Below are 72,089 nucleotides of genomic sequence, written 5' to 3'. Positions count from 1 at the left end.
ACAGGGTGTGTAGAAAAGTTGCGTCGACAAAATTGAATCCACAGTAGCCTATTATGTAGGTTCCTTAACATAAGTGTCAAAACCAGTGATGGATGACCATTAATCAGTCTACCCACCAATCTACCAATTAAGGTGGATGGAGGAGGATTAGGGTGCATTAAGGAGTCCGTCTTGATGCTTTATTTGCACACACACCCTATATATATATATATATATATATATATATATATATAATATATAATTTCATCATTTTAGAAGAATAAGAAGACAAGAATAGAAGACAGTCGCTGGTCGTCCTTCACAGAGTGGAAGGGCACTAAGTGTTGGTGCTACTGCACACTTTGCTTGTCAGATGAACAAAAAAAATCACACACACACACACACACACACACACACTGAGCGCCACAATGGAGACGCGGCACGCACCAGTTCCGGTACTTGGGCAGCGGCACGATACTGCCAGCCTTGAGCATAAGGTCGAGAAGGTGATTGTTCTCGGCCTCGCTGCCGTCGCAGATGTGCACGGCACTGGGTTGGCACAGGCGCTGCTTCTCCTCGACGTAGGCGCGAACATGGTTGGGCAGCGCCGACAGCGTGGCCGGCTGCGGCTGCTGCTGGAGCGCCGTCGACGTACTCAGCGCACGAGCGCACGCGCTCACGGGAGCCAGTTGCGACTGCAAGCATTTCAGGGACCTGCACAGAACGACGCGTTGCAATTCAGGGAATGTAGAGGGCAGCAACTGCCGCATAGCGAGCAAGCTCAGTATGTCAGTGTCCTGGGCCGGTATTTTGTAGCGATGTCTTTCCAATGCTAATGCCTTGTCGCGCTTGGTCAGTGGTCAGAGCGACGGTCCGCTCACGTTATCAATGGGGTCAGCAGGCCGTGAGCGGTGGATGAAATTGATAAGACTAGTATGGAATAAAGCATAACGCATCGCTACGAAATACCGGCCCTGGTCTGAGGCCGTTCGGACGTCAAGTGTTGTCGACGCGTGAGAGTGTGTGTGTGCGTGTGTGCGCGCGCAATACACTAAAGCTGGCATCTGCTTTACCAGCAGCTACTACTAACTTGTTTCCCGCTTCCCTATACCCCCCTGTTAACGATTCCAGAGCCGCTTGTACGACGCCTGCCTGCACAATGTATTATCAATATGCAGAAAATGCTATGGCTAGCTCCGTACGCCGCCTTTTATCATCCGACATTTATGATGCAAAATGGTGGCACCACGATATTTATTATAGTTCAGGGAGCGAGTGCTATTTTAATGAACCTTGCGAGCTGCAAGAGGCAAGTGAAATCAAGTAAGACCACACGATGCCTCGTCACCAAAAGAGCGGACCCGACTGGAGAGACTACTTATTTCCAATATTTCAAGGGCTCGCAACGCATGTAGCCGAGATCAGAGAAACCACACTAGTTCTTCACCGCCTCTACGCAACAGCAGAAGACATAAGTCCTGTTATCACACCAGTCGTCTTAAGCACGCTTATTCAAGGTGAATAGTATTCATGACAAAGAGGCGCACAGATAAGCTTGTGCAAGTGGCTTCCTGATACCACCCAGACGCAGAGTCTAGAAGATATCAGCAGTCACCTCATTTCACTGAAGAAGCGATGCGAGTTATCTTATCGATCGTCTATGCGGACGAATGCCTGTGAATTTCCATGGAAACGCTCGCATGCAAGCGGCAGTCGGCAAGGGCACTTGCTTATGTCACGGCGGCCAGTCCCCGCGGTCGAAAGAGCCGTTCGTGTGCCTTGCTCTGACAAGTTCAGCACCGAGGCCACGCGCGAAGGCCGGGAGTACGAAGTCGCGAAGAAAGGATGTGTGCGAACGTCGATGAGGCTGAACACCTAGACCAATGTTTTACGATGGTACAGTACCCGTAAACCCAACTACAGGGACGATCAGCAAGGACACGAAGGTAATTCACACCGACAGGGTTCACGTGGAAAGGTACAGTACCACAGCAGAAAACGAAAATTTGTTTACCGACCCGACACTACAAGTGCTTTTATACAGGTGGCTAAACAAAGGCGAGCGACCGTTTTGCCGAACGTCGCGTTGTTTGCTAGCAAACAGGTCGGTTAACGTGCCCCAGGAAGTAGTGACCTGCGCAAAATCGGTGAAGGGTGCTGAGCGTAGAGGCGCAATGTTAGGCCCGCAAGTTTCAGCCGGTGTAACAGTTCACAGACGCTCGTGCAGCTCCTACCGTGAAAGGTCACACTTCAGAGGTGTGAGACCCAGGAGGCATAACGAACTAGTGTTGCCAACCGTCCTGGATTTTGCAGAACCGTAATGTAAAACGCTGAAACACTTGTCTGAGATAATCAAGGGGCCGAGTTTAATGAAATTTATGGCATTTGAGGGAGAAAGTTCAAGTCACTGTTGGAAGCGGGATTTTGATTTAACGCCTGAATTTTTCAAACGAAATTGGCAAGCTCGAAAAACAAAAATGAAGCACGAAGTTTACAAATTTGTAGCTCTGCACCAACAACATATCGCAGTTCTATAACTGCATCCGTTAGAGAAGCCAAAGCGGAGAAGTTTGATAAATTATGGGGTTTTACGTGCCAAAACCACGATCTGATTATGAGGCACGCCGTAGTGGGGGACTCCGGAAAATTTGGACCAAGGTTCGATATATCAATTTGTATCTTACGTGAATTTGTTACATTGTTTACGAGGGTTTTGCAAAAGTCCTACTTATATATTACTGGTCTACTGAAGAGTCTATTTAATACATCAATTTTGTCCGCTTTAGGTGTACTATTAGATGCAATTTACAAAATTTGATAGCGTTCTTTATTGCCGAGTTACAGAGTTGTAAACGTTTAATACCTCTTACACACTTAATACCTCGAGTTTTTATCCCTCTGTGTCAGTTAAGCAGCAGCGGAGAGAGTTATCCATAATCAAAAGTTCAAGTAAATAAAAATGGAATTTGCAGGTTGTTATGACAGTCTGGAATCAAGGGTAACTGCCATCTAGAATACTGGAGCCTCTTGCGAGCAGCGTAATACTTGTTTAGCTTAGGGCATTAACACACAGGGCAGAAATCATAGACACACAAAAGCACTTGTGCGTCAACTCCCTTCTGTCCTGCGTCTTTCAAAGCGCTAAAAAAATTACTTAACAGTATGGTACGCCACACGTACTAAACATGCACGGTTGCTATGTTATCCTGCAGAATTAAAACACGCACACGGTCGCAGGATGAAAACAGAGACGAAACTATATATTTCATCAACCGGCAGTTTAGTGTATTAACTTCCAGTCATCGATCTCCCTCGCCCCCACATGGTCCTGACAGGAGAGTCCGCGATATTCATTCGAGCTGGCAGTACAGCTCGGATCAAGGGCAATGCTGACCTGGGAGGCGGTTGGCCCAACAAGCGAGCCTGGATGCGTGCGGAAGTACTCGTCAACACTGCGATACTGACGAGCCGGACAGCCGGCTTCTAGAACAAGGCACGGGTTGCGAAAGCATTCAGACAGGACTGGCGGTAAAAAAAAAAAAATCAGCACTGAATCACTTCGTTACCTTTTAAGCCTCTATCCCTCCGAACAGTGACAGACAACGTATTAAAATCTTCGTTGCAAAAGTACGGCGCAAGCTAAGGTTTGCAGAGAGCAATTTGAGGCAAATTATGACACGGAAAATGGATAGTGCACATTTAGATGTGTCAGCAAGCGCCGACGGCCCGCTAAACAAAGCAAAACAGGGGACTATGGTTAATAAAGAAAAACAAATTGGCCCCTCAAATCGCAGGTTTTCACGAAGATCAGGGGAGCGAGCGCATTATGCAAAGCGCACCGATACAAGGGAGACCGCGCGCGCCGGCAAGAGAACGTGAGCGTTCCCCTCACCGTCCGCTGTCCCGTATGCTGTCCGAGGCAGGGCCTACGCGCAGGCCAGTCGCAGCGGCGGGGGTGCGCTGGCGCACCAAGAACTGCGTCGATCCGGAGGCAGACATTTCCGAACTACACGCGACAAGTACTTCAAGTGGGCGGCTATGGTCCTGGCTGTGCTCATCACTAGCTCCTCACGGCGCCATACCGGCCGTTCTTATAGCGCCGCTCTGCCCCTCGCCGCCCTCCTCGCCCAGCACCGCTGATCCAATGGCAGCCGGCGGCTGACGCAACGTCACACACTCGGTGACGTTGCGAGGCAGTGCTCAAGTAAAACAGCATCCCGACGTCAGCGGAGAATGGAAACTGAGAAGGGAAGCGCCGCCGCCTTCGCCCCCCTCCCCAACAAGTGGCTTTTCAGTTTTTTTTTTTTTTTTTTTTTTTTGGTGGCACTTATCCTCGTGGCTTGCTTCCTTTTTTTTTCTTATCTGCTTTCCCCTTTCCCGCCGGCAAGATCCCCAATGCTCTCGCTTTTTCAGCCTGCAAAGGACATCATCTGGAGCACAAACAGCGCATTATCATGCACGTGTATACTAGCGATATAAACGCCACTACGTAGGATGACCGAAAAAAAAAAAATCGAGTTGGCAGCGCTTCAAGCATAAGGGAAGCAGAGAGAGTGCGATATTGCGTGTACTAACGAGTAGCTTGCGCGTGCATGTGATAAAATTGATAAATGTCAAAAACACACCACAAAGGCGAAACCACGCCTTCGCGACAGCGCCTCTGCTCACGTGCGGTGCTTCCTGGATTTTAGCTGGCGGCACTTTTGTCCTACGGTAATTACGCGTCGATAAACAGGAAGAAGGGAAGAAAGACATGAAGATAAGCAGGGCCTCTTGACGCGCACAGGTTCGATACTGTCGCCGAGGCAATAAACGACGGCTGCGCACCCTGTCGGCCTCCTGAGCGTTTCCAGAACAGGCTCCATGCAGTAATTGAGCGCATGTTACCGGACTAGGTTTGCTTACATAACGTTTGCGTACATAACGTTACCGCTAAACGAGAGAGAAGTGACAACACCCAAGAGAGAAATTTCTTTACGGAAAGGCAGTGGTCGGCGTGAAGTAAAATCCCCCAGGCCTGCTACTCATATACGAATCTGCAAAACAATGCGGAGCGTAGGATGAACGCACAGCGCAGGTGCGACCACACTGTAGTGAGGCCGCAATTCAAGCTCGCTGGGTCAAAACAAGCTCTGGAGTCTCCTGTTCACGGTCAAGGCTATACAAGGGAAGCGCCACGCGCAGCGCCGCAGCTATATGGGCAGTTTCAAACTTCAAGCACTGAAGAACAATCTGATGATAATGATGATGCTTGGTGCCTTGCCCTTTGTAACGGGCTCTCCACATTTAAATAATTCCGAATATAGCAAAGCGTATGATGTAATGTCCTGTTCACGAGCGCTCCTGCTATTCACCAAAGATGTGGCACCAGCAGGACCCGAAAGCGCTAGCTCCCGCTGGCCACGTGCTAACATGGCTTCGCTCAATGCAAAGCAGGGCCGGTATTTTGTAGCGATGCCTTTCCGATGCTAATGCCCTTTCGCGCTTTTCGCGCTCGGTCAGTGTGGTCAGAGCGACGGTCCGCTCACGTCATCAACGGGATCAGCCGGCCGTGAGCGGTGGATGACAAGACTAGTATAGAACAAAGCATAACGCATCGCTACAAAACACCGGCCCAGGGGAGATAGGTTGAGTAAAAAAGACGAAAGCCTGCTGCACTCGTCACAACTGTGTAGGGGGATCTCTAGCAGTGTAACGGCAGAAGGAGAAAGAGTGGCGAAGTGAGGCTTCAGCAGCTCTAAAAGCGGAAGCTGCCCGCCAAGCGCTACGTATGACGTACAGTCGAGCGCAAAAGTCTGAGACCACGGCATGAGCAAGAAAATTTAATTTCTTCTAGCAGTGCCGTGCAACTTCAAGTTGTATTAATGCATGGCACTGGTCAAACAGGGGCACATATAGCCAGTACCACTTGATTTCAGCATTTATGCGTGGGCTGCGAAGAAAATTTTAGTAGCACCTGTGGTCCTTAAATTAACTTATGCACTCGACGGTACATCCCTACACGCTTATCGCACTCGAGACTACTCCGAAAAGAGAATCCGGCTGGTAAGTGACTTGAGAAAGTGGGCGAGGCTGCAGCGAGCCTTATCACACGCTTGAGCGGTCCGAGCGGCCAGAGCTGAGACCCTACACTGTCGACAGAAAGGCCACGCGAGTGAAACGAGAACTGCAAAGCGGTGCACAGAAGCTACAAACGTTCAAACAGGCTTTGTGCGCCTCGACATTAGCGCTCAAAGTGGGCGCAGCAGAAATATTCCCTTGGTGCGGTCACTGCAAAACTCGGTGTTCGTTTCGCGTGCGCTCTCGTGATGTTATTACCCATGGCCTTTGCAGGCCACGTAAGAGCATATTTCGGCGCAAGGCAGTAAAACTGACATTTGCGGGCTTCCCGTGAGCAGCCTAAAAGCAACGGCTCTACTGTTAGACTTTTAGCACAACGCTCTATAACGTGTTACCGCCCAGGAGAAATTTCAGATGGACAGCCGCAGTTCTTGTCATAGCAAAAGCAGAGGGACTCGAAACAATCATGTCGATAAAAAAAACATCTAGAGGTTTTGCATATTCGGACATTTCCAATGACAAATCGAATATCGAGGTTTTCGGTTGTTACTCGAAATGAACAGGCAGTATTCGATTCCACAAACAGTTTTCAGACGTACTGACGAGTATTATTCGAATATATGCCAACTACTGAATGCCTCCGTAGTCGGCGACGAAGTCGTACGTATGACACGTCAACAGCTTCAACGAAGAACGTCACATAACAATGACGCCTAGCGTTGCTTAACGCGAGAAACGTACCTGCAATCGTCCAGACAAGCCACGCGCGCGCTGAAGGTAGACATTGGCGAAAAAACATATCTACTTGCATTAAAGCACGACACTACCTTGCAATATCTGAAACCTCCACAGCAGGTGAAAGACTGTCGGTCACTTGATCAAGCACAGCGTAAACCCGCAGGAAATCGCTTTTTTCAGATAACGATAAAAGCAGCTTGTCTTGTTGCATGTAAAGTCGGAATGCTCTTTCAAGTTCCCGAACGTTATAACGCACATAATCTAAATGCTACGGCCAAGCATGCTTACGTGCAAACAAGCGTGACCGATGTGTGGCCTCATCGGTGTTTCAATGATCTATACGAAAGAGCAAAAAGAAACGCGATTTTGTTATGTGCCAAATATTCTGGCAATCTCATGATGCGTTCGGTCAGGTTTAGAACTATTTCTCTATAGATGGAAACTGCAGTCGGAAACTAAACAAACGCTTGCAACATTCCACATGGTAGGTTCGAAAGCCAAAAACTCAACCAGGTTGCCGGATGCCAACCATATATATAAACGTCAGTATTGGGACACCCCCATTAATATCTTGCCACAAGATCTAAACACGTGTGTTTAACACCCCAGAAATCACAGCGCGCAGTTGACTGTGCCAGGTGTTCATAAAGGTAGAATAGGGAGAGGCCCAAATGAGCGCCGACACAATCACATGTACGGGTAAAAAGAGAGAGAGAGAGGGAAAATTCCACAGCACGTATCGCAGCTCTTCGGAAAGAACAGCGGCGCAGCCACCAGCCATCTTAGGTTTCACCCCTTTAGTGACGTCTCAACCGCATAGTGATAGCGACGTCTACCACAGCAGTACCCCGGCCTGGCCATTGTCTTCGCGCGTTCGCATCAGACGGTGGGAACCGACTCGCCGCGCGTCTGGGCAGATGCGGTATCGTCGTGTCGGTACTAGTATGACAGAGCTCACAGCTTCGGTTGCTAAGGCGTCGGCGGCTGCGCATTCCAGAGAGCTGCTCGTACCTGCCGCGCCGTAATGAAATGATATATGCACTGATGTATGTGAACGCATAACAGCTGGCGACTGCGGCGGGGCTCGAATCGCAATTCCGCACTAAGGTACAGGAGCAAGAATACTGCAAAGCAAGTTCTCAGCATCATCTACATTCGTATATCGGACACGCCACGTAAAACACCGACGGCTGGCAGGTGCGCTTCACAAGTCCAATAACAAATCAACGTATGCGTACGAGCACGGCCATAGCGAGGATGCATGAGGCTTTCGTACACAACTGCCTCTTAAAGCAATAATGCAGTTATGTTTCAGGACCGGCGTTCTACACAAGAGTGCACGACACTGCTTTTCATTTAAAGATACGCGCACACCTTTCACATATTCTCACGTTACTATTACTTCTAGGAAATCAGGCGAGTGCAACACGCAGCCGCGACTCCGCGCAGTCCGTGGGTCAAAACAATACGACGCAATCCGCCAGGCTAGAACTTCCGCTGGAATAATATAAGGCGGACATAACGCCTCCGACTGCGTAGCAGCAAAACAAATTTTTGTCGCGTTTCCTCTCACTTCATATAGTGCCAAAGTTTTCACAGTAATGACATGGCAAAACGCGCGACTCTGCCTGGTCGGACCGGCAATGCAATCAATAGTTCCTCGCTCCGAGTGATCTTCGCGAAGCCAAGCACAAACTACAACACTATAACGAAGCGCACGTACACCTTTCCATTCCGCGTTACAAGGGCAAACTTTCGTTGAACTATGACCCTAAAAAAACACGACACGTGAAAGCGAGATATGCCACGGCTACATTTTTACACTTCTGATCCCAAATTATTGCTGCGTGCTCTACAAAGACGTAGAAGAGTCCGCATTCGCACTGACGCATCACCGGATCCTTGCCAATTTACTCACTTCCTGTCAAAAATGTTACTTCAACGATGAAGTACTTAGGCGCTTTAAAGGGGCCCTAAACCACTTTTCGTGGAAGTGGAGAAAAACATTTGAGGTGAAAATAGGTTATTTCAGAAATACTTTGCCGCAAAAAGTACTTCAATGCGTTCAGCAGAAGCGGAGTTATTGGCAATCAAACACAGCCTCTACTGTGCTCCCCCTCCCTTCTTCAATGCCTTGCACTGCGAAGGCTACGGCGGAGTGGGGCGGGGCCACAACGATCCGCCTTCAAAACGTCACCGTGGCGCGCAGTTCAAATTTCCGATTTTGGTGTCTACGCCACGCTAAACGTAAGCCAAACGCGGTTGTCCTCAGAGAGAGCCAGTCACTGCCGGACTCGACTCTCCTCCGCGAGCGCGGAGGGTGTAGTCGAGTCCGGCCGTGAGCCAGTGGACTCGTGGCGGCACCCCGCGGCGGCCGCGGTGTAACCAACCGCAGCGACGAATAGCAGCCGCGTATTGGAATGTGCTTTATTGCGCAATAAAGCACACAGAAGAGAGTGAGGATCATGGCTCTGTTGAAAAGAGGGCGTTTGAGAGAAAGGTGACTTCGCGCTCCGCTTGCGAGCTCCACGCACCGCGTACGACAGCAAAACTTGGCTGAGATGATCACAGCAGCGTATGCTACCCGCGGACTATGTTATTTCACCAAGCCCGAGGGGTGGTTCAGGGCCCCTTTAACGGTAATTCAGATAAGCCACAAAACAAATATTTTCGAATACAGTCGAACCCAGATATAGCGAACCCACATATAATGAATTAGTGTATAACGAACAGAAGTAAAATCCCCTGGAAAAGTTTCGTACAAAATTTTTAATTTTATATACCGAATTGCCTATATATATATGGAACTTTTTCGTGATACCCTTCAGATTCGATATATCCGGGTTCGACTGTACGACCACTTCCGGTCATTTCCGCGCGCAGCGGATGTTGCCCACACATTTGCTAGTTGGCTCGTAGCGTCATTATATTTGTCACAAGCATCCAGCGACACAAATTGAAGCAGTTCTCACTCCAGCTAACATTAAACCGGTTGCGCAAAAACATTCATGCGCCACATTCCAGAGCAGCATAGTAATTGCCCTAAAATGCACGACGCTGTACTATCGTCAGACACACGATACTCGCCACCGGAACGGGGCCTTAACTCGGCAACCGTGCCAACAAGGAGGAGCTCCGGTCGACCACGCTGCGAGGGTGAACATTCGTGCTATAAAGGAGGGTTTTTCATTGCTTCCAACGTTCCCTGCATCGGCGTGTGCCCACCAGAGACACTAGTCAGACAGCTTGCGTTCCTGGCTTTGGGCCAGCTCTGCAGCGTCCTGTCCGTAATCTCGCGCGAAATCTATGCTACGAGAGAAGCCTGACGTATAACCAACCACGGAGATAAACCTTGGTGTTCTCGCCGCGTGAACAATAACAAGATCGCTTGGCGAGCACGCAAGGAAGCAAATAAAAAGTGATCCTCTGCTTCATGCGACAGCCAGGAAAGCTCGTCGCGCAAAGCAACCAGTGAGAAAAAAAAATCAATAGCAAAAAGAAAAAGAAAAAGAAAGGGGGAAGCTTGCTGACACGTGCTACCTGCGTATCACGCAGCCACACGCACCATTGCCATCACACGTCATCCCCAATGCGGCGCGACTGCTGCCCTTTTCCGGTCGGCGCGCAACTGCACCGCACGACGGCCTCGCCCTGTGGCGAAGCGCATGTCGCGAGCGCGGCACAGGTACTCCCCACCTTCAATGAAACAATAGGCAGTCTCGGTTCCCGCAAAGCAGACACCTTGCAGGCAAGCCGTGTGTCTGCAGTTACCAATAGTGGTGAAGCTCGTCCCATGCAGCAACGCGCGCTCAGAGTCCACTGGTACTAAGTGTACTGGTATAAAAGTGAAGCATAAATTCCGGCAACTTCCCGTATCAAGCAGGTTAAGGTGTAGAAATTAACACTAAATAAAAAGTACAGAAGGATTAACTTCCACAAACGGCAATGCTGACTAAAGTACAACAAGCTATGGCGTTCTACCGCAATATTAAATAGCCATTGTCAAGATACCAACTTGCCCGGTTCAACACCATTTTGCAGTACATTGAACAACTTGTGTCTCCAGCGCTACGTAAATAGCCCATCGCCGTTGGAACTATCTGATGAAGTAACTACAGTGCTGTGGCATCTGTGAAGATCTTTTGACAGAATAATTAAGGTCGGTGTTCTGTACGGTACCGCCGTTGGCCTCGTACAGACTTGTTCGTGCTGATTAAAGTTCGCTGTTATGGCTATAGGCTTGTGCTATCACGTAGTCCGTATTACTATGGCCTCGTGCCGTTTATAAGATTTCGTCAGCACGAACAGGTTTTGACATGTTCCACGACGATACTGTTCAATGACCGCAGGGATTAAGCTGACATGATTTCGAAAAAGCTGTCAAGAGAAATATGCTGCTTTGATGCAACAGAGATCTACGCCATATGAGGGCATAACATGGTCCAAAGTTTTTTTTTTTTTTTTTTCCCTTTCAAACGCTTTATCATATACGGTACAACACAGGTTGATTCAATAAAGAAGTTTGTAGTCAGCCTGCAATAAGAAAGCAAAAGGGACGCTTAATGAGACACACTAAAGCATATTACACTGATACTATTTTCAAAGCTATTTCTGTTAGCTTGGCGATTCTTTGCGCTAGTCAAGAACCTTTTGGTTGTTGACTAGAGCAAAGAATGGTCATGGTCCCATTTATTGAATTTAGCGCCAAAACCTCAGCGCCGGTAGGCTAGTGTGACGTCAAGAATTTGATCAGTTAGGTTCTCGAATTTTGCTAAGCTCAGTCTGTCTCCTAGAATATGATGTAGTCCATCTTGACCACTAAAAAGTTGACCACAGAGCACACACCGTCCGAATCCACCACGTCACGGCGAGATGATGCGGGAACGTCCAAGGCGGCGCGCAGTCACCCGTTCGTCGTCTTTCACGGCAAGAGTGGCTTTATTGGTATTCTAGAAGGCTGATATAATAACAGCTCAACGTAATTGAACTGTATTTGTAAATTACCCTTCTACAATACGAAAAAAATTACTCGAAAGAATAATATATCAGCCTAAACTGCCATGGTTTAGTTCTTCCCTTCAGTGCCCCTAAGTATGCGGTACTGCGGATATAGCTAATAATAAAACAATGCGGTCGCGAATGCACAACAGGTCCGAGTGCGGTTTAGATGTCCGTAAAGTATATCTGCGGGTTTAGCCTCGGACCAAGAAACGAAGTCCATCAGTGTAGAATTTTGGGCGTGTTGGTCTAACATTTTGCAGTCTTTTTTTTTTTTTCTTGTAGCGCAAATAACACAATGACGTAGAAAAAGAACAGAAGAATAGCGCCTTGTGTGTGTGTCTGTCCTACGTCCTTGTGCTATTTGCGCTACAAGAAAAAAGTGCAAGAAAAAAAATTGTCGATAAGATCAGCCATGCACCAATAATGTTAGTTATCTGGTGAGCCAAATGGCAAATATCATACCGCTCCAGTTTTGGCGCGGATGGCATAGGGCAGCTAAAGAAAATAAAAATGAAGTGCGCATTTGCGCAAATTGAGGATCACTCCATCTGCGGGTGCTGGAAATACACGTGGGCCGAGTAGCAACAGCGCCAGGTACCGCCAGTTGCTAAATCCAGGTGGCTCCAGGTTTGCCACAACGGGAGATTCGTTGCGCTCGCGTGTGTCCTTCAAAAGTCGACCACACCGTACACATGCAGACAGCACACGGAAAATGCAAATTTATTCGCAGCGCGAGCAGCAACGCTGTGACTGAAGGGGTACGTGCGCAATCGCAGACAGAATATCACGTACAGTCGACCAAAAAAGCTTACAGACCTCGGAATCTGAGAAAAAGCTGCGCCGCAGCGCCTCACAACGCATTTCCCACCTCTACTAGCATATGCGAACAACATTGTGTACGGTTTTACTGGCTACTGTTACAGGCTGCTCGGAAATTCAACGTTTCCCGAGATCCCGTGGTCCGTAAGCTTTTGTGGTCGACTGTACGCGTCTCGATTGCCGCTTCATGCTTAAGGATAAAAATAGCTTTTTCGTGGAGTTTTGAATAATATTGTGTACGTAGGTGCACTGTGCTCTTCAGATGTCTACAATGCGTATACTACCAGGAATTAAGTTTACAGAACACGGGCCCCGAGAAACAAGAAGAAAAATTAATTCTAGGCTTTTACGTGTCAAAACCACGATCTGATGATGAGGCACGCCATAGTGAAGCACTCCGGATTAATTCTGACTATAGTACCGTACCTGTGTCTCGTGTGTCATCTTGCGTCCTCGTCTGTATGGTCTACAGTAGTTTTTAAAGTGATCCACTACGCCACATAGCGGACATGTTGCAGCTCTTAATTTTGATGTTGGTATCTGTACATATTTGTCGCGGAACTTTCGTTATGTTTTGTTGCAACTTTTGAGATACTCAAGTCCAGCAAAACTTTTGATAACACTAGAGTTGGTCGTAAGTGGCCAGAAACAAAACATGGATGCATATTGCAATCCATAATTCGTTATGTCGTAGTAGTAAAGCAGCCCGGAAACTTAAGTGTGACAACGAAAAAAAAAATTGCCCTGCAAAGTAACAAATGAAACTAGTTATTCCTAAAATAAGAGTTTTGCTATCAATCTGCTTCACTTCATAAGAAAGCTTGCACCAGATCGCATCTTGCATCGCAGAAAATACATTTGTTACGCTTGAAACCTGTCCTTAACCACCTCGTAGCTGCAAAGACGAATCTGAAATAAGCCAACATGCTACACTTTTTAAAAAGCTTGCACCCTTTGGGGCTTATCTTGTCCCACAACAATAATCGTCATCTACCTCGCTTGCGTTTCTGTTCTTGAAAACTGCGCTCGCTACTTGCCTGTCGATAATACTATGTCACGCTGATGACGCGCATGTCGTTCATGGCCTGGAAGTACCGGGTGCGCCGCGTTAAAGACGGGAAAGGCGCGCACGATTGTTGTGTGAAAAGCCCCAAAGGGTGTAAACGTTAAAAGCGGAGCTGTTTAAGCTCTTGGTTAGGCCGCGTAGTGCGAACAAAAACTGTAGGCCGATCCTGGAGGTAGTGCAGAAAGGGTTCAAGCGCAATGGCACATACCCCTGTGAACTAGCGAAGTTGTTTATGCTCGAAGGTTGTCCGTCGAGTAAACGCTGCAAAACCTCCGCCTGGCGATGACGTCACCAGGCGTCGCCTAGCAACGCTTCGCCCCAGCTGCGCCGAGCCTCGCCACAGCTAGCTGCGTGAGCCGTGTCGTCATCACACGCGCCGCATCGCTTCACCTGAGCCAACACCACCTAGATAGCACAAGGCCTGTTCACTCTGATCCATGACGTCACGCTACCTGGTCCGAAATTTCCATTGCCAAGGCTGGCGTGACGAAAGCGATGACGTCAAAATCACTGCTGCTTACTCGGGAGCATCCCCATTAGATTCTATGGCAGTCGGGCCAAGTAGCATGACGTCATGGATCGGAGTGAACAGGCCTTGCGCTATCTAGGTGGTGTTTCTTGAGCGTTGCCGAGCCATGACGTCACCGCGCCGTGGGGAGTGGTTGCCGTGGCTGCGCAGACACGGAGCTATGCCATGACGCCATTGCGCCGACCCACGGGATATGTAGCTCTGCGTCGCCGCCGCGGCGACACCAGAACCCCGCCGTCTCCGCGCCCAGAACATCGCCGCGAAGATGGGGCGGCCGAAAAAGAGCGTCACTCCCGAAAAAGAGGAAGCGTGGCGCGAAAGCCGCTGCTCGAGAGCGAGTGAGACTTCGGTCGGATCCCGAGTATCGCGCCGCCGAAGCGGCGGCGAAACGTCGGCGATTCGCAAAAGATCCGAAGTTACGAGCCCGCGAAACCGAGCAAAAGCGTTTGAGCGTTCAGAAGCGTCCAAATACTTTAATGGCCGAGTGTTCGTTCCTCCTTGGGCTGTCGATGATTCCGGGGTGATCTTGCGCAAAACGTGGCCGAGTTTCGACTCGAAGCATAACCTCGCAAAAACTTGGCCGCCGAACCGATAAAGCTAGGTGGGGTAGCCAGCTTCGCTGTTTGCCCAGTCTTCGCACCACTAGTGTGAAGCTGCCCCTAATTTTTAGAGTAACTGCAACGGAGAATGTAAACGCATAAAACGCCCTTCTAGCACCCATAATAAAGGATGCAAAAATATTTATTTTCTAGCCACGCCGAAACTATGTGTTCTGCAAGCATGACACGGCTGAGCGAGAACTAAGCGACAGTCAAGCTCCGAGCAGCTCCAATTTTTTACAAAGGCTATAAACACGTGTGCACCCCCTGACTAAGAGTTTATGGATAACGGTATCGCAAAAAAAAATTTTCTTCTCGAAACCGAGACGCATAATTTGAGAACATGGTCTGCACTCCGTTCGAGCAGTTAAACGCAGACTTAATGTTACCGTTGGTTTGAGAAACTTCTACAGAACGTGTGAAAACGGCGACAGAAAACATTTCTCGGATGCACGACCGTGCAATTTCAGGCACATATTTGACGTAATGCGAACCTCCGTCAAACATGCGGCCACCGTAAAAACGGGAAATGAAAGTCACGATACATGCAGATGATTAGACAGTGGGTTTCTAGCATGCGCAAGAAATAGGTAACGCGGAGCGAAACGTTTTTATATTTGCACGAAGCTGCAAATATTTCAGAAGGAAGCGCACTAAACGCGATATGAATCCCGGAGAAAAAACGCGAGGAAATAGACGCGCGCGGTGATGCCCTACGCTTAGTCCCTTTGCATGCGCCAGTTGGCTGCTCCCCAATCCAAATCGCCGCGACCGGCATATGCTATATTAATGCTGTGCTGCCAAATGCACGAGCAAATTTCGCTTGATTCAGCCGACTATATTGTGTATAGTCCAAGCCAAGAACCGGTATACATCGCCGAGAACAAGAATGTTTGTTCGTTTGCTTGTTGTGTGCCCAAAGTGAATTTATCCCTCAGTAAAACCAAGAATGGCGTTGCATTTCTTGCACCAAGTACAAGACTACAGCCAACATACTAGACATCTTTTTTTTTCAATAATCTCGTACACACGATCGGAAGGTGGTCCACGTGCGCTTACCGGTAAAACCAACCAGGCTATAAGAGGTACAATTTAGATTGGGAAAGAAACGGCGGTTACAGAGAGCTGTCAAGCTTTTCGGTATTACTCCTCTACCTACTAAGCGTCAGTACGAAGGATAATCGCCGAACTACTACGCCGACAAAAAAAAAAAAAAAGAGAGAGAGAGAAAAGGCCCACAGCACTTACAATCAATATTTCCGCCTTAAAATGGTGCAACGTTCTGCAACACCGGTAATAGCAGTGCCTCTAGCCCACTACAAGAATATTGCGCAACAAAGCGTTGCGCCTCACTTCGACTGCGCTCAAGCGGAAGGTTCCCCGCCCGGTAATAGCCTTGTTACACAGAAAGCGGAGAGTGAGGAGGCGATATCGGTCAACGACGCCAGAGCACAGTTTGGAGTTGAATCGGTGCGTTTGAAGATGTTTCGACTGTCGGGCCTATTTTGCGGGGGTAGATCCCGAATGCGAGTTTTTCAGACCCCGCCCAACGGATCCAATAGCCCATGGATAAATACAAAGCAGATTCGAACACACTATTACTATTCACATCCGCCAATGACACTGCAGTCGGATAGCACCACCGTGCATCGTTTACGCTTCCGGTATCACCCACGGCACGCTTCTCCCTATGCCCCCATTTTTCTTATGATGAGTTTAACCCATTCGTGACACATGCGAGTATCAATATAGAGCACAGGTGTTCAGTCTAAAATATGATGGGGCCGCTGTCTACCCACACCGTTCGCCATGTCTATGGCATGTGCCTCCAAGAAACTAGACCCCCGAAAGACGACCCGCGGATCTCGCGCACTCGGTCGGCGCCACGTTCTACGGAGCAAAGGTCACATCTGCCGCGAGGAGCCGAGAGGGAGAAACAGGAGAGGCAGCCAGATCCGAGGCATGGACGGTACAGGCTTAATCCAGAGAGCAGCCCGAACAACGAGCTATATACGTCTTAAGTGTAGCCCCAGTGCGTAATCAGTCTTTTTTTTTTTTTTTTAACGAACCGACTCTCGTTTTCTCTGACGAGATAAAACGCGAGCTGAGCTCCAGCAGCAACGCAGGAAGAACAGCACTTAGGTATAGTTTCAGAGCGACGCGTGCCAAGTGGAAGAGACAAAAAAAAAAAAAAAAAAAAGCAACAAACTCATGATCATCCTGACTCAAGTGCTGCGCCAAGCAACTCACATTTAGATGCCACACCTCAAGCACGTAGACGCGACAGCTGCACCAACCTCTATCGCTTCCCACGCACTACATCTCAAGCGATCACACCCATTCGGATACTGCGTATTTTGCCCACACCAGATCGACCCCAAACTCGCTCGACGCAAACATTTGGTTGTTGTAGGTTTCTCAGGCACACCTTTCTGGAAAGCCTTGAATTCGCAACGGCGTACGTGACATGACTCAGTAAGCGCGCTTTTCCGACAACTGCTTTAGTTCTCGTTCTTTTGCGAACTTTGATCTGGTTCCTTAAATTAAAATATAAATTGTGGGGTTTTACGTGCCAAAAATACGATCTGATTATGGGGCACGCCATAGTGGGTGACTCATGATTAATTTTGACCACCAGGGGTTTCTTGACGTGCACCCCCATCGAAAGGCTTCCGCCGCGGCCGGGATTCGATCCCGCGACCTCGTGCTTAGCAGCCCAACACCATAGCCACTGAGCAACCACGGCGGGTCCGCCGCAGCTGGCAGCGTTTCTTTCTCTATGGCCTGACCACCCCGCGGCGTCTTATCGGCGTCTGACACGCGTCTTTCGCCCGGCGAACTGCTTCACTGGAGAGGGTTATTAGGAATGCCAAGCGCGCGAAGCTAGCGTCGGCGACTGAGGAATGGCGCTGAGCCGTGCTCCCTCAAGGGCTGCAGAAGATAGCGCCAACCTTTCCTTTTCCAAAAGAACCACTTAGTAGTACTGAGGAAGAGCTAGCCGTTCGGCTCGCAAAACACTTGGACTTGTCGGCTTATAATTTATACCTGGCTTATACCGATGAGTGTATACCTAAGTATAATTATTACAGCTAAATCAAAGGCTAACCAAGTGAAACCAAGACTTAACCAGGCTAAACCCAGCTTTCGCTTTGCATATATCCAGGGTTAGCTGAGCTACGCCACAGCCAATTTTTTCTATGACAAGTTTAACCCCTTAGTGACATGTGAGAATCAGTAGAGAGCACAGACAGATTGAAGTTAGGGGGAAAAAAGGTGTTGAAAAGTCGCAGTTTCGCCCGAAAGGGGAAGCATCAATTGCGATAGCAAATTAGTAGAGCTATACGCAGTAAGGATAGTAGTTTTCGCGGTTACCGCAGGGGGGTGAATCTTCCTATACCTCCCATTGGTTGTTTTATAGCAGACGCTCAGTCGACGCTAGCGCCAAGGCGCACTTCAGTTAGGCCCTAGCGGATGGATGACGGTACCACGGTGGCGAAAAAAGGAAAAAAAGAAAGAAAAGCGGCGCGATTTTTTTTATCGGCTGTAAAAACTTTGACACATTCGCTTATAACTGAATTAACAAGCGTGGTGTCAGTGCGCACAAGCAAACATGAGTAGATCACACTCCCGATCACCGCAGACAACCGCTGTCAAAACGCTGGCGTGAGCAAACGCGGCTGCAGCAGCGAGCGAAGTTTCGTGCGGTCTATCGCTTTAACGGAAACTGAGCGGCAAAAACACAGCGCATACAAAGGTAGGAGCTGTGTGCATGCAGATCGCTTTCAAGATAGGGTGCGCGCGACGGCTAGCAGCAGCGCTAAGTACAAGTGCGCAGTTGCTGGCAGAGTAGAAGCCGCACCCCCTCCCTCCCGCGCTGCCTTGCTACTTTCCGCCTTCCGCGCGCGAGATTGAATCGCCAGATGCCCTTGCGCCGGATGGCTAAATGCGCAGTTGGTTCCAGAGCATAACAGCGCCCCCCTCCCTCCCTCCCATCCCCCCACGGCCTTTCGCGTGACGCAGACGTCGCGTTTGCTCTCCGCAGTGCGTTCGCTATCCGTGAAACCCCGCGTCCCTCGCACATGGAGCATACGGCGGACGCGCAGCGACGATTTTATCGCCCTTGGATTTTATGCGGAACCTCACGGCGACGGCAGAAATCCGCTCGGAGTGTTCATATAATTGCTATCGCAATAAAAAGACGATTGCTTCAGAGTCCGCGCGCGCGTGTGTGTGTGTGTGTGCGTGCGTGCGTGTGTGACACTATAGCGCCGCCGCATGCGAACACTTCCCAGCGTAATGGACTCGCCGAATTACTGAAACTGCGTCCCGGTAGCTTATCTCAAATAATCGACACCGTAGAAAAAGAAAGACACAGGAGACAAGCGTGCACTCGCATTCAGCGTGCTCCCCGCGCGTCACTTCATATGATGGCTTATAGTTATTCGATAGCGATTTCCCGTTTTCAAAAGCATTTTACGTTCCCAATTCCAATGGAACGCGGTTTGCAGCGGGATTTATAAGCATCAGGTTTGATTTCTCACCTACACCGCGCTACAGGTGCCGCAATCATTACGTGGAGATGCCGCCACGCGTGTGATATATCAAACGTCGCACCGAGACTTGGCACCCGCGTGCACCCCTCCACTCGTATCGCCACAGATCATATCACAGCAGTTCTCGCTTCGAGCAGTTTAGGTAGCCGGCACGGGCAGCCACGCCGGCAGCGGCACGCTGGCGAGGAGCATAGGTTCCCTTCCGTGGCGGAGATTCGCGGCCAAGGCCACGCGCCTGTATCATGGGGAGCGTTGCCAGAGACGGCAGCTGCGCTTCGAGGATCACAAAGCTGAGTGTGGTGCGCGACAACGGAGGAGCTACAGAAAAATATGAAACACGTTCCATCCATTCCCGTGACGCTGCCAGGGCTCCGGGAGTGAGAATATGCGCATAGAGCAAAGGCAAAAATTTTACGGTCGAAATGCGGTGGGCTAAGGGCACAATTGTCGATACAAGCGTCGCTCAATCATAACGAAGACGGGAAATTAAAAAAAAAAAAGGTATCTCGTCCACATGTACACGAGCAGCTTAGGACACGCATCGCACTTTTCCAGCTTCTGCGATAGTTGTTTGCATAAAAAGAAATGAGACCATGCACGCACAACGGCCTGTACATCCATACAGATGAAAAGATAAGAAAGGTGCGGGAAAAGTGAGCATCGTCTGCGTCCAGAAACAAGTAAACCGCAGAAAATTCCGAACAGGCAGCATGGACATGGGGCACGCAGCAGAAGCAGCGTGTTTTTGTCAATCTTTACTTCATAACAAATGCAGTCCTTTTCAACCCTTCTCAATGTCGACCTGGACTGTGGCCTCGAAGACCGTATGTTTTGTCGCCGTTAGTAAGACCGAGTTCGCGGTATGTTTTTCAGGCATAAACAACGCTAACAGTGCAAACACGAGACCAATATCGTTCGAAGAACGCGCGAACGTCATAAGTATCCGGAGTGTGCAGGCAGCACATTCAGTGTAAGCATTTTCTCTTCGTAAAAAATCGCTAAATCAGGGCGTATGCAGAGGAAGCAAAACTGACAGCGTACGCAATAGCCAATGGCCCGATCGGCTCTCCAGCACATCAGAAATGGGCAATAAGAGCGAGCTTGCAAGGCGCACGTGTGGGCGGGTCTTACGCCCAATCCGCCCGCCTCCCGCACGCGTGCGGACGTGCGGAAAACAACACATGTCACACGAAAGTGGGCAAATTTCGGCTTACAAAGCTCGTGCGAACTCAATGTAAATCGAAATCGTGCAGGCTTGTGTCCGTCATGGGCAGTTTTCCGCACACGTGCGGGAGGCGGGCGGAAGTCGGCCCGAACATTCACTAGTTTCGTTTACATGACTTCGACGCGAGCGGGTTTATCGATCTCGCCTCGACGCTCATGAATAGGTCAAACTTGCTCATGAACCCGACGACTGGTTTTTGGCGCCGACAAGCTGACTCCACCCAACTATATCGAATAACTATAACAAGGATAACTCAACAACGGTGTTCAGCGAACTGCTTGTTGGCCTAGTTGGTATTTGTCCGAGTAGCAGTGTTGCCAGGTTTGGCTATATATAGCCAAATTGGGCTACAGGAAAAATTTTTGGCGTCGACTTGGACGAGTTGGTTATGTGGCTATATTTGGGCAACTGAAAACCTGCGACTTGGCTTTGTCTTGGCTATAAGTGGCGCCCTAATCCACGCTCCAGAGGTGGCTCTGATTGGGTAGAAGCAAATCCCGAAGGCTATGTTTTAGCTGGCTGAGCCAGCCGCGTGGCTGTGCGTGTGCGAAATGACCCCCCCCCCCCCCCCCCCCCCCATCCCTTCCCTCTCTGCGCCGTTGTCCGAGCCGGTGGCTTTGATGCACTTAAACTTACACCCCGCTTGACCGTTATACACCCGATCCCCGGGCATCGGGATGAACCTGGGGGTAGTGGGTTTTTCACAGTACACTGTACCAACATGGCTATGCTCAGGAAGGGAGAGCAATATCATAGGGTCGGGGCCGTCGGGCGATCGTGGCGCCGATATGAAGGAAGGGAAGCGCGGGTGGATGACACGCCCCAGCGTGTTCATGTCTATGTCTCAATTCTGGGTGAAGTATCGCGCCGGGCGCAGCTTTCCACCTACTCCACGTATCTAGCGCGAAGCTTTACTGCCATTTTCCTTCTCCTGCTAGATGATTTTTTGTTCGTGCTTACGTTCGAGAATAATTTCGATAGGTTGGAGGCAAGATCGGATCCTCCTCGAGAGAAGAGAATCCAAACATGGGGAAGTGGGCCAAGTATGCGAGAACGTATAAAAAAGAATGCGAGCAAGACCCCGAGCCAAGGGTTGGTTCTGGTGCTTTTATTTCTAGATGGTTTGCCAGTAACGTCACGGATGCAGATACTCATTCTGCTAATATCGAAACATGTTTGCCACGATGACATCAGTGCACCACGTCACATTAACTTCACCCACCGTGTTAGCTTAACTTTTGAGATATCGCGCTGCTGGCTCGAGGACGCGGGTTTGATTTCCGGCCACGGCGGCCGCATTTCGATCAAGGCGAAATGCAGGAACATCCGTGTACTTAGATTTAGGTGTAGGTTAAAGAACCCGAGGTGGCCAAAATTAATCCGGAGTCCCTCACTGCATCATGCCTCCCTATCATATCGTGGTTTTGGCACGTAAAACCCCAGCAATTATTGGAGTTTTTGAATAGGGGCCTCAAACGTTGTGGGGCCTCAAAGAAAAAGCGTCGAAGCCACTGCGCATGCGCAAGACGCAACCTGTCTTTGGATTTTTGCAAGCTATTTCATCGATTTAGCGGGAGCCCCAAAAGCTTTCGTCAACAAACATGGCGGCGCCCATCGAAGCGACGGCTCTAGCCTAGCACCAAACTCGACTCGATTCGTGGTAACGCGTGAAGTTCTTAAGCTAGGCGAAGTGATTGCGATTATCGCTTTCTCTCAACTAACATGTGTAATGAAGATTGATTCGTTAGACGCCGCTGATTCCGAATTCAATTGTCGATTTCTTGGCTCCTACACTCTAAAAACAGTTTAACCCTTTGGGGTGCATTTTTGCCACACAACGATAATCGTCATCTGTCTTGCTTGCGTTTCCTATCTTGAAAACTCTGCACTTGCTACTTTCCTGTCCAGAACGCTGTGTCACGCTGATAACGCTCTTGTCGTTCGCGACCGAGAAGTGCCGGGCGCACAGCGTTAAAGAAAGGAAAGCCACGCAAGTCAGATGACGATTATTGTTCTGTGGCAAATATACGCCCCAAAGGGTGCAACTGTTTTTAGAGTGTAGGCCTAACACGGATTGACTTGGCTGGGTGAAGGTACGTAAAGTTGGTTACTCAAAACTAAGCGCAACACGTTGCTTGCTGCTAATAAGTTCGAAACTGTAATTGAACACAAAAATCTAAATTACTCTTCTTACCATAAAATGGTATATTTGATTTTAACATTTATGCCTCAACGCTAACACCCGCAAAACTCTTTGCGGCCCGCATCTTTGGGGGCCCCTATTCTAAAACTTTATTAGCCCATAACATGGTTTGCTTTTTGACAGTAACCGGTTTTCACAGCATAGCCATTGTTATCAATTTGTTTACCTTTGCTCTTTTTGCGCCGTCGCGGCTCTTACCATTTCGAGCGAGTTACGTTCAGGACGTGCTCGTCGCCGGAAACGACTGCGCGCTTCTTACACTGGTGTGCCATTTTGCGCAGTAATCTTTTAAAGCTTCGCTTACACCGATTCAGACAGCGAGTGGCATCTGTTATCTAACACTTTATTTTAACGCATGTTCTTGCTGTGCTAGACACCTAAGATGGCGGCCAGGTTTATGTAAATGGACAGTATATAGAGCGCGTACCAGCTAAACCGGGCCAAGGTAATTGAAAAAAAAAAATGTCTCAGTTTCACCCGAAAGACGAAGCATCCAATGCGATAGCAACTTAGAGCTATACGGGGTAAGGATAGTAGTTTTTCAGCTGCTTAAACTTGGACATGCAGCAGCACCAGCAACGCGTAGAACTGTTGACGCCGTCACCGTTTTGCCCGCGTTCGCACCGAACGCGCGCGGCGCTCGTGACTGTTGCCAGGGCCTCTGGGGGCGGCTCGGAGGTTTTCGACGAGATCAGAACGGGAAACACGTCGAGCAGCGTCGAAGTCTTTACCACCTTCTCGCCTCGAAACGTTTTTATATAAATACGCATTTGGTGCCGCAGCTAAACTCACCTCCCCTCCCGTCCGTCCGTCCGTCCGTACCCCCCCCCCCCCCCCCCCAAGGCCTCTCGCGCGACGGAAGTCGCATTTGCTCTGTATATATGGTGATTTAATTCTGCAGCCCTTCAGTGAGCACGGCGCAGAACGCGCGTTTGTTCTCCGCCGTGCGTACGTTCCCCGTGAAAGCGCGCGTCCCTCGCGCCCTTTCACTCGCACATACAGCGTCCGGCGCGCGGGGACGATTTCATCGCGTCATACGGAACCTCACGGCGACGCCGACGGCACAAATCCTCTTTGAGTGTCCACATAATTGATATCGCAATAAAACGAGAAAACATGATAGGACGATGACACAAATAACACGAGATATCATAGCACGAAAGATTTGTTTTAGCTCATAAAGAAGGAGCCGTGAGCACGTCGCAGATCGCTGGACAGCTTAACTTCTACGCCGTAGGCAGAGATGACGTGAGAGATCGATGATGCTAAACATTGTTTTGCGTTCACGACAGCTAAAAAGCAGTTTGTACTTAATATTACTGTAAGTAACTAAAAATAATAACTTAGTACTAGCTGTCATAAAATAAAAGCACTGATTTCCCCTTCTGCAGCGATTCGCTGGAACTTGAGAGCTTCCAGGCCCAAAGAAAAAGTGTGCAAGCTGATGTCGCTGTTGATGTCAAGGGCCTACCTTCACGGCGGCACGGACATTTTGTTACGACGGGTTGTGCAAAAAAGGATTGCCGTAGTCGAATGTGAAAATGTATACAAAAACAAAACTGCAAATAAAAATGGCTATATTTGGCTACGAAATTTTTTGCACTTTTTGTGTTTCGCTACATTTGGGCTACAACTTCTCTAGCTTTTGGCAACGCCGCCTCGTCGGACCTGGCAACACTGCCGAGTAGGACGACACAAAAAGGAAGACGTCGTCAATGTCTCCCTTTTTGTGCCTCCATGAGGCAAATATGTCTCAGGTGTTCAGTGTGAAAGGACTGTCACATATAGTCACAAGAATAGTACAACTGTACGGAAAGCGTTTCTGTGCAAGCCGTTCAGCAATTATTACATTATAGCCTTGAAAATAGTACAATGGTTCAAGTGAAAGCTTGACACACCGCTAGACACGCGTCATTTTCACAGTAGAGCCTCCGTGACCAGCGAGTGGCTGTACAAATAGGATCACGAGAGAGAGGGAAAAAAAAAAAACGGCGCACCGGAGTGCACACGATTGTGGCTGCAAACGTATCATGTGGAACTTTGTCATAGCAACAGCAACGCGCTTTAATCGCTCATGTGTCCTTGAGTCCCAGGAACATGAACGATGCTATGCTATTGTGTAATAGTCTGCCCGTAAAACTAGCCAACATGCGCACGCTGTCAAACCACGAATGTTACCGCCGGTCATTTCAACGGGCGGATACGGAATAAGCCTAAGATATTTTAATTGTAGTCTTCCGGCAGCCGGCTTCCACCAAGGACATTCCACTAATGCCGAGAACAGACTGTGCAGCGGCTCCACGTCGCTAATTATTAGACTGAGAAAGAAAGAAAAAACTAGAGGGCCAATGGCACCTGCCAGATTTTCCGTTGAGTGCCAGAGCAGGTTATCTAACGGACGTCTCGAAAGGGCAAACTACGCGCAAGTCTTATACGAGCAGCCCGCGCGACTCGTCCAGAGCATCGCCACTGCAGTTTATCACGGCGTGGGCCGACTCGTTCACGTGTCCTGTCGCCTGTTCGCACACGGAAACGCGCCAAGGCTGACCATGCGGCCGTCTGGCCGTCTGGTAGTCCCGACGATAAGCGCTGCATCGTCCACGTCACCGGAGTCACCTTGCCGTCGGCTAGATAACCCCCTCCCCCCTTAGACGCTGTTGACGGCGCCTCCGTCAGCGGCCTTGGGGGAGCGCTTCTCCGTAGGGCAGCCCCCTTATCGTGACGACGGCTTCAAACTCGTCAGTAAGTCGCGCACCGTCCTTCCCGTCCGCCAGTTGACGCCTCCGGCAAGGAAACCCTGCAGCGCATACACTCGCACGGTGCGGACAAACAGAGCGACGGCCATAGCGCAAGTAACCGAGCACATGCAGTGCAAGTGATAGAACTATACTACCACAGAATGAGACGCCAGCTGCTAGTACTTTGAGGAAGACTAGAACATCTTGGCAGAGCGCCATCAGCGGCAGCAACGAGTTCGCTCCCCGAAGGGATGAATGCGCCAAGAAATTCATGGCGTAATGTATGCGACAAGAAAAATAAACACCCCGTGCATTTGACACCGCGGGACAACCGACAAGAATGGCCAAAAAGAAGGGTGGCACCGAAATCTCCGCCCAATCATGCGAAGTTAGTACGAAGTAGCCAAGGTGCTTATACGTGAAAACCATGATGGGAATCACCTCACGAAAGACCGCAGTAGTTAATGCAACGCGGCCAGCCCCAATTGAGACTGCCGGGTACATGACTGCATTCTGAGCCGCAACCAAGAGAGATAAAAGCGCCAAACCGCAAGGATAAACGAAGTGTGATAATATAATAATCCAACGTTCCAGCCACCGGCGCGGTTGCACAATAGCCAGAGGCGCTCCAACGTGGGAGCGCCTCTGGCTATTGTGCCGGAGCGCAAATCACGTCCGTACCTCGACAGTCGTAAAAACGCACGATGCGAGAAAAAAAACCCTTTGCCCACAACGCGGCCGCACACGCCAGCAACACCAGGGTCATCCGTCATTACCGCGCACTGCGCCTGCACCTTGGCTGCGACACAAGGGCAATTAAGCAGCACCGGACGCGACCTAGACGTACTACACCATTACTTAAGAGCGCCAACGTTAATGCAAAAACGAACTGTGGACGTGGTGACGCAAGTACGGAACACTTGAATCATCACTGACAGCACCCGTAGCGACACCGCTACGCGCGAGTGCGAACAAGGCTCAGTCGCAGGCCTGAACTGCGCAGGTGGGCCAAATGTCTACCATTACGCTCCATTTCAATGCACAACCCGCCACCGTTTCCAGTCCTGCTTCACATTACAGGTAAAAGGGGGCTCTTCCCTTTTGAAACTGATTCCAAAATCCTGCATGCGCATCTTTCGTCGTTCCACAGCGTCACTTACTGCTACATACAGCCCCTTTACGCTTGAACAATAATCGCGGACAACTTTCTGTGGCAATGAAGAGAAAGCGATACGCAGGCAAAGCACACACAAGGAAGAGCGCACCTGAAGAAAGTCCCATTCGTACCCGCGTTATGTTTAAGGTGGGGAAAAACAACATGTTATTTACAACAGCGAAATTAGACAAAAAGCTAAGGGTGGACGAATATTCCAAGTTTCAAATACGAATCGAATACTACACACTAACTGTTCCTATTCCAAAAATAACTATTCGGTATTCGAAACTAACCAAATATTTCGCAACAACCGAATGCTCAAGTCTGGTTACTGTTCTCCGTAAGCTAAACAAAGTATCGCCCATTATCAGAATTGAACAGCGACAAAAGTTTTCGGAGCAATTCAGACACAAATTAGTAATCCAAGCTTCGTTTTAGGTTTCGCGGCGGAAGCCTAGATGACAACCTCTGGCTCACGGTGTAAAAAGGAAGGTGATCCGACGGCGGCGCGAGGCGCGGCCACTTAGTGTGACTCTACGCACGCCGCTGCCGCAAGGGGCAGCACCTGTTCTGGGGGCCACTTTTTCGCTCGCTTTGCTGGCGCTTGTATGGGCACGCGCGGCAGAAGTGCTTTATTTCGATGAATATATGTCGTTCGCCTGCTTAAAACGACTCTACTTGGTTGGAGGGACGTCCCTTTATATTTCTGCCGACATTCCAATTGACTCCGACGCGGCGAGCAGCGGTAAGGGCAGCGCGCCGTCTGCTCGAGCAGACGACGCGTCTCTCTCGTGTTCGAAATGACGGTATTTTGACTGTAAGTGGCATCAAACCTTCTACCTGCTCAGGATTTGGAGTCTAACGAAAAATTGCATATCTTTGGGTATGGGTGTTTAAATGCTGACGGAGGTCGTAAATTATCCACTGTTGTGCCGCTTCTCCAAGGCCTCCTGAACACGTGCTGCCCCTAGCGGCGGCGCTCACTTCCGGTCACACGAAGTGGCCGCTCTCTCGACACCGGGCTCTGGCTATTGCTTGTAGTGTCATATATAATGTTATTGACAGTCACGTAGCAGGTTTATCTTACGCTACAACCTGCAATGTTTGCCTTGCAACCGGCGCTTTTACATGCGTCTACGGTACACAAGTAGATCAGCAATTTTTTCCACGCATCTTTTGATCTTTTGTCGGCAACGATCTATTTAGAGTTTCTGGTAAGCCTAGTCGTACAGCAGCCATTCTTGAAAAGCCCGTTTGCAACTGGGCTATTGTTTAGAGGCTATTCGTACATTTTTTATGACAATTAGTGACCTCATGTTTAAAATTGATCATATGTCCCTGAGATAGCACTAGTGAATAGAGGAGTAGTACATAAATACACCAAAATAAGCATTCTTTCTGTAACCATATGCGTCCGTGCTTGAATATTCGATACTTAATATTGGCAATCCATTTAAAAAAGGTGATATTCGCCCTCCTCTACAAAATACACTACAGTGTGTTAAATTTGGCTTCTTTTTCTACTTTTTTTCTTCCGCGTTTGATCAAATGCGAAACCATCGCACGTGGGAGCTACGCTAACCCAGTATATCTGTTCCAATTAGCATCGAAAAGCACCCTCAAACTCTGCCGGAATGCTAAGCGAAGTGATACCTGTAGCTCCGTACCTGTAGCTCTACCTTCATTGCCACAGTTAGTTGTCCACGAGTATAGTAATAGTAGAGCCCCTCCATTCACGCGCCACCGCCGCTTTAGCTGCGGAATAGCGGATGAATGGGCTTTCGCGAGTAGCAGCGACGCGCACATAAAGCTCTTCGATCGCTGCCGTCAGTCGCTCGACGCACTCACGTCCAACGAGCCATGTTACAAATGGACAAATGGATAGAGAGCTGTTAGATGCACTACATAACTAAGTCGACAATAGAAGTGAAATGCACCCCCCCCCCCCCAGAAAGGTTTATCAAAAACATTTCAACATAACTATTATTGTCGGCGTTCTAAAAGACAGGCACTCGTAAAATAATTGTATGTGCCTTGTCTCTACAATAACGAAATGCGTATACGTGTCACAGCTAAAACAAATGAAATACAAGGTCATATAATACACACCTCTACAGGTACAACATGTACAAATGTTCGGTCCTTGGAGAATACCAGCGTATTATAATTATCACAATATGCTACCGAGCTACCATCGAGCAGTAAATATCTGCTTCACCGTGTAGACATTCGACTCATCGGTAGCGCCTACAACGCGGAAGCTCACGCTGCTCTTTTGGGTCTTTTCAGCCCAGCATAGACGGGTCCTTACACAGACCATAATACAGTATACGGTGGGTGTCTGGCGGTGCGGTTTGAACGAACTTTCGCTTGAACCACTTTGCCATTGGTTCACTGAAATCGGTCCATAATGGGACGATGAAACCTAACTTCGCAACTGCGCGCTGTCTGTCCTACAAGAGCAGCCTCTGCAGTCACCCAGGCGGTTTTCAGCAGTGTATGACGCAGCCTATAATGAAGTCTATGGAAGAACAATCTTCCACCGTCACGTGGAAAAACAATCTTCCTAACACACTTCCGTCAAGTGCGGCCTCACCCGCTCTACGGTTCGAGCAATACGGTAACATGTGCAGTCATCAAAAATATACGACCCGCTTAGCGCGTGACGATGGCCGAAGAAGTTACCAAGTCTGCCAATGCACTTCTAGCGTTTCAAAACTCGAGAGCGAGAACTCGCTATCCCAGACCGAAGCTTCGGTGCGTTGGCATCAGACGGCTCGGAGTCAGCTTTGGTCAGACGTAAGCGGGCTGCCATATTTTTGTCAAACATTTTACGACTTTTAAACTATAATATACTGACGGGATAGAGCACATATCCTTCTTAGCGCGTCTCCTAATAAATATTTAATACAGTACAGTTACAGAACATCGTTTGTGTTCACAAAAGTTTCCACCAGCTGCCGTCTCCCTACCTGAATAAGGTGCGCCGAGTTTGCCCCTCGAGTTTAATTCTTTGCGGCAGCCGAGGACAGCCAAAACAGCGCTCGCGTAAACCACAGTGACGCTGGTGAAACCGTATAGGTGCTATTCTAGACAACGTCAAATTCCGCCGTATCGTCAGCCCTGATTGGCCCACAGGCCTGCTACTCGGATTGGCTCAAAACGCCGATGATACAGAATTCGACAATATGACGGAATTTTACAATGTCCGCAATAGCAGCCCGTGTGTTCGCACTGAGGCAGAAATCAGAGTGCGTGACCGTAAAGAACAGTGCAGGGGCGGTATTCTGTAAGTCTACCTAGCGGACTGTCCACTTCGGCTGTCGCCATTGGGTGCTGCTTCACATGCGCGAAAGTGTCAGCCAGTCTCCTTCATGCTCGTGAAGCAGCAGCAAATGGTGACAGCCAAAGTGGACAGTCCACTAGGTAGACTCTTACAGAATACCGCCCCAGTGCACACGGGGCCGTATTTTCAAACGTTCGTTTTATTTTTTTTTTCCATTCTTTTCGCCCTACTTCATGGGCTCGGACACGACTCGCACACCGCCGCGCCGCCGTTATCGCTGGCGTCGCCGCGTGATAAGAATGCAAAATGAAAGTGAACGTCACAAAATACGGGCCCAGTGTGTTTCCCAATGGCTGCCGCAAACTCGGGAAGCACTACGGAACAAACTTTTCATCGTAGTTTCAACACTCCACACGCTGCATCATGAAATACAAGCCAGCTATGCGGTGCTCAGAAGCTACCGCAGGTGGAAACTGCGGGTTCGGGTAACTGAATTTCGCTCGTGATCTGGAAGAACAAAAAACAGGGGGGTGAGGGGATGGGTGAATCCATTCCCTCGTATCGTAGAACATTGCCTATACTATGTGACACAAGACGAAGTGACATACACCTGCCGAACAATAGTCGCGAAAACAAGGCTTGTGTCGCGATTTCTCTCATGAGGAGAGAGAACGCTGTCGCCAACAGTCAGCAGACCAAAATCGGTGTCGTGCCGGCCTAGTGTGAATGAGCCTTAATCGATAAAGCAAGCCGTGTCGTGGTGAAGGTAGCTGAATGAAACTTTACGCACCCGCGTTCTGGATCCGCCCACAGCTAAAATTGTATAAGCAGCTACTTATACAATTTTAGCTTTCGCGGCGGAAGTCTACTTGTTTGCCTACTTGAAGCTTTTGTCGCTCAATACGTGCTACATAAAAGTTTTTCCGAGCGTGAAAGAAGCCCGTGAAGGCACGCAAAATTGCCGCTCAAGCCGCTTTGCTGCATTCGCGGGCTTTCACGCTCGGAAATATACTTCTATGTAGCACGTATTGAGCAACAGAAAGCTGTATCGGGAGTTTTTCATGTTGCTGTACAATTTTCTCATTGACACTTTTCATGTACATTTAATATTCGAGAAGTCGGTAGGTTAATTAGGACTAATTATGTAATTAGGCGGAATGCAAAAAAAAATAATCTGAGTATCTCCAAGCGACGGCAAACAACATTACCTTGGTTCTGTACAGCTACGTGGCATTTGCATATTTTTAAAGTTTGGCTAAAGTTACATGGGACACCCTGTGTAACTGATCAACATCCCAACACACGCGTGGCCAGCACAGTCCTGACGCAGGGCCCAATCGAGGCGACTTATGGAACCACTCGCATTCCCATGTTCGAAAAGGCCCGTAGAACGAAGGGGGGGGGGGGGGGGGGGGGGCAAGGTGAAGACAGGACACATGGCTTCCTTCGTAACACTGTCCCTCGTTGTACGCACTTTTTTTTTATGAATTGATATCTACTATTCGCACGTCTACCCTGCCTTGATAATATACGGGGTCCTAAGGAACTAGTTAAATTGGCAGAGTGAACGCAGACGCGGTTTATCCATTCTAGCTCACTTCAGCGAGGTCGGGCGCGCACTTCCGCGGTTTGCGAGATAGACGAAACCAAATTCTGGCCTGTTTTGTCTGCGGCGATGCGCATTCTCACTTCACTAACGCTAGTGACGCAGAGGAAACGGCCAATGTGCAGAAATATGTTCTGGTCAAACAAACCGTACGTTAACAGGTTTCAGCATCCTCCGTTCGCTAAGATCATGCCTTCAAACAGAATAATAAATATCCTGCAAAACTGTTCTACCACGGGGGGAAATAGTGAGAAAACGAGCGAGGCACCAATGGCGAAGTCCGTTGCGCGCGCTCTCTGTATCGACTGCTAACTTGTCGAATTGGCATGCACTGTGAGCACTCCCAACGAGCCTTTTCGTACATTTTTTTTAAGCGAGAACAGCAGACAGGTATGCACCGCCGCAGGATGAGGAAAAAAGAAAGGAAAAAATAATCGCGAGTCAGCTCTTTATTTATTTGATAAGTTAAGGGTTTTGAAAAGTAGGGCTTTATCAAAATTGTTGAAAGTCTAGCTCACCAAGTGGGTGTCCCGTTTTCTACTACAAACGACAAATTACACCGAGATCGCTAACTGAGCGTCAGCCATCCCGCGCGCCAACCAAACTGGTTGTCCTCTGTGCCGCGCGGTGGCAGGCTTCCAAGTCCACGCACCCCACCGAGCACGGCCAATGGGACGATGATGAGGCCCTCCGCGCGCTTTTGTTCCCAACGACAGCGGTCGGCGCGAGCGACTCCAGCCACACGCCCATCGATGAAACAACGCTTAGACCACGTACCGAACGGGGTTCTTACAGTGGCTAATTGGCAAACACCGCAATGGCGATATTGCCCTACCGCCCTTCTCTCAGCCCCCAGTGCCAAACGCGGTTAAACGGCATGTAATACATCTGAATAAATAAGAATAAGACAGTTGCGTTCACACACTGCTTTCAAGAGTGTCGCCAGCACGCTACCCAACTATCAACAGAAAACCTTGTGACCATGTTGCTGGGCTATTTGCTAAAATCACTCAAGTTTTTAACCCAGTACTTAACAAGAAACATTAAAAAAACACGCAATTATTTTCTAGATTGCTCATCGACTTCACACACTGCCTACGAGGTAACAAAGGAACTTTGGCACGACATAGGTGGGTAATGACAAGCGCAGCCGTCTTGGAACAATGTCCTTCAGATAAAACATGCAGAGAACAAGTGTTTTTCACACAGAAGTAGGCAATGCCTGAAACAAAGGGTACATTCCTGCATTATTATTCAGTTGACAAGCATCCATTTACAGTGAAGTCCTTACTTGGTTCGATGTCTAGACTGGCACATGGTGCTACAAGACAAAGGTCACCAGAAGGAAATGTCCACACCAAGAGCCCTGGGGCGCGATCTTGTACGCGTTCCAAAATGGAACGGAGGCGTTCCGTTCCATCGAGCCGCACACGATTGGTCAATTTGAACGTCGCGGTTGAAATTGACCAATCGTGTGCGGCTCGATGGAACGGAACGCCTCCGTTCCATTTTGGAACGCGTACAAGATCGCGCCCCTGATTGATGTGAAAGGTTAATGCTACAAATGGATGTCACAAAATATTTCAGATACAGGATGTTTCAGCTAACTCGTGCCAAGCCTTAAAAAAATCCACGTGTGTGTTAAGAGAATGCAACCAACTTAGTATTGTTGGTAGCATGTTTGAGGGCACTAATGGCACGTGGTACTTTATTAAATCGCGTGCGCTTTCTTTGCAGCCCAGAAAAAAAGAACAGCAGCTATCATCGTGGTAAGTTATTTGGGTATTCCTCAATGGGCTCTACAATGTCTCCATAGAAGATTTTGCAAATGAAGCAATACTTCAAAAGTTTGTTAATTTCTGCCAATTAATTATCTAAGTTCATTGTAAAAATAAGCAGCAAAGGACAATGAGCAATACTAAGTTGGTTGCATTCTCGTAATGCACACGTGGATATTTAATATTTTATTGGCACAAGTTAGTCGAAACAGCCTGTAGAGTAGTTGGATGGATATCTAGGCAAGTTGGGATGGTTGCATTGTGGGAACCCGTGCAAGGACAACAGCAACCGAGAGAACACAAACCAGCAATGGATGTTTTAGGTCCTTCTTTCAGTCAGTGTTGTCCTTGCACTGGTTCTTACGATGCAAAATAGATTATAGAGAATTGGGCGCAACCTACAGACAGCCCAAAGCCTGCACTAATGTTCTCAGTGCACAGAATGCCTACAGCCCAACGAAATCCAGAAATACACAAGAGTGCTGAGAAGCAAGTAAAGAAAAAAAGCTAAACATTTTGCAAATGCACCCCTTAAATGGCTTCAGAGCAATTAGTTTTATCAAATATACTTGTGAATAATGTTTGTTTTATTGATGTTGAAGGTAACACTGCTTTCTTGACTGCTTCAGGCGTGTTTAAATCGCTTGCATTGCAACTATATTAAGGTTACAGCAAATAGGGGGTACAAGAGGTTACTCACGATAAAGAAAACATCCAGAAAAAAAAAATGTAACATAGCCAAACTACAGAAACTACTTTCCGATTCACCACATCCTCGGAAATCTGTCTCCCCTGGGCTAAACAACGAATTTCTCAAATCTTGAAGAAAGGCCTGAGCATCGCACACAAACCGACAAACACTTTGAATAACCTGTTCCTGCAATCTAAAGGCCATCCCACAAGAGAAAAGGGCCAAGGCATTGTTTATAAGACCTCAGGTGCTGAACCACATATGCCACACATGTCAGAAAAAAAAAATTGAAATAGAAGAATTGGACAAAAATGTGCCTCCAATGCTCAGTACACAAACGCTTTTGCATTCTGTCCCCATTGAAATGTAGCCACCAGGGTTGGGAATCTAACCTGCAGCGTCATGCTCAGCAGGAGAATATCATAGCCACAAAAATTATGTTGGCAAAACTCATAATTCAAACTAGAGAGCCACACGAAAGTAGGTAAGAAAGAGGACAACCGCCTAAAAACAAGCCCAAATGAGCAATGCAGTATCTTCAAGAGCAGCACAAAATGAGTACAACATTTTACCTAACAAACGCTTTTTTCCATTTGGCTCATTACACGTGACTATGCAATATGTATTTGAAATACTGTGCATGTTTAAAAAATGGTAAATGATGAAATGAATCACAAATAATGGCCACACATGGTTTCACTGATCAGTACACCATGTTGCACTAAGAAGTGATGGTGACAGCAACCAGGCTGCTTTCGTGGTTCCTATACACAAGTAGTGGATTTCAAGGAGGGCCTTTTTTGAACGCAAGAAATATAGCAAACAAAATGCTCAAGCATGAACAATTGCTAGCCCACGAGAAGAGCATGACAAAGCAATATTATAATCACAAGAGCAACTAACCACCACTTTGTTTACTATGGACAAAAGCCTGGTAGTCAGAGGTAGTCATAGGTAGCATTTTAAGAGGAAGATGTGAGCTTGGACATGGCATGCACAACATAGGGGTGGCCAGTGATGCATTAGCATAATAGAGTAGGCATGAAAGATAGAAAAAATACAGTCGGAGGACCCAGAGGATGGGACTGGATGATGAGGCAGGCAAGGCCTAACTGGACAGCACTGGGAAAGGTGGTTATTGCCGGTTCATTTTGAAAAAAACTAGTGATGCATTACTAGATGAAAACAGCTTGCACGAATGTTGTGATTTGTGAAAGACTGCAACATAATTTATTCATTGCAAACAATACATTGCCCATTTTTAGTAGCATCTATAAAATAGATTGGGATTAAAAGTTCAACACACATTAAAACTAGTTCTTAAATGTAAGTTCTGATCTGCTACAGGCTAAGGCTTGGCTCAAAGCTGAAGCTAATTTTAACCATTTCTGGGGTTTTACTTGCCAAAACCACAATATGATTATGAAGCACACTATAGTGGGGCTCTCCAGATTAATTATGACCACCTACGGTTCTTTTAATGTGCACCGAAAATAAAGTACACGAGAGTTCATGCATTATACCGCCTGCCCAAATCCAGTTTTGCTTCACGATATCAATGAAATTATAGTCCATTCATGCCTGATCACCTAAATGTGATTAAGCACATGCTAGCTTTTTTTTCTTTTTTTTTTTACAACTGCATAGCAAGAACACGTTTTTATTTGTTTGAAAAAACTTGATAAGTATCAGAAACGATTCTGCTCTCCTGAAGGCTGAAAATGGATTTCTGAGCAACTGTTTGGCATAACAAGTGTGTTTAAATATTACTATTTTCCACCTAAGTGAACATCACTCAGCGCAACAAAATTTATATATGGAAAGTGAAGATAAAGTAGTGAAACAAGCTGGGAGAATTGAAAAAGGAAAAGGTGCACCTTCTTATAAGTTTGTGGATTGATGTTCCAAAATATTGTTCAACATGGGTTATTTTATGTTTCCATTTCAGAACCACAGTGTCATTAAGAATGCCTATAGATACATGGCACTTAATTCCACGGTAGCATGGCAGATTGATTTATTTCGTCTCAGGTATGCCTAGGCTATATGATATGCTGTTGAAGGATCCAGACAGACTGATTACCTGGGTCTGTTTTAATGAGCCCTAAAAGTTCTGTACAGGCATTTATGTATTGCGCTCCCATCAGAAGGCGGCTGCATCAGCCAGGAATTGAATCTGCAAACTCATGCACAACCGCAAGAACCACAGCCACTAAACACTGTGGAGTGTTAAAAGAAGTGTTACCAGTAAGAGCAACGTCAATGCGAACAGAATGGAAGGAAACAAGCGGCCAACCTAAAAAATGAGGAACAGAAGCCATCACATCTGGAATTTCTCAATACATATTTAAATGGATACAAAAACACTGCATGATTATTTTATGTAGATATTAAGAGAGTTCACAAAGATGAACATAAGACAATATTGCACACGAAGAAAACTAAAGGAAATGTTTTATTTAATATACTGGCACATCAAAAATGGACAAGAGGTCATTTTGACGCAATGCACCAAAACGAGGTTGTCCTAATTCCCGAACCGACAGCTAGCTTACAGAGGGGATGGCCGACATGTTAACTTCCAACCTCTATGTTTGACCCTACATTCGGTTTAATACCATATATCAGTGCCAGCTAGCATTAATGTGCTTTTCAGCATTTCTCAAAACTTCACAGACCTGAAAATGTCGCAATGAACGCTACAGCTGGTTCCATAAAGTGATGCAAACAAATTGTGGAATTTATCAACAAATAGACGAGTGTAAGGTGAAAAATGCATCCACACAAATAAAAACAGTGCAAACCAAATGCAAAGCATAAGGCACTATAGCCATGATATGTGAAGGAATGAGAAGTTTGAATTTGAAATACAATGTCATGCCTGACTACATCGCTAGAATTCTGCTGTAGCGTGGTAATCACTATGCAACAAGTCAACCCCAGCATTTATTTGTATGACTGCTTGAATCATGCACACTTTCATCAAAAGAATGGCTAAACAAAATGTGCAACATGCTGATAACGTACCGAATTAGAGGATTGTGGAGAAAAAGACGAGACTGTCCTCCTGCAACTAGCTTTGGCCGGCTACTTTTCTTCCCCCTTCCCACAAATGCCAAGAGCAAAATTAAAGGCCTCACGTTGCAGCGGTATGTGCGCACAAGAGTGTTTGCTTCAAGGTTAATACACACGTCATTATGTGACTGGCATTTTTCAAAGCAACAAATCTCCAAAAATTCATTAGTTCGACAGTGGAGCCACAGTAGTAGATCAATGTTTGAAAGTAACTAGTTGGAACAAAACACTTTTCAAATCGATGCACAAGGAGAAAGTAATGCTTTGTGGCCTAGAAAAAAGTGCGCTGGTGATTATGGTCAAACAAGCTGCTGAAGTTGAAAGAATTAAAAAAAAAACATTGCTATAAAAGGTTTGCAGCCTAAGAGACAGAAGCATAAAGAAGCTTTAACCTCAAAAAATACAGAAATAAAGCAGACAAAAACAGCTATCAGACCAAAACTACGAAAACTCGGAAAAACGCACATACTGACTAGCAGGTGACTTATGGCCAAGACGCAGAGCAGAGATGGGGCCTGACCAAACTATAGTGCCTAGAATATACCAAACTGTGAAGACGGACAAAAACCACCAGCTTAAAAAAATGAAGAATTATAAAGTGAAATGGAATAACTGTACAAATGTTATGTAGAACTTTAGCAAGATTATTATACATTATTATGTACACCACATACCAGTAGCGCACCCAGGATCTCTGCCAGGGGGGGTCGACAGTTTGCCTTAGTTTGCACTGTCAAATTGTCAAAAAAGTGCGCCTTTTGCGCAAGTTAGCGAGTGTGCAGACGATTGCGCGTCTTACATCTTAGTTGCAGTACTCAAAGGCGCAAGAGAAGGGGTTAAAGAAAAGGGGGGGGGGGGGGGGTTAACTCGGCCTCAGGGGGAAGGGGTTACAACCCCTGAAACCCCCCCCCCCCCATCGGTGCGCCACTGCCCCCCCCCCATACAATTATCCCTTTTCTTTCTGAACTCGAACAACCTGTTAAATAAGCGTAGGCAGCCTGCTGCGAGCCAAACGATTACGAATTCGAGCTAGCCGAATGGTGTCTAAAAACATTTCCTTCGTAAGGCCCTCGGCGAAAGCCACTTGTCTGATCACTCTTCTTGCACAACGAGCGCTGAAATCATCCCGTCCGCTGCGTGCCAACGAAAATTGGTGTCAATTAATGGAATGGTAAGAACATCAGTCATGCCCTTAAACACGCTTGTAAACTTTCACGAATCAGCTGCGCCAGTACGGTATGGCTCGACGGCCACCAGAAAAATGCTAAAAAAACTGGTACAAAAAAAAAAAAATGATTTCCTTTATTAGGTCCAAAATAGTTCCACACTTGGCTCGTGTAAACGGGAGTAACGAAAAAAGTTCTCTTTACATAAAACTACAAAATGTCATGCGAGTGCCGGTAAAGGGGCGGAGACGAATACCGATCACCTGTGGCCCAACAAGAAAGGGTACGAGAGAAGTGGTTGTCCACCTATCCCGAAGGGTTATGGCGTGATATGACGGACAGAGAGCTGATAGGCGATGGCATGAAAGCTATGGCGGCTGCGACAAGTTTAGAAGACCAAGGGACGATATATGGCGATCAACAATAAGTTTCTACACTTGCCGCCTCTGCACGACTTCTAGACAAGATGGTGCATCTGCTGTCAAGTTGGCTTTCAGAAACGTCTGGAAACGTGACAAGGCCGACTTGCCAAGCGGGTGCCGGGCTGTGAAACAACTTCGCGAGCTAATCTACGGTTGCGCAACACATCAAGTGGCTATAGTCTTTCCCTACGCATGGTCCCAAACCGCGCTAAAATGTCCCTCTCTGGGTTGATTCGGTGAATTTACCTAAAAGCACCTCAGACCTAACCATTTGGCAACGACGCAAGTACAGGAACTTAGGTCAGTGACATCAGTCAAAGCTTGCGACAGATTTCAAACAGCTGTCGCCGCATTATATCATACTATTTTTTGCCGGTACAAGTGCATGGCGGTACCCACAGTGCACGCAAGCACTGAACATTGTAACGGCTGAAAGTTACAGAAGATTGGTTCCTAGGCTTACCGCGGTAGACATGTGATGATCTTCATCGTGTCAGTTTCTACGTGGTTTTCCTACAGGTATTCGGAGTGAAGCCCGTCACGTGTAGGTGCCCACCGGGTCGTAGATGCCGTGTGGCGTGCGTCGCGCTAGGTAAAGAGAGAGTGAGGCACTTCCATCCAACCGCCTTGCGATAAGGCGGTCCCACGGAATTTTTCCACGTACCCCTGCGACTCAAGGCTGATAAGTGGACTCGGTGGCCAGCTTCGCGACAGCAAGTCCGAACTCACATCCTTGACGCACAAAATCAGCAGGCAGTGCACTAATTATAAAGCTTCGTAATGCACTGTTCTATATGGTCTTTGAGCGAAGACCTACCTTTATTCGCGGAAGCCGCATGAGGCACGAAGGGAAAAAAATAAAAGTGATATAAAAGGTGTGTGATGTCACGCGAAACTCGATTCGCTATTGGACAAAAACGAGCTTCCTCGGCTTCCTGTTGGCAGACGAAATTGTCGTCTGCTACTTCCGACGCGTCATTTGGTGGCTGCCAAACTCGCTCCCACCTGGCAGAAGCATTGCAACGAACCTTTGTTGCCGTAATAACAGAGCCTGCACATAACGTCCATTACGCACTTCGACAGTGATACCACGCTCACAAAAATTAGAGATTCAATGAAGTCATGTCTCTTAAAACATTTATTGTTTCACATCAAACTCATATGCATACAACCTCCGTTCAAAGCAACTTTCTTCATTTATGAATGAGAAGCAAGTGCAGGAAGCTGTCAGAAATGTGGACAGCTTTAATAAAAAGCACTGACGTGGCAGATTAGCATCAGCAAACTTCAATGACACATCTGTAAACTTTTTTTTTTATTTGCATTGCTTCTAGTTCACAATTTTTATATAAATATATATATATACACATCCCAGCAGTAAGGCTGCATACCGAGCGATCACATGCAATCACTTAACAAATGAAGCTGAATAAAAGCCACACACAATTTGAGCATATGTACCACAGCATGTCTGCAATACACCGCTGCTGCGTCCCAAACACACAAGTCAGAATTAGGACAATACGGCTTCGTCTCTGTCGAGGATATGCGCGACACATCATACAGGATCAGGACATAAATGGTGATTGCACATGATGCACATCACGAATGCATCAACAGCATTGCAGTGCACCCTGTCCAGTCGGCGCATCATTGTATCACAATCATGGACATGCTCTGAACTGTTTCTTGATTAAAAATTTAAAAAAAATACACATTGTTGGGTGTCTGTACTGGCGAGTAACAGCAACTCGCCAGTTAATGCTTCAGTCAATTCTAGGCTTGCGGTTCCGGGTTCGTGGCGTTCCTTGAACTTCCGAAGCACCGTTGTTCGCAACCAGGAGTTCTCGCACAAATCGAAACCGTGAGAGAAACAGCTTCCACACAATGTACCATCCTGTAATACAAACACATAAAGTAAGCCTAGTGCACCAGTTTGTTTAAAGCAATTGCGGTCGCTGTAAACAAATAAAAACTGACTACGTTTTAATGGGGTATTCTGAGAATGGAAGCTTAGACAAAGGAACGGTGAAACACGGCGCAATCGAAAAGTTCAATCATAAACTAGTCTTGGACACAGTAAACACCAGGGAGCGTGCAAACGTGCGTTTGTCGAACTAGGTTTCAGAAATTAAAATCGTCCTAAAGTTAAACAGGGGGCAAAGTGCCAAGCAAAGTATTCCCTGGAAATATAACACACATTTCACCGAACTCGCGCTTTGTTTGCAAGTCCTATTATATGACTCATGTGTGCTCACCGATGCCCACCAGCAAAAGAACTAGCAGCAAGGCGAAAACAAACGACACTATTGCTAAAAGAACGTTTAACATTCTTCATAACCAACTAGAATATCGTTGTTTAGATTTGCGAAATATCGCCAGCTTTCATTCCGTGGAAGTGGCCATATTGTGTGATAAACGCAAGCGCCATCCATCCATAATAGAGCTAGTGCCGAATTTTTATTTGGCATCCTTTTGAACTTTTTTTTATAAACTTGAACTTTTTATATTGTACGCCTAATGTTTAACCCCGTACTGACATTAAAGTGTAAAGCTCAAGACAATTGCAAATACTTTTTATTTTATTATACAACAAGCTTGCAGCGCCTCACCACCATATTCAGGGTTGCTTTGATTGTGCCGATTGTGCCTGTTCATTCTAGTGGGCATCTTCTGGCCGTACGCAATTTGTGTTGTATCATGGCTCTCGAAGATTTCGCGAAGGTGGACTTGCGCTCTGGTTTTGGCAAAGCATCATTTGATCAGCAAGACCTTCTTGCTTTTGGTGATGCCTTTGGATCTAACTTCAAATGCCACACACAGTTGGCCTTGCCTCCGTTTGCAAATGTAAGTAAGCCTCGGATGCACTTTTTTCTTTGCTGATGCTGTTACCGGTATGATGCGCAGCCTCGGGAAGGAATGGCAGCGCTGTTGAAAGATGATTCTGGAAAGCAGATCAAGATCCACTACGACAAGGGTACGACTACGCTGGCGTTCAAGTACAAAGGTGGAGTTATCGTGGCGGCAGACTCCCGAGCCACCGGTGGAGAATATATTGGTAAGTGCGACAGTTGACGCGTCCAGTTTAATTTTTTGTGATTATTGTGGGCAAATTGCATATAGTTATTAAAGACAAATGCTGTATTGCTTCAAAGCATCGATGAACAATGGCTGGTTTGTCGCATTGCACGAGTGCTGATGACACAGCTTGATCATGGTGCATGATTCATCAATAAGACTCGTTTTCTTTTCGGTGCCTGTACTTTTGTTACATTGCAAATTGCCTCATGGCAGTTTGAGTGTCATGTCAGTACTGAACTAGATTAGTTCTCTAGTCATACTGAAGCGTTTTGAGGGAATTAATGCATTAATGCTTCTCACTGCCATGGTTGTTTGCGTGCGCGAACAATCATGACAGTTATAGTCGCTGCTGCGCTAAAAAGTCTTCTTTCATTCACATTTAACCTTGCAAGTGATGAGTTAGCTTGTAAAAAGCCTGTTTTCTTCATTGAATCTAAGTGCAGTTTTTCTTTTTTCCTTGTGTTCCTAAAGTGCTTTGTATGCTTTAGAAGATAGTGCTGTTAAAGCTGCACTGTTTTAATTAAGTGCAAAAATTAGCCTTTGATGTGCTGACCTGATTCTAATTAAATTTAAATGGCATATTTACACCATTATCATATACACCAATATTATTATATTTCATTCTTTTGGATCAATTTTTGGAAAATTTAAGGCTTCCATAAGCATTAAAGGGCTCTTACCAGGTTGGGCATTGCAAACAGACAAGCGCAATACATAGATAGGAGTGGTAATAGTGCTTGCTAAGTATTACACCCCTATGTGTACCACGAAAATGGGTGGAATTCAAATGAAACCCTGCACACCCTTCTCAGATGAGCCACTATCCCTGCCAGCAAAGATGTCAAAGGTGTCTCCTCTTCATAACTCGCGTTAGGTCCCTAGATAAGTTTCAAGGTAGTGCAGTTCTCCCATTCAGACTTCCTCCTCCCCTAATCCACCTTCCACATGGAGCACCTCAAGCACTCCCAAAAGGTTCCAAGCCTCTCAATATGCAATCAAAAATGATTAGCTTTTACTTAGCGTCATACTACATTTATCAATACTCGCATTGAAATTGTATTCAGTGCAGTAAAATTTTATTTGTAAACCATGCTACGTGAAAAAACAAACTTTGGAACCTTTTAGGGGTGCTAGTGATCAGTGCAGTCACATGGAAATGCCATCTGACTGCACTAAGCCAATCATGCAGGCGCAGTGGCGGGAGAGCGTGATCATGAAGAGGACGGCAGCTAGATGAAAAAATGGCACTACCTCAAAACTTTTTATCTAGAGACCTTAATAAGCACCACCTATAGCGCACAAATAGCTAGCAGAAACGAGAATTTTGAGATTTCCATTCCATCAAACAAAGCATTGGAAGTGCACCGCTAATGAAAGTACGCCATGCAGAAAGCGAGAAAAAGTGATGCCAGGGTCATAACGAGGGTTCTGTGTTAGAGCTTATGTGGCGCAAAATCTCGATGGCATTTTTCAGTTTGTTTTTAAATCTGAGTTTATCGGACGTTTCTTTTATGGGGGGCACAAAGAAATTTGGAAGTTTCTCAGCCCCCCCTCTTCCCCCTTCCTCTCTTATTTTTTTTTTTTTTCTTAGCGTCGTTCTCCTTTTAGTGTCCCCTATGCCCCCAAAACAGCCATGATTGCAAGGGGGAAGGGATGGATGACAACTTCGCCAAGCCACTACTGCAATTTTTGCATGAGAAAGGCCTCCACGCTTTCATTTAAACAAACAACTATGCCACATGGCAAGCATTATAACAAAAAAAGAAAAATCCATATTTACTGATGCTGGAATCGGTCATTGTAGCACTAGTTTCTCGATTTGCGGAACAAAACATCGAGAAGACCCTTGCAATGTTTGCACTGCACACACGAAGAAACCAGTAGACCCAGTCTGAAACTGGTGTGCCTCCGTGAAAAGATACAGGGGCAGACAAGTTTTGGGCATTCATCCTGCAGAAACTATGGGCTCAACAATTCCTTCCATAGTACCTGATATTCCACCAGTGGTAAAATGGAAGAAAACTGCGTGTTTGGGTTCACAATACGAGCGTGATACTAGAATGACTTGCTGGTGTTCAAATTGTGATGGATTTTTTGGTGCACAGTACCATTTAACTTTCTGCAATAGCAACGTAGTACGCTTAGAAGCTATTAATGAATTCACAGTGCTTCTCTCCCGTCTACAATGTCAAGTGTGCGGTGGGCACCTGTGCAAAGGCTAGCTGCCATGGTGGTGTAGTGGCTGTGGCGTTGCCTACTAAGCCCGAGGGCGCGGGATGGAATCCCGGCCGTCGCGGCCACATTTCAATTGGGGTGAAATGCAAAAACCCCTGTGTACCGTGCTTTGGGTGTACGTTAAAGTCCATGCAAAGGCTGTCGCTGATGTGTAATTCTGTCACTGTAGCGGCACCTGCAGGCTGCAGCAAGGAGACAGTGCACATTGTGTAAAAGAGTAAAGTCAGCTTCTGGTTCCTTAATTACTGAGAGCAGTTTGTTTGAATTTTTATCGGAAGAGCCTCAGCTTGAGGTGCATATTGTCCAAGGAGTTTGTCGTCACGATGGGCGCCTTCTGCTTTTCTCTCTCTCTCTCCTTTCATGTGATTTTGGTCGGGGCACGGTCACGTGATCACAACTGAGGACCCCGAAATTCAGTTTTTTGGATAAACTTGAATCATCAACTTTTTTGGCCGACTAGTGTTTCTAGGATTTTATCAGATTAATCCTAAAGCACAGGACCCTTGTCATACCATAAACATCACATGGGATGTCTACTCCAATATGGGAGCCCCAATGCAAGGGGAAGGGGGGGGGGGGGGGTCGCTTGTGCATGCTGGTCAAGGCAATGGAAGAAAGCCCACACTATAGGGAGGATAGCTTGTGCCGTCGTCCTGCAACATTTAAGTTGTCAATACAGTTATACCTCGATATAATGAAGTATTTAACTTTTCATATTCGCTTGTCCATAGAACACCTCAAAATAACAAAGTGAGTTTATAAGCGATTTCAATATAATGAAATTTCACTGCCGCCGCAAAGGAATACCGAGACCAGTAAATGGAAACTTCCGCAGACGCAGTTGGTCAAATGATTGAAATACAAGTGGCTGCTTGAGAATGCAACTCTCAAATCGCACGCTGCGCGGCAAGAGCACACATGCAGCTGCACACCCTGCTTTAGAGGTAATCTACCGCATGTGCAAAGAGTGGGATTGCCGAGACGGTGTGGCATCACATAAGCTGTCTTCCTGTGCTTTTAGTATTAGACGTGTAATCTCGAGTTTCGGAGACCCATTGAAATGAGAGGCAGACGAAGCATTAGCTCCTCGCTGCCGGCGCTTTTCACGATAGTGTCGTTCCAGTGCAGGCGACGTCATCCGCCGCGGGGGCGGAGTGGACGCGAAAGCGGGACGGGCTTTGCTTAATTCCTACCGTCAATGTGAAAATACAGTCGACGTGGCATGAAACCGGATTATTCGTCACAGATTCCCAAATTTAACAAAATAAATTGTTTTCTCATTCAGATTTGCTTTTCTCGGTTGCCCGATAATTCAGAAAATTTTGCGGCACTTTTCCGTGTAAGAAAAATCGATCGGCGACTGTACTTATTTGCATAAAAGGTTGAATTTCAATGCTACGAAATTTCGATATAATGAAGCAAATTGCCGATTTTACTGACTTCATTATATCGAGGTTTAACTGTATTCGCTATTACTAAACCTTTTATATTCTTGTGCCAGGATGCTCCCTGAAATGAGTTTTGCAACTTCCAGTCTATATCAAAATTTTTCAATGGGACCTGGTCAGGGACTTCTTAAGTAACTGGTAGCTTGGAAAAATCAGGTTTCTTTGTTACATCACAGAAATTGGACATAGATGATGGAGGTTACGTGGTATCCTGACTAACCAACACGCCGGTCGGTCAGCCCAGTTAGCAAATAAAGCCTTCATCACAAGTTACAGTGTGACAGTTCCACTGAAAGCTGAGACTGGATAATAGGCTAAAGGTGAAAGGTTTTTCTGATAGAAGCGACAGCAGAGAACTAGGCTTGTGTCCCGTGTTGTAGGTTAAGAAGTGCATGGTGAAGGAGGGAATAATTGCTGATGTGGCAGCAGACATTCAGGTTTCGGTGGTACATTCGTGGTATGACTTGCAGATACTGCAACAGTTGTGTGATAACACATGGGACCGCCTCCTGCTTCGATGATCTGACGAGGAGTTGTGCTCGGTAGACCCTATGCGAAGCCATGCTCAACATAACGGAAGGTTTAAGTGCTTGCAATAAAAGTTGACGTTAATGACTCGGTCGCACATTTGAGGGTTTGAAGCCCCATACTCTATGAATTCAGCAGCTACATAATACAGCAAAGAAAGTCAGGCACAATAGTTTTGTGTTTTAGTACTCCCTTAAAGGGAAACTGAAGAGAAGCACTAAACCAGTTTAGACATATAAAGTATTACTTCATAACCATATATTAATTAATTTCATGGTAACAGGTTGATTATTACAAGATAAAATGTGATAAAGCGGAAGCTTGGGCCAGTTGGTGAATATCGACATGACTGGACAGCACAAAAGACGAAGACAGAACACAACACAGCGCTGTGATGTGTTCTTTCTTCTGTCCTCGTCTTTTGTGCTGTGCAGTCATGTTGATAAACCATTTATAGAGGGAAATCAAATAAATTCATTTGATCCAATAAATAACAGCGCCTCGATCAATACGCTTGGCTGTGCACGACTGGAGACGCTGTGGATACGGTGCACAAGATGAATGTGACAAAAAAAAAGTGTTTCGCTTGAAAGGCGAAGCATCAAATGCGATAGATCGCAATTGATGCTGTAGCATCAATTACTATAGCAAATTAGTAGAGCTATACGGAGTAAGAATAGTTTTATCAGCTGTATAAACTTGGACACATTCTCTTACTTAGTATGGTGTCAGCGCGCACAAGCAAACATGAATAGATCATACTCGATGACCGCACACAACTGCTGTCAAAACGCTGCGGTGAGCAAGCGTGCCAGCAGCAGCAAGCGAAGGTTCGTGTAGTCTATCGCTTCAATGGAAACTGAGCGTTGAAAGCACAGCGCATACAAAGGTAGGAGCCGTGTTGCAGATCACTTTCAAGATACGATGCGCGCAACCGCCCACTGCCGCGCAAAGTACAAGTTGCTCGCAGAGCAGAGGCCGCACACCCTCCCTCCCGCGCTGCCTTCCCGCTTTCCTCCTTTCGCCTGCAATATTCCAGTTCCCCTTGCGCCCGGTTGCAAGATCAGCATTTGGTGCCGCAACTAAACGTCCCGTCCCCTCCCTCCCATCCCCCCACGGCCTTTCGCACCACGGAAGACGTCGTGTTTGCTCTCTGCCGTGCATTCGCTCCCTGTGAAAGCGCACATTCCTCGCGTGCGTTCACGTGCACATACAGCAGACAGCGCGCGGCGACGATTCCATCACCCTTGGACTTAATACAGAACCTCACGGCGACGCTGACGGCAGAAATCCGCTTGGAGTGTCCATATAATTTCGATCGCAATAAAATAATTCACCAAGCCTGAGCAGATATGCCATCAAAATTTATGATGTCATGGCTAGCTGGCATGGAAACTTCGTAGTGGTGTCGCCACCAGCTTTCGTTTTTGTATATTTCCTTGTCAAGCATCTTCTCTGGGTATAAGTGGCTTTCTTGGTTTTAGAAAAGGGTAATAAGCTAATACGGCTGAAATAATTGTTCTCTTTATTGTCCATTTAAGACTGTTTTGCACACTGTGTCCTCTTCTACCCCCCCCCCCTTTTTTTTTTTTTTTTTCATCAGCTCTGTCTTATGTCTATGACATTATCTTTGTGTAACACCACTTTGAGGTTGTTAGATCCATGAAATGTTAGCTGCAAGTGACATTAAATTTGAAACATCTGTATGGTGTCTATGATATTGTTTAACTCTTGAGTGAAGGATTGACAGTGAAAGTGTGCCATTATATCATCAAAATAGGATGAAACTTTTCTTCTCATGAAACTTTTCTTCTTCTCCATAGTACCAGTTTCTTTGAACTTTCTTACTGTTTTAAAAGTTTAAAGGTTCTGACTGTGTGCAACTTCCTTCTTACCCGAATTGCCTCATATATCTTGAATGGAATCGCATCTTCAGAAATTTGAACATAATTATGTATACCTGCAAAGTTTTAAAATTATATTGGGAAATGCCTCGTATTTACGGCTTGTTTACTACTGTTAGTAGTTCTGACACCAGTAAGTTTACTTTTCGCTCATGTCTGGTTCAAGAGAATATTAATTTCAGTAGTGAAGATATTATTAGCCTTGTAGCCACAGGGCATTTGGCTTTCTTACAGAAATGGCCAAGAGAGACAGGGACAAGAAATTGAATAGAGCAAGTGTTGAATAACAGCTGGGGCCGTGTTCTGAAATGTTCCACTTTGGCGATAGTTCGCCTAGGCGATAGTTGCGTTCAATAAATCAACCAGCTGCTTACCCGTGATGTCTGCATGCACTACCAACTTGCGCACTTGAACGCTTTGCAAAACACACGAGAGCGCACCGTGCGGGTGCAGAGCAGCTCGGGTGTGTTGTTTTCGAATGTAACACCGCAGTACGACACAAGCATGTTCGTTTATTCAATATATGTCGGGAGCACCCAATGACATCGTGACGTCAAAATGATGTGCACGGAACTACTAGGTTGCGCGACTTTTTTTCCGGTTTTGCTCAACCAGCCAATCAGCGCGCGCCTGAAGGCGAAAAGCGAAATATTGCCAAAGTGTAACATATCAGAATATGTCCCCTGTTTGTATTTCTTGTGGTGGCACAATAAGTGGCCGTAAAGAAAAGGGCATAACAGATTTGTAAAAAAATGTATGAACCAGCTAATGCAGCTTTACACCTTAAAGTGCATTTACATGTGTTGGCGCAACTGTCAGTTTTTCTCCCACTATGGGGTGCCCGACAATTGCTGTGTTGCAGTAACACAATGCTGAAAAGGAAGCAGTTTTAACCATTTGTTCAAAGCTACTCTACGCATTTTATGTGCATTGAGCAGTTGGGCAAAGGGAAGAAGTGCATAAGCTTTAGCATGTACCACTGTGACGTTTCCCGCCCTGTTCAGCGTGTGAAATTGTCACATCTGGGCGGGTGTAACATTACACTATTCCAATCTGTTTTTATTCCAAATCGTCCTGAATACATAGAAATGAGGATAGGGGCGACGTCAACTGCAGCAAAGAGCTTTAGATTACCTGTTTGTCTGAGTTGCGGCCATTGAAGCTGTGGGTAAAGCAGAGTTCAGTATTCTTAAAGGCCATCTCATCCTTAAATGCCATCTGCAATTGAAATTTCAGTTTAGCTTAATTGGTTAAAAATTAGTACAATGTACTATTGAAGCAATCTTTGAAACTTTCGTACATATTCTGATGCTGCTCACTTATGTGTGCATGTCACTATGGACAGCTTACTCTTGAAATTCTGCTGTTGTAATTTTATGAGATTTCACAACACACTAATGAAATTGGAGGTTGTGGATGGCTATTGATTATGTATGGGTGGTGGTTTTGTAGAAATGGGATTCTGTCTGGGCATACAATAAGTTTTAAATGCAAATCAAATCATCTTTGCTGTTCAAATACAGTGGAATCTTGTTGATACGATCTTCACAGGAACCGGAAAATAAAGCGTATCCTCCGAAAATCGTATCATCCAATCTATTATCTAACCAAATTGTATTATCGGGAAAAGGGGAAAAATGTATCATCCCGAAAGACAATACGTATTACACAGAACCTTAGCAACGAGGTTCTACTGTATAAGGAATAGCAACACTTATTGTAGTCTACTGGGAAAATCTTGGTGCAAGTGATAACTGTTTCAAATGATTCTGCTGCAGGAGAGCAGCATTTGTTGGCTAGACATCATTTCCGAAGCAAATGCGTGTTATCACACAGTTTTACGTAAAGGATTCCACAGTAAAAAATTTTGGCCATTTTGGGTCAGAATTCAGAATAATAGCATGGCATGGAAGGGGTTAAGCAGTCTGCAAGTTGTCCTGATTTGCATCCTTTTAAAGCAGTGTGCAGTGCTGTAGTTTTACACTTAGCTCGTTCATCAGACCCAACGTGTTCTTTTATTTCATTACTGCCATTATTACTGTGCACCAGATGATCATGATCACCTTTTAGTTATTTCTTATTTACAAGCTCTTGAATTGATTGGATGTGTGGTTGTGAACGGCATTACGTGTATCAAGTCATTTAAATAAGCTTTTTTTTTTTTCTTTTTTTTTTCAATTGGAGGTACTCCTCACAATCTGTGTATTATTTCAATGTCGAGAAATGATAAAATATTTACTTTTCAATTTTATATTCAAATTTTGCTATTTAAACACTCCTATTGTCTTGCTTTGTGCCATTGCAATGAGTAGCTACTATGTCAGTCGATAATTCCTCAGAAGATTGCATGATGTCTCATAAAAGGCTAAGCTGCCATATTTTCATGTCTTATTTCTTATAATTAAAGCTGCTATATTACAGCTTTGATTTGCCGCCTGTAGGTAATTGAAATGTTAATATTTGATCAGTCGGTACGTCATCTTGAAGGCTTTTCAGTGTAGTGCAAATAAAACATGGACGCAGAAAAGAACAAGACATACGCACAGTGCTTACGCAACCACTCTGCACAAAGAATCCTCATATTCCGTGTCCAACGGATCGCAGGGACTTGACCGTGGAGTTAAACACCTTTCAAGCTGAACAACAACTATAGTTTAATACCATTGCCAATGTGCAGGCTCACAGACGGTGAAGAAGATAATCGTGATCAACAAATACCTGCTTGGAACCATGGCTGGTGGGGCTGCAGACTGTGTCTACTGGCAGCGTGTTCTTGCTGAGCGTTGCCGGTAGGATAAATTTTCATTTAATTTCTAGGTGTTCTGTAGAATGAAAGGCAAGCATGTGAAGCCACAGTTGTCCACTGGTAACATTTGTGACCCTGCCTTTACCTTGCCCAGAACTAGTTTTGTAATGGTAGGCTGGGTGCACCTTTTTCAAGGTTCTTTAGAGATGTGGTAGGTTGTTTGGAAGCTTATTGTTAATTTAACAGCACCTTGTTTCCTTGCCAAGGACTGTAGTAGCTCTCTCAAATTTGTTCCTCTATTCCTTTTCTCTTCCTTTGTATGCTGGTAACATTGTAACAAGCTTTTTTTGTGTCTGTGTATGTGTCTCGGATTGGTGTTTGACTGCCTTTACATTACTGTACAAAACTACAATTTGTGCTGTCGGCACTCATTTTTAATCTTATGTGCCAACATATTAGTTTTTATACCCTTTCAAATAAGTGGCAGCACTATGCATTGAGTAAGGGTTTTGGTAAAGCTAGTAGCATGTGCCAACAGCCCAAGTAAATTTATACCATTTTGCCAGCTCAACTGTTGCAGTAAACATGATGCTTCAAGTGAGGCAATTCTTTGGCTAATTTGCCACACATGTATTAAAAAATAAAAATCATTCTTATAAATGCAATTTGCTTGTGGTATTTGCATAACTAAAAAGACCTGAACATTGTAAGTGGTATACCCAGATCGTATGAGCCACAAAAGAACAATTGCTCACAGAAGGTAAGAACAGGGCAAAGCTCCATTACAGACTGTTTATTTCACATGTAAAAACAGGGGCACAAATAGCAGAAACATGTTCTTCATACAATGCCATGTCTGCACACGTGACTGCTACACAAGTCTTCAGTTAAAGAAATATTTCTCCGCTTTGTATAAGGCCACCCCTCGACAAGTTAGACGAGCATCACCTTTCCTTTTTATATGTGCTGTGCTCTGTTCTGTTTGGTGCCGCATTGAGTAATGTGCTTTGATAAAATGAAGCCAGGAAGCATTGCAACTTGTGTTTTTTGTTCAGATCACTCTAAGGTAGCATTATTTCTTACTTTGGCACACTTCCAGTTGTGCTTCAATCATATAATTTTGTGAGTGAGTGAGTGAAATAACTTTATTGAGGTCCAGAGACGACGCAGGGGAGACCCCACGCCACCCGGCTAGTCTCACGTAGGGACTAAATTTTGTATCCTATAAATAACTATTCAGTGAACAGCAATTAGCTCGCTTACCTAAAAATATCGGCTAAGACAAAGGTTTTCATGGTGCGAAGTTGGCTTCCATAAGCGCCATGTATTTTTTCACCGCACTTATCTCGAATGCTTTTCCTAGTGGGATCTGGATCCCTCTCGCTGTTGTAGTGCTTGTCACCTTTGCATGGCAGAATCCATAGTGCATAAGTAGTAGCCATGGGTAAGCATGTTCTCCACTATGCATGCCTATTCCACCCATCGATCTTGGCACTTAACCAGCCATTCAGATGCAGTGACATTAAGTCCACCATGTGCTGCTCAGTGCCTAGCCAAACAACTGCATCAAAGCATGACTTCATTTGAATGGCTAGAGAATGTGCTCCGTGAGATGGCACCATGCACCATTTAGTGCTCAATGTTCTACTTCTTTTCCAGTGGGGGTGAAAAGTTGTAGTCAGTTGCTTGCTGTATGACCTGATATATCTGTTTTGTGTAATTGTTTATTTATCATTATTTCTTTTGTGGCCATTTGCACTTCTTGTAAGCTGCATTTCAGTATCAACCATTTTATCGCATTTTCCTTTCCTCCCTGCCTTCTCTTTTCACAGCATATATGAACTCAGAAACCGAGAACGGATCTCTGTAGCAGCAGCATCCAAGCTACTGGCAAACATCCTTTACAACTACAAGGGCATGGGGCTCTCTCTGGTTAGTTGAGTGCTCTGATGTTTTGAACTTGAAATTAGCACTTACCTGCGTACCTTTATGTACCTTCCTCAAAGGGGCCCTCCAACACAAATTAAGATACCGCTTCTTTTTTGTGATCCATATAGAGTGACATTTGGACGTGCTTTCAGCATTGTCACACCACCAATGTTGAAGCATATATGAGTGTTCATCACTATGCAGCCGCAGTTTTCATTGGTGCTGTTGACCCTTCTTGTGCCTTGAATGAGCTGGTTTCATCCACATGTTTCTGGTAAAAAAGGGCAAGGATGAGCAATGGTACTTCTATTTTCTGGACGAGCTAGTTTCGTCTCAGTGCTTTGTCGTGATTCTTGTAGATGGGTGGGCAGCGCAAGCACAACTGAGTTTATTGTTGCGGCTGAAGTAAAATAAGTTGGAAACTTGGGTCTTCCTAGGTGCCGCCGGTAACTCGAGCTTCGTTGGTTTCTTCGTGGAAAAGAAACGCTGAGCGAATAATCGAGTAGTTCCAAAGATCAAGTGTAGTGCTCTTCGAGTGAAGAGACAGATTTTAAATGCATTTGGCTCGTCTTCTTAAAGTTGCACTTTTGGTGACTTTGATGTCTCAAGGCAGTGGTGTAAACCCGATGTAAATAAATCCCCTGGATGCTATTACGGGCCGGGGTTTAGTAAACATTCAACGATGTCTGCTTGGAGCTCGAACCAGGTTGACCATCGGAGAGGTTCCGGCAGGGAAGACGAGGCAACGTAAAAACAAATAAGACAAGTTTAATACATAGTTACGTGTGAGCGATGTGCTCCAAAGAAAACATACAAGAAACATTCAGCGTGCATGCTCCTGCACGCTAGGGCAAAGCAGAAGCATTCTCCACGTGGCAGCTTACTGGCTTCCTCATGCCCTCCACCATCCGAGCATTCTCCTTCTCTCGTGCCCCCACTGCAGATGGCCATGTTCATGTTGACAAGTGAGATCGTCAGGCATGCCGTTTCCCATGCGTTTGCATTTGTTCTGGGCATGGCTGCTCAAAGAGAATTGTAACAATGCCCATTTCACTTCCCGTTTTGGGCATCTCTAGGTACGGCGTTAGATGTGGAGGACACAGATGACCCATCAGAATACTTTAAAGTGTACTCTGCAGGCGAAGATAGAGTTGCACATTTTCTTTTTATACTGATCCAGCGGTATATGATACAGTGCTCTTAAGATTCAGTTTTGCAATAACGGTTGAGATGTTAAATAAATGAACACCTAAAACATTGTCTGCAGCGTTTTTTGTAAAAAATTTCGCAATAAAATTTTGGGCATTTTTGGTCAAAATAGCGTGGCACGAAAAGGGCTAAAGAAGTACCGTCATCTAATCATGTCCCTAAAATTGGTTAAATGTGCAAGGGGTCATAAGTATTCATAATCAGCTTCTATGGATTACCGTATTTACTCGATTCTAACGAGCCCTCGATTGTAACGCGCACTCGTTATTCATGACCAAATAAAAATCTTTTACAGTTTCGCACACCTCATGCTTTCATACAGAAATACAACTTTCTCTCATTTGGAAAAACAGATTTACTCCCGGTGCACTCAAGTTGCGATGAATTAAAAAAAGTCATAGTTTCGCCCGCAAGACGAAGCATCGATTGCGATAGCAAATTAGTAGACCACTATACGAAGTAAGGGTAGCAGTTTTATCGGCCGTATAAATTTGCAAACATTTGCTTACTAAATAAATGAACAAGTATGGTGTCACATGCGCACAAGCAAACATGAACACTTCTCACTCGTTGACCGCGGAAACTCACTGTCAAAACGCTGGAGTGACGAAGCGCGGTGAGCGAATTGACTTTCGTGCTACCATGCCGCTCGCTTCAACGCGACCCAGCGAAAACAGCGCGCAGCAGACTCGCTCTCCACGTCGCAGATCGCTTTCAAGATTGGGCCAAGGCGATCGTATCGCTGAAATGGATCGTCGCAGAATACATCCTGCTTCGGTGCACTGAAACCCTTCCGCGTTGCTTTGCTGGCGAAAATCCTCTCCGTCTATTTGCGCCAGTCCCGCACGCAAGTTTTGGATTCTCCGAACATCCGTGATGTGGCCCGATTTCCGCCCGTCTCCACACACATGATCACTTTCCTTTTAAATGCGGCATCTTGATGAACTCGGCACTTTATGGTGATAGACCAGACGCAGAAAACGGGAAGACTAATGCCTAAGCCAACGCCTCCTCTATATGCGAGCCAAACGGGCGGCTGGAGCACTGTCGAACCCTCTCCTACTAACCTTTCGGGGTGGCCGCTAGAGGAGCCGAGGTCTGACACTACGTTCCCTCCTGTGAAGGTAGGCGCAATGCATCCGTAAGCCGCACTCGTGGCGCTACGGTGTGCTTATGGTGTGTGCTTGCTTGTTCCAAGCTTATTGAGGCTTCTCTAACGCTAAATACTGCAATTATGTGCTATTGTTGCGTGCCGTTGTGCACACAGAATCAGCGTAAAAAGGAGCCAGGCGTCTCATTTCACAGGAAAAAAGAGCAAACCTGAGACCTTTCTCAGAAAGTAAACTTACCATGCACTCGTGATAACAACGAAGTCGAATGACGAGTGTGTTCGACATCTGCTTCTTGTCAGTATGTTCGAGTTTGTGTTGAGAAGAAAAATGTCAAGTGACCCAATTGAATCCTTGTTGGATTCCTGCGCAGAAGTGCTAGGTGCAATGATGCACTGGATGTTAAAAAGTGCTGTATACGGGCTGGAGAAGATGCTCAAGACTGGAATTGTTGCTGCTTCGAGTAGCAATGTGCAAAGTTCATACTCTTTCTCAGCCAAAAAAAAAAAAACTAATTCCAGCTAACCAGCACTGCCACCCGCTCAGTGAAGCGATGGAGAAGTTTCTCAAAGTAGCAGAGAACTGTATGAGCAATGCGTCAGCACAATGCTGCTCGTTTCAAACCTGGATGTGACCAGTGTAGCTTTAATAGGAAAGTTCATCGTTCGCGCGGCAAGTGAGCGAAACCCGTGCGGAAATTCCATTCCACTCCTGCAGGCGCCTAAAAGCAACAATCCCCTACATGGTCTCATTGCTCACCAGGACCGAGGAGGACTTTACTACCCGAGCGAGGTGCTGGTAAATGTTCTGAGAAGGCTTCAGAGATTTGCTGATACCGTGCTCTAAAACAGAAGCTCTATTGCTAAGCCCGAGTCTGAGTTGGAAGAAGCGTCCGGGCTCTCGGGGGACTTCCTGTGCTTCGTTGCAAAAAGTGTGATGAAAAGCAAAAAAAGATGGTTCTCCATCTTATCGCAAAGAAGTTTATGAAGCCCATTTTCACGAACTATGCCATTGGAGTGACTGACAGAAACAGGGCGACTAAGCTTCTTGAGCGGAAACCATTGTCCCGCAAAGTGTTGAAGCTATAGCTGGACAACTCTGTCAAGCCATGATGTTGTTCTTCATGAGAAAGTAGTCAATGCGTGATCATTTTAGTTGCCCACAGTAAGGGTGCAGTAAACACAGTTTATACTTGCATCTCTACTACGCGGTGTCCTTCATTTTTCCATGTTTATCGAAGACCGATCGCTCTTCTTCCCGCTTAATGCCGCGCCGGTACTACAAGCTGCTTACGATTTGCTTGGCACTGGTGCGAAAGATATTTAACATCCACATGTGATAATCTTCTAGCAGCTACAGCAAATGTTTAAATTATAATGCCTGAAATGTTGAACGAGAAGTTGCTGCTGTGTCCCGCCCATTGGAACGGCCTTTCCCGATCCATAGAAGCGCCGCATGAGACAGTGTCAGTGCGTGGCACCACCCCTCGGTGAAAGCGCGCATCTCTGCGGTGGATTGTCAACAATGGGAGAGCGAGCCGTCTGCCTGGCATCTAGCTAGAGGAGGCGTTGCCTAAGCACGTGTGCTGCAGCACATGGAGGAAGCTACGGCAGCTAGGCTAGAGTGTAGCTAGGCTCAAAGCACGTGCGAGGCAGCCATTTTGAAATGCCAACGGCTATATGGTAACGCAGACTTGAGGTCGTACTCGATTCTAACGTGCATGCAATTTTTGGACCTGTTCTATTGGGAAAAAAGTGTGTATTAGATTCGAGTAAATACAGTATGTTGCACATTTTCTGTTCATGCTTTTCAAATTCTGTTCTTGGTATCTTTCCTGCATATTCGCAGTATCCATGGACCTTGATAGAGGCTGTGGGCTGCTTAGGACAGGGAAAGTGGATAGAGTAAAGGAGAACTGTTTGTGCATGTACAACATAACGATTTGGTAAAAATATCCACAGTTCACTTATGAGCGACTTATTTGAGAGAGTTTGTCACTCGGCCCCGCGCACGGCCACTGTAAGGTCATGTAGAGCAGCCAGATAGCGAGGCCCGACTGCTTGAGAAAGTCGCACGCTGTTTTGTGAGCTGCCTCCCGTGCTTAATGGGGGGGACCGCGCGGCCGTAGCCTTGGCGCTGTCAGCCGGCAGCCTGTGCGTGCGGTAGCATCTCAGGAGTTCCTCCCTCGGTGCCTTGAAAGCACTGCACCACAGGAGCAGTGGTTTGAGGGTCTCCAGTTCACCACACTTGTTGCAGGCATTCGTAGCCATGAGACCACAGCATTGCCTACAAGGTTGCATCCACACCACAGTGTAAGATATATACTCTTTAGATGGGGACACTGCTTGGCTTGCTTGCGAAGTGCGATCGACCAGATAAAGTAGCAACGGCGCGCATCCATCAGTCCGGTGGCAGCAGCGGATACCTATCGTAGGTACGACGCAACTTCAAGACGGAAAAGGTTTTATCTCCCGGTGGTGTAGCAACCTGCGCTTCGCGGGAAATCCGAAATGATTGAGTGACATGCTAAAGTAGGTCACCATGGTGAGGCGCGTGAGGGGAGAGGGCATCGCCTCGATGGAGCAAATACGGCGACGCAATACCGCGTGCACATGCTCTTCTCTGGTTGCTTGTGTTATCCGCGCATCCCTTTGCCGTGCAAGCTCTCGCCTGCATTCTAACGGAAGTTGTGTCATCCGCCGATAGTTCTCCGCTGCCATGAATACTTTGTCTGGTCGATCGCGCCTCGCGAGCGTCCTATAGAGTATTATATCTTGCACTGGGATCCACACGCACCTGACGCGCAACCGCAGCAGCCCCGTTAAAGGCCAACTGCAACGAAATCCCACTTTGGCTAAAATGGTTATACAGTGGAATCTTATTGATATGATCTTCACGGGAACCAGAAAGTAAAGCATATCATCCGACCAAATCGTATTACCGGGAAAAGAAGAAAAAAACGTATTATCCCGAAAAATGTATTATCGCAGAATCGTATCAACGAGATTCCACTGTAAATGAATAATATGTACTAGTATATACAACTGAAGCAATCTTGGCAAAGCCACAGTTCTGGTAATTGTATAACTTTCATATGTATTAACAGCCTCTAAACAGCACCTAAGCAGATTACGCGTGCACCTGGTGGTTAGCGGTTATTGCCTCCAAGATTTTTCACTGCGCTGCAGGCAGCCACGGGCACCATCTAATCATGCCGAGGAACCGCAACTTTAGGTCATGCGTCACTTCTGCCAAGCAGAAATGACATCTGTGTGTGTGTGGGCGTGTGTGCATGTTCTTGTTTTGGTATCAAAAATGTCTACTTTTGCTAGCCTTTCGTGTCTCTTCCACTTGTACTTAAAATAGAAAATTTGGCATAGAGGCTCCTCTATATCTACACTATCTTAAGCAAGGCTTGTTGCGTGGCGCAAAATTCCATTGCACTTGGCCTTTACAGTTGCGATAATCTGCACATGTGCAGCCAAGGGACCATATCGTATAACAATCAATTTAATTTTCCATCGTTTCCGCTCTTAATTGGCCATGTCCACTTGTGTACAGCCTCAAGGGTTTTACAAAATCATGCTTGCAGAACTTCGCCAGCATACCCATGAAACACTGTAAGACGTGTTTCGTCACTACTTGAGTGCGCGGAGGATTAGCATTGACAGCTGGGTTAGAGAAAGCAGTCATCTCGCTGAAGACAATATTTCGGCAGAAAACAATATTTCGCAATCCTTTGGCAGTATGCGGAGCGATTTTGCATCGCCTTACTGATTGGTCACTAAGAGCACACCGCTTGCCTTTACTTGTGGCCAATGTCAACAGCGAGGGTGCGCAATCATGACAAAGTACAGTAGGACCCCATTGTTACGTTTCTTAGGGACCGCAGAAAAAAATAATGCATGATCTTAGAAAACTTAATGTCCGATAACATTTGCAGCAGCACTACAAATGAGGCTTTTGGTGTTCGGGCCGAATGTTCAATAATAACAGTTTATTTTCGAGCATTTGCAGTCTTTTGGCAACAACGCTGTTCACAATCGACAGTGAGAGGCCGAGCTCCCTGGCAATCTCGCTCTTTTTCATGTTGGGTTTGTAATTTACTGTCTTCAGAATGCTGTGCTTCTTTTTGAATGAAATGAAAGTACCTTCCTTTTCCGCAACACCATAGTGTCATAATGCGCGGAGAGTGCTGCACAGCAGGTGCTCTGAAGTGACTGTTTTCGGCGGCAACATGTAGTGGTCAACAAAGACATTGCCGACGATGCTGCATCAGTGGTGCACCGTCACAGTTCTTAGATGTAACACCCTCAATGGGAAACATAACAGGAAACTAATACATCTGACCCCCGTGCAAACTAAATGGGACCGGCATTGCAGAACGAAAGAGCCGGGAAAACATAAGACAGGAATGTGTCAGCAAGGTTTAACTGTAATAGATATACCGTGATGAGAGGCTCCCCCTTCAGCCTTGTCGCGAGGTTTTACTGTAAATGCCGATGTTGCTTTTTATAAATTGACTAAGCATTGATGCTGACGTGCTTGTAGAAAGAAATTACAGTAGAACCCCGCTGACACGTTTTTCACGGGACCATATAAAAGAAACGTAAGAGCCGGGAAACAGGAAAAATTGAGAAATGGAGAGTAGGTGTTGAACTGCACACAATTTTATTTTAATTCTAACGTGTGAAAAAAGTCGTAATTTCGCCCGAAAGTTGAAGTATCTATTGCGATTGCAAATTAGTAGACAGCTATACAAAGTAAGGATAGTAGTTCTATCATCCGTATAAACTTGTAAACATGCGCTTATTAACTATATTAACAAGCATGGTGTCGGCGCACACAGGCAAACATGAACACATCACACTCAATGAGCGCGGACACACACTGTCAAACGCTGGTGTGAGGAAGCGCCACTGCAGCAGCGAGTGAAGTGAACTTCATGCTGTTTATCGCTTCAACGCAAACTGAGCACCGAGAACACAGCACGCACAAAGCTACAAACGAGCTGCCGACGCACCTACACTGCCTAGACTCTGCCCCCAACACAGATCTCTCTCAAGATACGGCCCACGCGCTGCCGTGCGGTACGCAGTTGATGCTAGAGTACAACGCCGTTCGCTATCCCTCCCTCGCCGGTGCCTCGAGCGCAACAGAAGGCACGCTCCCTCCCTGCTTTTCTTTCCTCGCGCGCGAGGTTTAGACACGGTCGTCAGCTCCCCTCGCACGCTTTCACTTGCACATACAGCATATGGCGCGCGGCGACGGCGTTATCGCCCTTGGACTTTATACAGAACATCTATGCGCCAAAACTAATTTTAGGGCCACAACGCGTCATAGACACCATCTTTAGATAGAAAATACGGATCTCAAAGGCCATAAGTTTGCTAGCGGAAACTGAAAATACGTCATAGGTGTCACCCCCAGCACTTAAGGCGGCCAATGCCATCGTCAAGCCACCAAGCCAAGCATCATGAAAAGTCAAAGTGGCCTCTCGGGCCGGCGCGGGCCAGCGCGGGGTGGCACTTCGCAACGTATGATGCGGGAATGGTTCCACAGTTGCAACGCAACAACGGGGTTACGAATGCATTGGGTTCTATGGGAGCTGTGCCTCGAGCGGCCGAAAACGACTAACAGCCGAGAAAACGGAGCACCCGGGAACGTAACAACGGGGTTCTACTGTAGTTTGTATCAAACAAAAATGTTTTAATTCAGACAAATACTATCTTAACATAACAAGCTCTAATACTATTTCTCATTATTTAGTGTAGAAGTGTTTTATTATTATTATTTTTTTCCTCCTTTGTTTCTAGGGCGTCATGATCTGTGGCTGGGACAAACGGGTAAGACAAACATTTGTTGCTTCCCATTTTTATTCTGTTGTAACTTTTGTTATAACTGGTATAACTGGTCAGATACGAATTGAATATTACGCAATAAAGTATTTCACAACAGGCCACTAGTAAAGTCGTTACTGGGTTACTGTTCTGTCTCCTAATCAAAGTATCACAAGTTATCTGAAATGAAATAACGACGAAAGTTTTCGAAGCAGTGCAAAAACAAAATCGGTAATGCAAGATTTGTTTTTGGTTTCGCAGTGGAAGCCTACATGACAACCTGTAATTTTTGCTTGTAGTCTGTAATTTAGTGTTTTTTGCAGGCTAGTCATGGCAGCAGTTTTATCTTTTACGCTGCAACCAGTGATGTTTGCCTTGCAACATGTGTCTATTACATGTGTCTACAGCACACAAGTCCTTCAGCAGCTTTTTCTTTTCTTTTTCCGCAACTTCTGATGTATTTTTTAACAGCCATTTATTTAGCATTTTTGGGAAGCTAGTCATACAGCAGACACTCATTCTTGGAAAGCTTGTTTGCAACCAGGCTATAAAGATGTTGATAGGCTATTTGTGCAGGTCTTTCAATGACAGTTAGGGATGTTTAAAACTGATCCTAATTGTCCATGAGAGTATGCTGTCTTTTTTCTCTAGTCAGTACAAGCATGGTACCTAATTATACTGGAATAAATATTTCTGCTGTAAATTTATGTGTCTGCATTTGACTATTCTATATTCAATTCGATATTTGATACTATTCGTATTCAAAAAAGTTTATGTTCGCCCACCTCTAGTTAAAACATTGTGCCACATTGAAATGTAGCTGACCGAATGTTTACAAATGAGCATGGCTTCAACCTCTCTGCTCTTGTGTTCTCATTAAATTACAGCGGGCAAAATTCATTTTGTTTATTGCCAAATATGTCATTAGGCACAAAGAGATCAGCAAGCACAAAGAGATTTTTGAACCTACCTTCTTGCATCGACATAGATTTCACCTGCCCATGCTACAGAAAGCTTCAGATGTGAACGTGTCCTCAAAATGCCATGGTGAAAGCTATTTGTATTGTATAAAAGCTACCTTTATCACTTTCTCATTTAGCTTGCAGACAGAAAATGCAATGAACTTGGAGCCGTGGCCTTAAGTTTCATACAGCATTTACTGCAGCTTCTTGAACTGAAACTAATTTCTATGGACCATGAGGGTGCATCAGTAGGAAATCTTACAGAAGCTTGTTCAAGCAAGGTTTACCCGGGTGCTATATTTCACTTGTGCACACATTCAAGTTTTTCATGTATTTATATTTCGGTATTTTCACATCTTAAAGGGGCCCTGAACCACTTTTGATTGAAGTCAAGAAATTAATTTGAAGTTAAAATATGCTATTTCATAAATACTTTGTCACAATAAGTACTTCAATGCGTTCAGCAGAAGCACAGTTATTGGCAATCAAACAGTTCACGGTGCTTGCGCTCCTTCAATGACTTGCACTACAAAAGCTACGGCGGAGGGGGGTGTGCCCTCAACGCTCTGCCTACTGAACGTCACCGTGGCACACAGTTCAAATTTGATTTTGGATGTTCATGTAGACGCTACTATTTCCAATTTGACACCAACGACGCACCAAATGCAGTTTTCCTCAGCGAGCCGCAGTGCGCTCGGCCATTGGACTCGTTGAGGCACCGCATGGCAGCCACGGTATCTACACTATGTAGCAGACCGCAAGCTACATGCAACTGCAGCGTTTGCTTTGTGCGCGACAGGGCTAGAGTCCGCGCTAGCGCTCATATGCTCCTGTCTGGCTGTGCTACGTGGTGTGGACAGGCTTTGTCCTGCACCAGCTTGACCGACAAATAGTAGCCACATCCAACTTGCGCATTTTGAAGCAATATCAATAGCTCATTACGAAGTGAAATCTGCCAAGGCGTCTACCCAAGAGTGGCCAGGAGTGAGTGCGTGCTGGCAAGCATGCGTGTGGTCTGACCAAGTTTCACGTGGATAGTCTTGTGGAGTGTTCAAAACTAGTCGAAATTAGTGAGACCCGATGGCTACGACACTGATTAGCAGGATGGCCCAAGTTTAATTCCTACGCGGGTGGCCGGCCCGGCCAAGCGTGAGCAGACGACAGTCTGCTTCTTCCTGAAGTACGTAATTATTGAAATTTAAAAGCAGATTTTCGCTTACTTCAGCCTGTTCATTAAACTGTGTCAATAAATGTACACAGTAACAGTGGGAAGAAGCGCACTGATCGAAACACCCTTCTTGATTGATGTCGACTATTGGCGAATAGCAGCCGCATATGGGCTTCTGCTATATTGCGAAATAAAGCGTCCAGAAAGAGTGAGGAGCACACTTCTGTTGAAAAGAGACATTTAAGAGAAAGGTGACTTCGCACTCCACTTGCGAAATCCATGTGCCATGCATGACTGCAAAATTTGGCAGTCACCAAGCCTGAAGGGTGGTTCAAGGCCCTTTAAGGACTGAAAGAATAAAAATACCAGTATTGCTACTCGCATTTCATCTCGCAACCTGCTGGACACATGTTGACAAGGCCCTTCACAAACCCGCCCATCCACAAATACAAGGCCGCAGTTTGTCAGCAAAGACCTCTGCAGCAATATTGGTCATTTGCAGTGGCAGAAAAACAAAAATAAGTAGAGAGATTTCGCTGCTGCAAAAAATCAGAATTAAAAGAACCTCCAACTTGGCATGTGTGTGTGTGGTTGATGATTCAAACAGTTACGGTTCAAATGGCACAGTAAACCACCAAAGCATCAAAGACTCTGGAAACTATGAGCACTATAAAAATAAAGTTTCCTCTGCTCTCTTGTACGTAGGTGCCTGAAATGCATGAGGCATGTTCTTGACCCAAGCTTTGTTTTAACTATGTTGAAGACGTGCCACAGTTCTGACATGCATTCCAACCAGGTTACCCTGACAGACCCAGCATGGCAGAGTAATCATTTACTGCTGCCAACTTCTGCCTGAAACATAACCAGTTGTGTTGGTTGTGTAGAGTATTTATATCGATGAGGTACTCTGTTTTCGTCAACATGCATTTTGTAGTGAGCATGCTCTGGTGCCTGCATCAGCACTGAACCTGCTTTAAGTGGCAGAGGTTGCAAGTGGTGATGGTGCCACCTACACTGCAGAAAAAAAATGTTGACTTCCTTTTACGGTTTGCAGGGCCCTGGTCTCTACTATGTGGATAATGAAGGCAACCGGCTTCCAGGTAGTCTGTATTCATGTGGCTCTGGATCAACATATGCCTATGGTATTCTTGACAATGGATACAGCTATGAGATGTCAGATGAGGAGGCCTTTGAGCTGGGTCGCAAAGCCATTTTTCATGCCACATTCAGGGATTCTGCCAGTGGAGGCATTGTACGTGGTAAGTAGTAGTTCTGACTTTTTTAAATGACCTTGGTGAATTCCTGAAACATTGAAAACTGGGAGCATTGTTCCAAGTATAGTGAGCAGTGCTTTTCTTGCTAGTACTTTAGCAAAAAAGAAAATCAAATGCATTAATTGAAATACGGTAATTGGCATGCACTTTTGATGTGGTGCTAGCACACTTTTTTATGCTTTGCAATGTGTATGGTGTAGTCACAGTAGGGCCAGTATAATTTGGCAATTCCTTCCACTCTTATCATCCACCCTTCGCGGCTATCTGATCTCGATAACGCAGGTAGAGCAGAGCTCCAACCACTATCGATGCACGACAAGATATAGCATTGAAATAGTAATTACATTGGTGTTCCACTTGTTTATAGCCTCAACTGACAATTGATGCAATAATTTAAAAATAGTATACAGTTGAGCCCCGCGGTAATGAAAACCCAAGACAATGAAATTCTCGCCACAACAAAATATTTGCATATCCACAGCAAACGTCCATAGGATTCAGTGCATTTTATATCTCTTGACAACGAAATGTCACTAAACTGCAGTCTCGCATAAATTAAATTCGCCAGAACATTAGATCCCATATTATCCGCCAGAACATTGACCCCGTTTAATGCTAACGGAGTACAAAAAGTGCTCAAATGTATTTTTCCCCACTTGCGTAAAATACTGTCAGAGCATGTTTACGAGGCCACCGGCATTTTTGTTTGCAAAAATGGCAGAACACCGGAAACGATTGCTGGCACCAAAAACGCGTCATGGCCACAATCTTGTTTTTTGATTGCGTGCTTCAAATGGCACGGCCACGTCACCGTTGACCTCTGCTTACATTTGACGACTGTTTTTGCGTACCATGCGCAGTGCATAGTCTACGACTCAGTTAGAAAACAAAGTACCACAATAACAAAGAAATCCACGTCCCACTGACATAGACTTCTTTATAAACGCCTGAGATGGGGGCCGCAGTGTGGACTGCCACACTTCCGAGCCGTATTGCGACCTCGAAAGTGATTGTCCAAAAATATGTGCCCTCTGCTTCAAGAACAATAGTTTTGGTACCACCAACAGGCATCGCCGATCATAGATTTGCCCGACGTAGATTCTTGTTCGATCGCTTTCGGGGTTACAATCTCTTTCACGAGATTGCGCGTAACTCGGTGCCAGGCACATCGGCGTCTACAGGTAACAGTGTGCACGATTGCATATCAATACTATCATTCAAAGACTCCAACACGTCTGGTGCTGACTTACATGAAATCTCTCGAAAGTGGTCATATCTCCTAAAGTTGTCAGCAACACATGAGGCGCACTTTGTGATGGCGGCAATTTGGTTCTATAGCCTCAAGCAAGGCTCACCAAAGTAGTCTAATGAAATTTTAACAGTAAAGTTTCGTTTTGCAGCACATTTCCTGTCTGTGCAGTCTCAATTCGCAACAACGAAATTCTCACGAAAGCAAATTTTTTTTGCATCCCTGCTGATGTCATTATTTCAGTATTCAACTGTATTTGCCGTAGCCGTACATTTTTAGTGAGGTGTCGGCACACCTATTTCACACTGTGCAATGTATATGCTGTAGTTGCATCAGTGTAAATACCTCAGGCAAAGTGACATTGAAAATGCATTCCACATGGTTGATGCACTAGCCAAGAATGTACTTGTGAATTCTTGTGGACAGCTGAGCAGAGCTGTGCACACAGCGTGAACACATGGCCACCACATTTGTGAAGGGGTCGCCACAGGTGCTACTTAGCCAAGCTCCGTGGCAACCACATTTCAGCAAAAATGTACGTTGGCGAAATTTTCGTGCATGTTGCCATATTATTGTATAAATGCTTGCCTTAGCTTGAACAAAAACACGTACATTAAAGATCCCCAGGTGGTCAAAATTAATCTGCAGCCCCCCCACTACAGCGTGCCTCATAATCAGATCGTGGTTTTGGCACTAAAACCGCAGAATTTAATTTGTTTTTGAACAAAAACGCACGGTGTACCTCTTCTGATTGAGCTGATGATCAGTTTCTCAAGGTGCACAAGGGCATTTGCTAGGATTAGCATTGCATTGAGTAATCTAAAACCATTCTTAGTACTTGCAACACATGCATAAACAGTTTTATGCCTCTGCCCACACTGTTTTTGTCGGCCACTCGGCAAGAGTGAGGGAGGTCATTAATCCTGTTGTATTTTTGTGCAGTGTACCGTGTGAAAGAAACTGGCTGGGAGATCATCAGTGAAGAAGACTGCAAGGACTTGTACTACAAGTACCAAGCAGAGAAGATGCAGTGATACTTTGTTTCTGCAGTTTTTCATTGCACAAATAAACAGTAATCCCAGCTGAAATTAGATTAGTCTTCCTCTTCTAAAGTGTATGTGATGTACTATGCAGACTAAATGTGAATGAACATTGCTTTTGACATTAGGATGTGATGTCATGCAGTCTTGCAAGATTTACAATTAGCATGCTTGTTTCATGATCACATATGCACACACAATTGTAGCTCTTGCTTTTTGTATGCTTACAATTTTTTTCGTAGTATATGTGGTGTGTGTACAGTGAGGTAAGTGAGGTAACTCAGAAATAAGTCCAGCAACAGCAGCACTTATGCACAGCAACGTGTCCAGTATTCCTAGTATGTCTGTTGAGCTGAGAACTTCTGCAATAGATGGGTAACTGGTGGTGCTAGCCTGGAATTGTTTGGTTACATATTGGTATTTATTCAGACAGTTATGCCCGTAGGTTGGCAGTGTGGGAAAAAACTCGCTCACCATAATTTTTTCCAGGCCCCGCACTCGCTCACGTTCACACTCACCTCCACTCACTCGCACTCACGCCTTTTAAATAAATGTGTGAGAGTGAATTTGCTGACCTGTACGCTCAAAATTCATGTATATTCATAATGAAGCTTCCAATTTAGCAGCTGTTACATCGGGAGTGCACCAAGGCTGTGCTTTGAGCCCAGTTTTATTTTTAACACACATAAAAGATTTGCCTTCCCAACATCCGTCAATTCGCTGACTATTGTATTTCGTACAGCAAAATTAATAGCAGTGATCACCATATACAAAAATTAGAGTAGCTTGCACTGGAGGCGCAATGCTAAAGAGATGGGGAAGCTGATGGGCACCTAGCTAGAACAGGCTTTTGGGCTAGGCTAAGCACTACCAAGTCATCCCCAGCATTTTCTAGAATTTATTATTTATCGATTAGCTATTGATTGGCTATTGCAATGTATTGGCTACGTATTTTGGCTAGGCTAAGCACTACCAGGTCATCCCCAGCATTTTCTGAAATTTATTGATTATTGATCGAATAGCTATTGATTGGCTATCGATGACTGACTAAGCTTAAGTAGTCCCAACCATACTTAGCTGATTTAGCCAGGCTCAGCTTCGCTAGTTCACAGGGGTATATGCCATTGCGCTTGGACCCTTTCTGCACTACCGCCAGGATCGGCCCACATTTTTTGTCCACGGCAGACGAACTAACGGACGGCTTAAACAGCTCGGCTGTTAAAATTCGGCCTTTTCTTGGTGTCAGGAGTGGCAGATGACTCTAAATTCCTAAAAAATCTAACGCTAACGGTAAGTAGAAAGAAACAAATATCTGATTTTACTTGCACTATGAATGGCTCACTTCTCGCTTGTGTATTTCAACGTAAATATTTAGGTGTGATTTTAACACACGCTCTCCGATGGGAAAGCCACGTTAACAAAATAACCTGAAGTGGAAATGAATGTACATGCTGAGCACTAAAGCGACTCTGAAATCAATGTACACCCGTGAGCAAAAGTATACGGACCACAGGTGCCAAAAAAACTTCATTACTTCGAAATTAACAGGCATAAACTGAAATTTACAAGTACACTGGAAAGTTCGCAATGCCAAGTTTGGGACTGTAGTCCTCAATTTCAAGTTGCATTAACACGCAGTTGAAAAAAAAAATGGTTTATCGCGCAATCCCTGGACCGTATACTTTTGCTCACGGGTGTACATGCTGAGCACTAAAGTGACTCTTTCTAAGAAGATAGCTTCGTCTTGCGCCCCCAGGTGCAAATCTGCTGGCCTACAAAATGCTTATTCGACCAGTGCTTGAGTACGCCAATATTGTTTGGTTTACGTACACAAAAGAACTCGTTGCAAGAATGGAGGGGGTGCAGAGGAATGCTATAAGGTTCTTTTTTAATAAATACAAGTTAACGGATTTATTGACTGAATTGTTAAAGAGAGCTGGTTTACTAACACTGCCAAGTAGGGCAAAACTAGCATGATTCAAGTTTTTGTTTCAATTTATTCATGGTGACATAAATATTGACGTATCCGCACTAAGTTCTTGGAATCGTTCTAGGTCAACATGCCAGAAGCACTCATGAACACCTAAAGAATACACCTTTAACTGAAATTGCTTTAAATGTTCATATTTCCTTAAAACAATTGGAGAACGGAATGAACTTGGTCCTTCCGTTACTGACGCTTTATCTTTAAATAACTTCTTCATAACTTGGAGTGGCCGCCAACTTGAACAGCGTTCGCTCGCAGCTTGCCCCTCCTTGATCATCGAGGAGGGAACGGCTAGCAGACAAGACGACGCAGAACAAACTGGTTTAATACATCGCTACGGGCAAGTGAACATGGAGAAACAGAGCAACGTAGTGCAGCAAGTACAAAAGTTAGAAGCTGAGTTCTTATCTACAGCGCAGCGCGCTCGCTCTCTATATCCCGTCCGGGGTTCTGTCTTCACAGCACAGTCTGGAACAAACAATGTCAATGCGTCTCGTGCTTTTAAGGACGCATTGGCATTATTTGTGTACTTGCGCATGGCGCGCCGTCAATTCTTTGTGTATTTGAATAAAATAAAAAAAAAGTCATTGCACGGCGTAGCGCACGCACAGAGCAAAGGCAGAGAAAATAAAATAAACCGTGTGCGCGCAACATGGGGGGGGAGCACTCCGGCTAGCGAGCCAGTCAAGTCGGTATAATAATAAAAACATACAGAAAAAAAAGGAACTGCTATAAAGAGGTGCCGCGCGGCTGCTGTGCCTGTTGCCATGACGACGTAAACAACCATGTGCGCCGCCATTTTTATAAAGTATCGCCCGCCTGTAAGGGCCATAACTTAAATGCGCCTTGGCCCTAGCGTCGAAAAGAGCGGCTGCATTAACTCGATCAATGGGAGCCATGCGTAGATTCACGCGGCAGTCTGGAACACGAAACACAGTCTGGTCCAATCAGGAACGCAGGCGCAAGATCGAACCATAAATGGGCGCTCGTGCTATCTGTTGCCACACAAGCTAAACGTAACATTAGCAATGGTGGAAATGAATGTACATGCTGAGCAGTTTCTGTGAACAATTCTTGAAAACCTGTATCGGGATTTTGGTTGAATAATCTGATCGCATCATCGCGCATCCTGTCATTGTATTTTCGTGATTTCTACTTTTTTTACTCATACCAAGCTTATATATTGCTACTAATAATTTCATGTATTCTGCTAGTATATTAGTGCTTTCCATGTATAAATTACCTGATTGTGCTTCTTTTGTATTTGTATTTGTGCCCTCCCTGCAACGATCTCGAGATCAGCAGTATTCATTAAAAAAAATAAAGGCTACGCGACCTCCATTCGCCTGCTTGAGTGCCTTTAGCCTGCGCTCTTTTCGCTGCTGGAAAGGAAACATTTTTCCACCTTTAGCCCGCCTAACAACATGAAAGATTCTGCGGAAGAGCCATTCGCACAATAAATGCCGAGCACATGACAAAACTATAAACTACAGCAATTTAGTACGTGCAAGTTTGGCAGGGCTGGAGAAAGCCCTGCCAAACCACTTCCCACTGGCAGCAGACAGCCAGCACAACGCGACAAAAAAGAAAAAAAAATCAGATATTCTGTTGAAATGCACTAAAATCACTTGCTTCACGCAGGTCAACAGCGCTTTCTCATTGTTTCTGAAGTATTACACAATATAAAATATAATCAACGCCAAAATCATGAGAGACCTGAAAGGTTCTTGGAAACCACCGAGTGGACGTATTGTCACGTAGTAGTGACAATACTACTAATAATACTACACGCAACCTTAGCCATGATGAAAACCCATGCGCGAATTGCAGAACTTATTATTTAATGTCTCAACTCGTGTAACTCTGGAAGAGGCCCCACGCCTCCCGAGCAAGCGCCGAAACTGGGAGAGCGAGTGTCAAGTGACGAGAAGAAGCGGGGCCGCGAGAAGTTTAGGATGAGGAGATATGTCTCTGTGCTTAGTTTTTTTCAGCCCTGACAAAACTAGTGAATTGGAACATTTTGCAGATTTTATTTCACTTTGCTACCAAAGCAGTTTTGGGGGGAAATATCACAAACATAGTGAACAGCCCAGAATACCTGTAATCCTAGAATTTACACGAGTAAACACATTAATTTGAGCATAATAACATCCGCTGGCTATTGACTTTTGTGTTTGTGCTATCTTTTGAGACTATTCTTGAGGTTCTGCCAAGCGCCATTACATTTGAAAAGTAGCACTGCTAGGCTCGAGGACACGGGTTCGATCACCGACCGCAGCGGCCACATTTCGATGGGGACCGAATGCCAGAACCCCAGGTGCTTAAAGTTAATCCAGAGTACGCCACTGCGGCGTGCCTCTTAATCATATTGTAGTTTTGGCAAGCAAAACTCCGGAAATTATTATTATATTTGAGAAGTTCGCTGAATCGTGTAATTCATGCACCATAAATGCCAAAATTTTAAAGTACTTCTAAATGCCATTTTTTACATCACTCTGGTTAATAAAGGTACAGTGGAATCAATGATACGATCATGGCTAATACGAATTTCCGGATGATACGAATTTTTCTGTGGTCCCGGCCGAGCCCCATTACTTTTCAACGTGCGAGAGAACGGTTACGAATCGATTTTCGACCTGCTTCGGTTGATACGAATAAACGCCGCCTCACCGACGGCCGTGAAAGAGAACAGCGCGCAGTCACGCGCTTTCTCCCTTTCTCTTTTGGCGCGGAGGCGCGGCACCAGACAGCGCGGAGACCGCGACTAGGCGCGAAGAGTTTGAAGCGGTGGCGCTTTTGTTGCTCTTGTGCTTTTCCCCACGCCGCCGCAGCGAGCGAAGGTTCGTGCGGTCTATCGCTTAAACGGAAACTGAGCGGCGTAAGCACAGTGCATACAAAGGTCAGAGCCATGTGGAGATCGCTTTCAAGATACGGTGCACGTGACAACACCGACCGCCGGCACAGGCGCAAAGTACAAGAACGCATTTGTTGGCAGAGTAGAAGCCGCTCCCCCCCCCCCCTCCCTCCCGCGCTGCCTTCCCGCTTTGCTCCTTTCGCGTGGGAGATTGCGTCGCCAGTTACCCTTGTGCCCGGTTGCAATATAGGCATTTGGTGCCTCAGCACAGCGTCGCCCCCCCTCCCTCCCTCCCATTCCCCCACGGCCTTTCGCGCAACGGAAAAACGCTCTCCGTGAAGGCGCACGTCCCCCGTGCGCTGTCACTCGCACATTCGGCGCGCGGCGACGATTTTATCGCCCTTCGACTCATGCTCCACGTCTCGTGCTCCTCCTCCGCATCACCCTCGTTGATCTCCTCTCCCATCGGTGGGCGCACCTTGTTGAGAAGCGTACTCGCTACCGCCCTTGTCGGCGAGATTTTCCCGCGGAAGCCGCATTTTAACCGGTATTTCGTCTCACGCGGCTGCACATTAAGCGGTATGCGTATACATGGAGTTCTATGGGAGGGTAAACGGGAGTCGGAAAAGGCCGCGTTGTAGCCAGTTCTGCACTATAAACGGTTACGTTATAAGTGGTCTATACCATAGGCGCCGACTACGGGGGGGCTCCGGGGCTCGAGCCCCCTCCGGAACTTTCCGGGAGTAAGGGGGGGGGGGCAGAGCCCCCCCCCCCCCGCTCCTAAAATGTCAGTACCAGAGTCCTGTTACCCAAACCGTTTAAGGTTTCTTTTGAGT

At 46.2% G+C, this 72,089-nt stretch overlaps 2 protein-coding genes across 2 annotated transcripts in view; one reads left to right on the top strand and one right to left on the bottom strand.

Moving 5' to 3' along the window:
• Positions 1-4,051, bottom strand: part of LOC119436109 (phosphoenolpyruvate carboxykinase, cytosolic [GTP]-like) — a 13,827-nt gene extending 9,776 nt beyond the window's left edge. Inside the window, 2 exon segments of the mRNA XM_037702856.2 lie at positions 427-693; positions 3,872-4,051. Of these exon segments, the coding sequence (XP_037558784.1) occupies positions 427-693; positions 3,872-3,978 (374 nt within the window). The 5' untranslated portion in view covers positions 3,979-4,051.
• A 37,291-nt stretch (positions 4,052-41,342) lies between these two features.
• On the top strand, positions 41,343-66,460 carry LOC119436110 (proteasome subunit beta type-5). The gene is made up of 7 exons (XM_037702857.2): positions 41,343-41,537; positions 41,598-41,748; positions 50,564-50,675; positions 52,465-52,564; positions 60,696-60,725; positions 63,904-64,108; positions 66,315-66,460. The coding sequence occupies exons 1-7, from the start codon at positions 41,391-41,393 to the stop codon at positions 66,404-66,406; spliced, it is 837 nt and encodes a 278-aa protein (XP_037558785.1). The 5' UTR covers positions 41,343-41,390; the 3' UTR covers positions 66,407-66,460.
• The last annotated feature ends 5,629 nt before the right edge of the window (positions 66,461-72,089 follow it).

This window comes from Dermacentor silvarum, chromosome 1 (assembly GCF_013339745.2).
Source record: "Dermacentor silvarum isolate Dsil-2018 chromosome 1, BIME_Dsil_1.4, whole genome shotgun sequence".
NCBI classification, from domain to species: Eukaryota; Metazoa; Arthropoda; class Arachnida; order Ixodida; family Ixodidae; genus Dermacentor; species Dermacentor silvarum.
The sequence above is the reverse complement of the archived record's forward strand: the minus strand, read 5'-3'. Positions and strand labels throughout refer to the sequence as shown.

Bases quoted from the DNA above. Each gene is read 5' to 3' on its own strand.
- LOC119436110 (XM_037702857.2), top strand. From the start codon at position 41,391: ATGGCTCTCGAAGATTTCGCGAAGGTGGACTTGCGCTCTGGTTTTGGC. The intron at 41,749-50,563 runs GTAAGTGCGACA...GCCAATGTGCAG, and splicing joins CACCGGTGGAGAATATATTG to GCTCACAGACGGTGAAGAAG. The intron at 52,565-60,695 runs GTTAGTTGAGTG...CTTTGTTTCTAG, and splicing joins AGGGCATGGGGCTCTCTCTG to GGCGTCATGATCTGTGGCTG.